This window comes from the organism of the source record quoted next, unplaced genomic scaffold (genome assembly GCF_019419815.1).
Source record: "Pyrus x bretschneideri cultivar Hongxiangsu unplaced genomic scaffold, Pyrus_bretschneideri_v1 Contig45, whole genome shotgun sequence".
Classification (NCBI taxonomy): Eukaryota; Viridiplantae; Streptophyta; class Magnoliopsida; order Rosales; family Rosaceae; genus Pyrus; species Pyrus x bretschneideri.
Window position 1 is genome coordinate 405,716 of NW_025999779.1, and position 60,948 is coordinate 466,663.

The following is a 60,948-nucleotide window of genomic DNA, read 5'->3' on the forward strand; positions in this document are numbered from 1 at the left end:
TGTTGAATGATTAAGATTGTGGAAATGCAAGGGAATGCACGGGTTAGGCTTGAAGAAAAGGTGTGTGAATGGGGTAATTGAATGATTAAAGTGCATGTGGGTTGGATATTAAAGGATGGAATGCATGTGAATTAAATTGGAAAGCTGGAATGATGAAGTGGGAGTGCACGGCATTGAGTGTTTGTTTGATGATGATGCATGTGATGGGTGGGAACAAAGGGTGAAACATGGCACAAGGGTGCTTGAGTGAATGATTGAATGTGCATGTGGATTTAAAGAATGAGTGGTGGTGTAATGATGAAGTGAATGCATGTGGAAATTGCAAGGAGGAAAGCTGAAATTGTGATGGAGAGTGCACGGCAAAGGGAGGTTGTTTGTGGCTGCATGTTTGGGTTTGTTTAAAGGGTGCATGTGGTGAATGTTAGGTTGAAATAATGATGGAAAAACAGCTAGGAAAAGAGGGAATGCATGTGTAAATGTGGCTGCAAAGAGAAGGAAAGCTGGAATGTGGAGGGAAGGCACGGCACAAGGTAGATTTTGATGTTGGAAATGCATGTGTTTTAGGTTGTGAAAGCATGTGGATTAGGTGGAAAGAGGTGGGTGTGCATGTGAGTTGAAATGCATGTGTTTAAATGGTTGAAATGTGAGTATGATAAGTGATAAGTGTATGGTTATGATAAGTGATAAGTGAATGATTATGTTAAGTGATAAATGAATGATATGTGGTGAGTGATAAGTGAATGGAAGTGATAAGTGAATGGTTTGATAAGTGAATGAAAGTGATAAGTGATAATAGGGCTAGTTTAAAGGGCTAGGGTTTAAGTACATAGAATGGGCCTAAAATAGGTTGGTTTGCATGGCATAATATGTTTGATTGGGCTAGAGGTTTTCCATGGCTCAAAAGATTTGTTTGATTGGGCTAGGCCCTTTGTTTGATGTCCCCAAAGAGCATACAAGGCTTCAATTTCGTCCATCCTCTTTGCTCCATGATTAAGCTATCCAATCCATGCACAAAAATGCTCCAAATAGCCTCAAAATGCACTTTCTTGCTCCCTAAGCCCTTAGAACCTGAAAACACACAAAAGAAGCATAAAGGACTAAAATAACGAGAGAAACATAACGTAAATGCACGAGAACAAGCCATTTAAGTCGCATGAATATGCTCCTATCACCTTGCTACCACAACTACAACCTCCCAGCCCCCCAACGCAGTAGCAACACCACCAGCAAGCGATTGTGACATGGAAGACTACTTGTTGTAGTTTTTTTTTTTTTTCTTTTATTTTTTTTAAATTGTTTCATATTTTAAAATATTTATTTCCATTGTATGTACATTTTCAATAATTTTTTATTCAATATTCTTCTTTACATTTCCAGCTTTTAATATCATATTGCGAATATAGCCATGGTTTTGAAATTCCCCATAGCCAAAAGGGGATTAGTTCCTCATACTCACAAAGCAAAGATTCTTGAAATTAAACATTGGAAAACACAAGAAAGATTACACCTAAAATGTTCCAGCAACTCCAAGTCGAATGGCATGCACGTCTAGGGCTCTCCTTTTTCTTCCTTGCTACAGCACAAGATGTGGGTGGTGGTTTTGGGGGTTATGAACGATGTGTTCTTGCTTGGGATGATGAATGATGGCTGATTAGGGTGGTAGAGTGTGGCAGGTTGTATATGGAAGTGTATGGAGTGAATGAATGAAGGAGAACGGAGGCTAGGGCTTGCGGCAAGGATTTTCTGAATGGTATAAGGGGTTCATACGAATCTGTGGCTAAAAATATGTTTATATAGTCCTAGAGTTAATTAGATTAGGGTTACACTTAGCAGATTTATTGGATTAGGGCCCTAGGGTTCGGTACAAGTGAATTAAATCCACGTAAGAGAGGGTTTGGCCCAATTAGTTTCATAAAAGGATTTGTGTAACCTAAATCCACAAGGAATGAGGCCCTACAAATCAGAATCCATAAGGGATAAGGCCTAGGGGGGTGCGGCACATATTGGGGGGAAGAGGGAATGGCTTGCAAGGCAAGGCAAGGCCTACTAGAAGGGAATAGGTGTCACCTTTGTAGGGTTTCTAGAAATAATGTGCTTTGTGGCTGATTTGGGACTTCTATAAGGGAATGCTTCTAGAAATAGGTTCTAGAAATATCTATTTAGGTCCCCTTGCAACTAGGATTAAGGCATGATAAGATTAGGATAAGATAAGATAAGATAAGGTTTTGGACAATGTTGGATAAGGTTTTGGATAATGTTTCCTCTTTTGAGCTAATTCCTTATCTACTTTGTCTTGAGTTTAGTTCCTTCATCTTCTCATCAGATTTCTAGCCTTTTGAACTCCAAATTCGTCCATCCATGTTGGCCCATATACAAGCTATGCACTTAGTGCCCAAAACTGCTCCAAAATGCACCAAAATGCACTTTCTTGGTACTTTAACCCTTTGGACCTACAAACACACGAAAATGAGTTGAAATACTACCTCAACTAAGAAATAATAACACAAATGCACAAGAATAAGCTATCTAAGTCGCCTAAATATGCTCCTATCAAATTCCCCCACACTTAGCTTTTGCTAGTCCTCGAGCAAAAGAAACAAACAAAAGAAACAAAACATATAATCTAAACCTTCCAACGTTTGCCTCAAGGATTTCCAATGAAACATAACATGTCAAAGATCACCACTCACATAGATTTGAGCAATCCTTACCCTCGAGCATACTTAATCATAGTCACCATTCACTAGCTCACATTTAATCAATTAAAACAACATTTAGAATGTAGTAACATGCCTTAGAGAATTCCCTCAATTCCTCACCGGATGTACTCTCAATTTTCACACAGATTTTCTGACTACACTCTCTACACTAGGTATATGTGAGAAGATTGATGTAAACATGTAGACGAACACTCACATATGTTATACAAGGAAGCATTTTATGGAATTATGACAATGACATGTATATGATCTCATGAATGGAATGCTACTACTTAGATGCGAGAACCAGGGATACCATATGCTCAAACCAATTTTAAACTCCACATATTGAAACACATAACAATCAAGATAGCAGTCTAAGGGTTTTAACGGGGCTAAGGTATTGGCTAACAAGGAAAAGTAGAGGAAACAAACATTCTTAAAGCAATAGTGAGCAAAGTAATGAATTAGGCACTTAGAATTCCCTTTAGAATGCAAAAATCAACTTCGAACACCCAAGGGGAAGTCACACAAAACTTAAGGCCATATTCAACTTTTTGGACCCTTTCTTCAACAACCAACACTTGTGAGTTCGTTCTCACTTATTTTCAACTCCTTTTCTTTCTTTTCTTCTTCTTTTTATTCTTTTTCACATTTTTTTTTTCTTTCTTTTTTCTTTTTCCCGTGCCTCCTTTAAGACTTTGGCACATACACACAAAAATCCCTTCCCCCACACTTGTTTTATGCAATAATGTCGCTAAAAAAGAATTCCTTCTAAGTCATGCTCCACTATACTTCAAGAACAAGGGTATGGAAAGTCCTATTCTTGGCTATGTAAGGGGGATGTGGTTAACAAAGAAAATAGGCTAAATAAGGCTCAAAGGGGCTAATCCTACAATACAAATGACAAGGGTGGATTCGGCTATTTGGCTATGGTGGTGACTACTACACAACTTCATCTTGTTACTTGTTATGCTAATCAATTTCATGCTTTGAATGAAACGGGTATGAGTTCTAGTACTTGGAACTATAGTGATGAAACGCATTCTAAGTAGCAACTAAGCAAAGAATAATGAGATCATGCAACGACTTTAGAAAACAAGAATGCACAGATTGATAACTCTCCAAATAAACGTTTAGGCTCAAGTCTCTTAGGGATGTAGCGTTTGTTTGAGTTCCTTTCTTCAAGCATGTTACAAAACTGATTTTATCCTTTGTGATCACATGTGAATTCGTAAACTATAACTCTAACCAACCATAAACCAAAGAGTAAATCAAACTTCCATCCATGTTCGTAACTCTCTTTAACAGTCATGCATTAAAAACCAAATCCTCATCATTGTGTTGGAAGGCACCCTAAGACACAAACAAACACACAAAAACAACTCTTTTTGGCTTTTTCAAAACACTTTTTTCAATTTTTTTTTCAAATCAGCTTAAAATGCACTAAAAACACTTAAAAATAGTGAGAAACAACATTAGAAGTGATAGGTGATAAAATCCCACGAATTTGCATAAAAACACTTGTTTACCCCCCCACCCCCCCCAACACTTAAATCAAACATTGTCCTTAATGTTTCGCACAAAGACTCACACAAAAGCAAACAAATAACAAACAACTAAGCATGATAAAATAAAGCAGCAAAGAGAAGGGTTTAGAAACGCAAATCTGGTTTTGGAGAAGAAGTTCCATCCTCTCCTTGTTGAATGCATGGGTTGCCTCCCAAGAAGCGCTTGCTTTAACGACTTCCAGCTGGACGAATATGGCATGTTAAGCTTCATTAGTACCCACGACATGGAGGGGTACATCATCCACAACATGCTCCTCGAAATTCTCATACTAGGGCTTTAACCGATGGCCATTCACTTTGAACTCTTGTCTTGTTTTCAAGCTTTGAACTTGGACTACACCATAAGGAAAGACATTAGTAATAACAAACGGGCCAACCCACTTAGAACGCAACTTACCAGGAAACAAGCGAAGGCGGAAATTAAAGAGTAGCACTTTCTGCCCAATGGAGAATGATTTGCCTCGAATCATCTTATCATGGAAAGCCTTTGTCTTCTCCTTGTAAATTCGAGCGTTTTCATAAGCCTCATTCCTAATCTCTTCAAGTTCATTCAATTGGAGCTTCCTATGAATTCTAGCGGCATCAAGGTCCATGTTGAATGTTTTGACGGCCCAATGCACCTTGTTGGTCCATGTTGAATGTTTTGACAGCCCAATGTGCCTTGTGCTCCAATTCTACGAGAAGATGGCATGGTTTGCCATAAATGACCCGAAATGGGGACATGCCCAAGGGTGTCTTATATGTCGTGCGATATGCCCACAATGCATCCTCCAAACGTATGCTCCAATCCTTCCTTGTTGGGCCAATGGTCTTCTCTAAAATTTGCTTGATCTCCCTATTTGAAACCTCGGCTTACCCATTGGTTTGAGGATGATAAGGAGTTGAAACCTTATGCGTGACGTTGTACTTCTTGAGCAAAGCCTCAATGGTTCGATTGCAAAAGTGAGACCCTCCATCACTTATGATTACTCGTGGCATTCCAAACCTTGCAAATAGGTTAGTTCTAATGAAATCTGCAACCACTCGAGAATCATTAGTTCGGGTGGCTTTTGCTTCCACCCATTTCGACACATAATCCACAGCAAGATATAAAGGAAACCATGTGAGGAAGGAAAAGGACCCATAAAATCAATGCCCCAAACATCAAAAATTTTAACAAGAAGTATAACATTTTGCGGCATTTGATCCCTTGCATTTATGTTACCCATTCTTTGGCAACGATCACAAGACATACAAAAGGTTCTAGCATCCTTAAATAAAGTTGGCCAATAAAATCCACATTCTAAAACCTTAAGGGCTGTGCGTTCTGTCCCAAAGTGTCCCCCACATGCATAAGTGTGATAGAATGTTAAAATATAATTGAATTCCATGTCATGCACACACTTACGTATAATCTGATCTGAGCAATATTTCCACAAGTATGGATCATCCCAAACATAAAACCTAGCATTTTTTTTCAATTTATCACATTGGTTTCTGTTTAGAGTGTTTGGAACTTGTTTAGCCACCAAATAATTCACCAAATCCGCATACCAAGGCTCACTTACCGTAATGGATAACAACTGCTCATCATGGAATGTTTCTGAAATAGGTAAGGGTTCCTCCTCATGTACCATGCGGCTTAGGTGGTCAGCCATCACGTTTTCACTCCCCTTTTTGTCTTTAATTTCGATTTCAAACTCTTGAAGAAGCAGCATCCATCGAATTAGCCTTGGTTTGGCTTTTTTCTTGGTGAACAAATACTTTAAAGCTGCATGATCAGTGAAAATAATAACCTTAGTACCAAGATATGATTGACATTTATCTAAAGCAAAGACAATGGCAAAAAGTTCTTTTTCAGTGGTCGAATAATTTAATTAAGCATCATTCAATGTCCGGATGCGTAGTAGATAACATGCAGCTTCTTGTCCTTTCTTTGGCCTAAAACAACCCCTAACGCATAGTCGGATGCATCACACATGAGCTCAAACGGAAGGCTCCAATCCGGTGGAACAATGATGGGTGCCGTGGTTAGCAAGTCCTTAAGGTGTTGGAAAGCTGCCGTGCACTCCTTGTTGAAATCAAAAGTTGCATCTTTTTTTAGGAGACGGCATAGAGGTTGGGAGACCTTTGAGTAATCCTTAATGAACCTTCGATAAAAACCTGCATGTCCAAGGAACGAACGAACCTCTCTAACTGAAGTAGGAGAGGGTAAATGGCACACAAGATCTATCTTTAATTTATCAACCTCAATACCTTTTTCAGAAATAATATGACCTAAAACTATGCCTTGTTTAACCATGAAATGACATTTTTCCCAATTTAGAACAAGGTTAGTTTCAATGCATCGTTTTAAAATCAAACTAAGATTATTCAAACAACCATCAAATGAATCACCAAAAATGCTGAAATCATCCATAAAAACCTCAATAATGTTCTCAACATGATCCGAAAATATGCTCATCATGCATCTTTGAAATGTGGTAGGTGCATTGCATAAACCAAATGGCATGGGACGATAAGCAAATGTACCAAAAGGGCATGTGAAAGTGGTTTTCTCTTGATCTTCCGGAGCTATCACAATTTGATTATAACCTGAATATCCATCAAGAAAACAATAAAAAGCATAACCCGCTAACCTTTCAAGCATTTGATCAATGAATGGCAAAGGAAAATGATCCTTCCTTGTAGTGGCATTGAGCTTCCTATAATCAATACAAACCCTCTAACCTATTTGGATTTGAGTAGGAACAAGCTCATTTTTGGCATTTGTCACCACAGTTACTCCGGATTTCTTTGGAACACATTGAACCGTAAACACCCAACGACTATCCGAAATTGGATAGATCATTCCACAATCCAAGAGCTAGATTATCTCCTTCTTCACAACTTCCATCATTGGAGGGTTGAGTCGGTGTTGAGCCTCTCGAGATGCTTTAGACCCCTCCTCCAAAAGTATATGATGCATGCATGTGGTAGGGCTTATTCCCTTGATGTCGGCCAAGGTCCAACCAATTGTTGTTTTGTACTCCTTTAACACCTTCACTAACTTACCTTCTTCTTGTGCCGTGAGTGAGGAGGAGATAATGACGGGCAAGGTCTCTTGGTCTCCTAAGAAAACATACTTCAAATGGCTTGGCAATGGTTTAAGTTCAAGGGAAAGTGGTTGTACAACTGAAGGAATGGGCTTATTAATCAAAATTGGAATTGAAATTAGGTCCAAAGACTTACCAAATTGTAGTGGCAATGACTCAAGGACAGCCACTATCTTACTCATGTGTACATTAAGGGGCATGACATGGTGTTCTCCATGCATGTCATGGGTTGCCAATGGGGCTGGTTCTTTGTTTTTGAATTCCATTCCTCTTGTAATGACCAATTCAAGTGCATCTTCGTTCAATTGTTCAAAATGGTCCTGCGCCAACGAATCAATTACATCAATAGAAAAACATGAATGATCCTCACTAGGGTACTTGATAGATTCAGAAAGATTGAAATTAATAACTTCCCCATCAAATTCCATTATAAACGTCCCATTAAACACATCAATCTTAGTGCGGGCAGTTTTCATGAATGGGCGTCCAAGAAAGATTGGCAACGAAAGGGAATGGTTTGATTCTTCCATTTCAAGCACGTAGAAATCCGCCGGAAAGATTAAATGATTGACCTGTACTAAAACATCTTCCAAAACACCTTTTGGATAGGCATTAGATCTATCGACCAATTGAATAATCACACCATCATTTTTTAACTCAGCTAGGTTCATAGATGCATAAATTGAGTAAGGCATGACATTAATAGATGCACCTAAGTCTAGCATGGCATGTTCAAAATGATTATTGCCAATAACACAAGGAATTGTAAAACTACCCGGATCTTTGCATTTAGGGGGCATTTTACGTTGTAAGATGGCTGAGACATTTTCACTTACCTTGACAACCTCTTTGTTCGAAATTCTCTTCCTAGTAGTGCAAAGTTCTTTTAAAACTTAGCATACCTTGGAACTTGCTTAATTGCATCCAAGAGTGGTATATTGACTTGTACTTTTCTAAATGTCTCCAAAATGTCATTTTCAGCCTCCTCCTTCTTCGTTTGCATGAATCTACGAGGAAATGGTACATTTGGAGGAATAACATTAGAAATAATCGAATTTGGAACCTCCTTACCTTTGGAAGCCAAATGGGGTTGTTTGGGTGGCTGCGGCATGGGTGGTGTTACCCTTGCCGTGGCTTGCTCTTGTTCCTCCTCCTCAAATTGCAACTTTTTGTCCTCAGTTGGGGCTGTTTTAAATGGTTGTGAGGCTATTCCAACTTGCTTTCCACTTCGCAACATGATTGCTTTGGTAGATTCGAATCCTCCTTTTGGGTTGACAACGGTTGAACTAGGCAACTTGCCTTGTTTTCTGAATTGGCCCATGAACTCCGCAATCTGCCCTACTTGCTTCTCTAATTCATCAACCTTTTTGTCCCTATTTTGCATTCCCTGCGCCATAGAAGTTAGTAATTGAAAATTTTGATCATTATCTATGGACGAACCTGATTTGGATTGGGTAGGTTGTGCTTGGGGTTGTGTGGGTGCATACGGCCTTTGGTAGAATCCCAGAGGTTACTGCCTAAGTGCGCTTTGTTCTTGGGGTTGTTGGGGCTCCCTCCACTTGAAATTTGGATGATCTTTCCAACTGTATGTATTAGAGAAAGGATCACTCCCTGGTTGGTTTTGGCTCCCATAACCCACGACATTGGCAGATTCCCACCCTCCATTCTCGATCAATTACGAGCACTTATCCGTGAAATGTCCATTCATAGAGCACATGCCACAAACAACCACACTTTGTACCTTTGGTATTTCAACCACCTGCGAAAGAAGAGAAGTAAGATTAGCCATTTGATTTTGAAGTTTAGAAATAGCACTTACCTCATTAACTTGTTGCTGCCGTGGTGTGTCCCTTTGACCAACGCCTTCATATTGTTGAGCATTTAAAGCTCGGTTGACAATGAGAGTCTTGGCGGCCATGGGTGTTTTGTCCACTAAAGCTCTTCCCGCTGAGGCGTCTAGCATTTGGCGTTCAATTGGTAGAAGCCCTTCGTAGAAATATTGAAGAAGAAGCTCCTCCTTCATTTGGTGCTGTGAACATGAAGCAACAAGAGTTTTAAAACGTTCATAATAAGTTGGAAATGATTCACCTTGGTTTTACTGAATGCCACTAATTCTTTTACGTAAAAGAATGACTCGAGAAGTTGGGAAAAACTTCTCCAAAAACGCCCGTTTCATACTCTCCCATGATGTGACAGTTCTGGGGGCTAGTTCATACAACCAATCTTTAGCCTTTTCCAAGAGAGAAAAGGGAAAAGCCTTCATCTTCAAAATGCTCCCATCAACATTCATCGGGGTCATGCTTGAGCAAACAACCTTAAACTCCTTCAAGTGCTTATTAGGATCTTCCATGGACAACCCATGGAACTTAGGAATATGGTGCAATAAGCTAGACTTGAGTTCGAACTCGTCGGTCTTGTTTGGGGCTACCCTTGGATATTGAATGCATAGCGGCATATCATTGTCCAATCCCGAAGCGGAAAGCTCCTTGATTGTTCGATTGTTGGCTGCCATAGCTTGTTCTTCCTCAAAAATCTGAGTCGTGGCCTCCTCTTCCACTTGTACTTCGTCTTCTTCAAGATTTGGTGCAGGTTGAGGTGGTTGAGGCTCTTGTTGATTCTTCATCCTTCTCAAAGTTCGCTCAAAATCGTCGTCAAAGTCTAAGATATGCGCATGAACCGGTTGAGAACTCCGAGTCATAAACTAGTGCCTAAAAACAAGAAAACAAAACAAGGTCAGAAACTGGAACCAAATACACACGAAAATTAACAAACAAAAAATAAATAAATAATAAGGGATCATCAAAGTTGCTAATCCCCAGCAACGGCGCTAAAATTTGATGCGAAAATTAACTTAACACACAAATTAACCCTCTTTTGACAATTGTAGTATATAAGTAAGTAGGGATCATTCTTAAACCAGGGATTAGGAGGGATTGCTACACGCTTTAAACTGACTCAAATAGATAAAACTAAACTTTAAAACACTTAACTCGACTTAAAAGACTCAAAACAAGTTCACAAGACTCAAAATAAGCTAAAAACACTCAAAACTGCCTAAAAAACACAAACTAGGCAGATTTGACTCTAAACACAAATTTGGACAAAATTTGGTTCTAACTTGACTCAAAACACTTCAAAACACAATCTAAAACAGATTTTAACTAGCTAGACACTCTAAAATAAAAGGGATTTGGTTTTGGACGAAAATACGTAAACAAAAACAAGACCTTAAACTATGCAGATTTCACGAATTTGATGAAATTAGATGGATGATGGGCTAGCTAGGAGGTCTTTCTCCACACATGACATACTTGCATACAAAACAACCTCCAGTTGCTTTTTCAATGAATCATTAACCTTAACAACCCAAGTTAATTAGGTACGCTTAAATTAACCTTCAGATTTTCCTTAAGTCGTTGAATTGAATGGAATTAGCGCATTGCAATCAAATTATTCCTCAAAAGTTCTCTCTACATGAAAGCGCATAATAGAGAAACAATCAAAGATCATTAAATTCTATGAAAATCATAAGTGTTGACGAGGCGTTCGTAACTATGAAAGCACATGATACTTATGCCAATAATTTACTTAACATGATTGTGACTAACAACCTTTACTACTTATGAATATAAGTTCCCAACCATTAGGTGAAGTTTCCTTATATCCTAGCATTAGATTTATGCATGCAAATTAAGTGTGCACTCTCAATCCATATACATAAACAAGTTTTAATTCAAATAGATAAGTAAATTGAATTCACAATTTATGAAATCACAACTGGAAGTAATCAAATCATATTGCAAATATAGCCATGTTTTCGAAATTCCCCCTAGCCAAAAAGGGATTAGTTCCTCATACTCACAAAGCAAAGATTCTTGAAATTAAATATTGGAAAACACAAGAAAGATTACACCTAAAACGTTCCAGCAACTCCAAGTCGAATGGTATGCACGTCTAGGGCTCTCCTCCTTCTTCCTTGCTGCGGCACAAGATGTGGGTGGTGGTTTTGGGGGTTATGAACGATGTATTCTTGCTTGGGATGATGAATGATGGCTGATTAAGGTGGTAGAGTGCAACAGGTTGTATATGGAAGTGTATGGAGTGAATGAATGACGGAGAATGGAGGCTAGGGCTTATGGCAAGGATTTTCTGAATGGCATAAGGGGTTCATATGAATTTATGGCTGAAAATATGTTTATATAGTCCTAGGGATAATTAGATTAGGGTTACACTTAGCAGATTTATTGGATTAGGGCCCTAGGGTTCGGCACAAGTGAATTAAATCCACTTAGGAGAGGGTTTGGCCCAATTAGTTTCATAAAAGGATTTGTGTAACCCAAATCCACAAGGGATAAAGCCTTACAAATCAGAATCCATAAGGGATAAGGCCTAGGGGGGTGTGGCACATATTGGAGGGAAAGAGGGAATGGCTTGCAAGGCAAGGCCTTCTAGAAGGGAATAGGTGCCACCTTTGTAGGGTTTCTAGAAATAATGTGCTTTGTGGCTGATTTGGGACTTCTAGAAGGGAATGCTTCTAGAAATAGGTTCTAGAAATATCTATTTAGGTCCCCTTGCAACTAGGATTAAGGCATGATAAGGTTAGGATAGGATAAGATAAGATAAGGTTTTGGATAATGTTAGATAAGGTTTTGGATAATGTTTCCTCTTTTGAGCTAATTCCTTATCCACTTTGTCTTGAGTTTAGTTCCTTCATCTTCTCATCAGATTTCTAGCCTTTTGAACTCCAAATTTGTCCATCCATGTTGGCCCATATACAAGCTATCCACTTAGTGCCCAAAACTGCTCCAAAATGCACCAAAATGCACTTTCTTGGTACTTTAACCCTTTGGACCTACAAACACACGAAAATGAGTTGAAATACTACCTCAACTAAGAAATAATAACACAAATGCACAAGAATAAGCTATCTAAGTCGTCTAAATATGCTCCTATTAGTCAACACATGCTCTTACTTACATGAGGTAAAAACCTTGACATAGTCAACACATGCTTTTACGTACATCAGGGAAAGACCTTGACATAGTCAAAGTCAATCTCACAATTTCCTTCAGAGGAAAAAAAAAGTCCCACAATTTTAGGCTTGTTTCATTCATTGGATGATGGAAACTACATTTCCTTGTTCTGAGTGTTCAAAGTATCAGACACGTTTCTAACACTATCATATTAATCTTGTTTGTTAATAAATATTTGGGAAACACAAATGGTAAAAAAATTATAGTGTTTGGGTTTTTCTAATGGCTAAATTATACTTTTTACTTTATTTAACTCGATTTTTTCTACCTAATCAATCAACAAGTGTAGTTGATGAGAGATGCTAAAAGAAGACGTCAACCACTGAGTTGTAGGTCCCAGGTGATATAGGAACCCATATATTGTTGTTTCAGTAATTTTCTTTCAAAAATATCAAGAGAAATTCTTGTTGATAAGGGTAGATATCAAAAACTGGTAAGGAGATTAATTTATTTATTTCATACTAGTCCTGATCTTGCATATGCTATGAGCATTGTAAGTCAGTTTATGCACTCACCCAATGAAGATCACATGGTTGCGGTAATGCGAATTTTGTCATATCTGAAATCTACACCCATTAAAGGAATACTTTATGGAAAACATGGGCATCTAAAGGTTGAAGGGTTTACATATGCAGATTGGGCTAACAATGTAATTAAAAGACGGTCTACATATGGGTATTTTACGTTTGTTGCAAGTAATTTGGTTACATGGCGTAGTAAGAATCAGAAAGTGGTGTAAAGGTAGTCTACAAAAGTTGAGTATGAAGGTATGGCACACGGCATATGTGAACTTTTACGATGTCTTCGATGTCTTGGTTTTGAACCAAAGAAGGCAATGGAGTTATATTGTGACAATAAATCTACGAGGGAAAAAGCTGATAGTCTGATACAACATGATCGAACAAAGCATGTGGAGGTTGATCAACATTTTGTCAAGGAATATCTTGAAAGGAAGATTGTGTCTATACCATTTGTGAGTTCGCAATAGTAGTTGGCTGATGTTTGTACTCATGAAGTATCTAGTAAGGTTTTCCAAGACCCAATCATCAAGTTAGGCATGTATGATATCCATGCACTAACTTGAGGGGAATGTTGATTTGAGTCTTAATTGTAAATATTCTTAAAGTTGTTGTAAACTTCTAGTTTAAGTGTGATTGTGTAAATCCTAGATTAGATTTGATTCTACTTATTCTTTCCTATATGGACTTGTATTCCTTGGTGGAAAAGGATTTCTTCTCTCTTATTACTATAAATAAAAGCACTGCGTAGGGGGAATAAAAACATCCTTTACACATTCCTCTACATAACCCTACAGACACATATTTCTCTCCAATTTCTCTATATGTCACCGGCCCCCTTCCCCTGTCAGATAAAATAAGCTACAACACGTTATCAGCACGCTCATACCACTGTGCTTAACAATCTGACGTGGAAGCTTTCTGCATTAAGCCAGTTCATCAATAGCATCACGCAATCAGGTTCTTCCAAAACAACGGTTTTTATCTCAATATTTTTGCAGCCCTGATAACATGAACATTCACCATAATGCATGACCCAACCTTACACTTTTCGAATTTTAGATTCTACATAAATTGTGTATGCATTATATTCACAATTATTGAATTATGTGAATTTATTTGCCATGAATTGCTTCAAATATATGTTCATTCATTAAAATTACTTCTCAATATGCATTGGAAAAAAAATGAAAAAAAGAAAAAATCAGAAACTCTTAGGTTTCTTCGAACCCAAGACCTGTGACACAACCCAAGCCCAAACGAGTTTCTCTGGGCCACGATGCACCTTAGGCGAACCCATACTCCATCTGAGATGATGCCATTTTTGGCATCAAACCCACGACCCAACGCCTCCCGTAGTCGACCATAGCCTCACCACCGTTTTCCTTGGGAAATCACGACATGCAGTCGTGCTTGGGACCAAACCATCGTTGGCGACGATGAGTTTTTCTCTGAAAACCGATGGAAATTGATGAATTTTTCGACGGATTCTTCAAATCCTCAAAGGTTTCTTAAACCCCTTAACATTAAAACTTGATTTTCTGTCTAAACCTAGGGTTCCCAATTAAACCCCCGTGCATCACCGTGCTGTGACCACTCGAGGAAAGTTGCCTAAAGCGACGGTGGAGCTTTTTCTGGTTCAAAACCAACACCTAGCGCCGCTGGGGTGTTTTGGGTTTCCAGACCGAAGCCCTAGTGGGCCTTGAACCCTTGGGCTTGCATCGCACAACACCCTTGTAGGCTTGCTATTTGCTTTTGCTACCACAGTCTAACTCCAAACAGCCTATTGGGCTGAATTGGACTCTCAGCCCGCAAACGACACCAGCTCGTGGCTTTGGTGTCCCCGTGTCCTGTGATGCACTGGATTGCATCCTCACAGGTTCATGTGTCTACGCCGTACATAATCCAAGCCTGCAGCTGGTGCATCAATGCACCTGCACCATGCCGCATTGGATTAACGCTCTTTCCTGGGCCTATTTTAAGCATGATATTTCCTTGGTAGCCCGCTTACTACCTTAAGCCTGAACAACCTTGGCCTGATTTGCCTATTCCAGCCCAAGTTTGGGCCTGGACTGCACGGTTCCAATTTGCTCAGCCCACCCATGGGCTTTGGCCCATGTTTTTGGGGCCCGAGCTTAATTGTCTTTTTTTTTTTTTTTTTTCAGACAATTTGGGTTTTATAATTTTCGCCCACACTTTAAATTTGGCCCAAAGTCCAAATAATTAATTCAATTATAATTATAGACCTAAAGTTCTATTTGCATATTTTCTTGTTGCATATTTATGTATATATATTTGTGTTTGTCTGCAGGAACATACGAACTTGAAGTTCATAACTATTTCAAAACCTGAAGTTTCTAGAAACATGCCTTGTTTGAAAAACTAAAGTTTTCCTTAAAAACATCACCCATGAAAACCCGAAGTTTTTTCATGCAAATTTAAACCAATACATGTCTATTAGAACCTGAATGTTCTACTCCTATGTGAATGGATTGATTTTTTCCTCCATTACACTAACTACATCTTGACCATCTATTTTGTGATAGGAACATGTCAATTTTGAACAAAATCGACTTTACTGCTTTAGAGGTCTTTGGAAGGAACTACCTTAAATGGGTCCAAGATGTGAAGCTCCACCTCACTACAAAGAATTTGTCCTGCCATTAAAGATCAGACGGACAACCCGATTGGCAAAGCTGAAAAAGCCATTGCCATGATCTTTATCCAAAGTCATATTCATGACGCACTGCAAACCAAGTATCTTGCTGAGGAAGATCCACAAGCACTATAGGTCACTTTGGCTGATCGCTTTGATCACCAAAAGAACATATTCTTGCTTGAAGCAAGACATGACTGGCAGCATTTGCGCTTCCAAGACTTTAAGTTTGTGAATGAATATAATTATGAAGTTTGTCGAATCCGATCACTTCTCAAGTTTTGTAACGAAATTTTGACAGAAGAGGATCTCCTGAAGAAGACCTATTCGACCTTCTTTGCTACTAATATTGTCCTTGATGTGATATAAACTAGCACACAAATTAAACTCTTTTTAGATAGTTGTAGTATATAAAAGTAGGGATCGTTCTAGGCCGGGGATTAGAAGGGATGCTAATCTACTCAAATTAGACTCAATTACACTTAACTAGACTCAAAAACAGAAAACTAGACTCTAATGACTCAAAACAAACTAGAATGACTCAAAACAGCACAAAACAAACAAATTGACTCAAAACAGGAACTAAAGGATGATTTGGATGAATTCTAGACTTATGTTGACTCAACATTAAAAAGAAACCAATTTAAACATATTCTAACTAAAAGACACGAAATATAAGGGGGAAGTGGTTTTTGATGAATTTAAAGTAAAAACAAATAGATTTAAAGACTCTAAATAACTTTGGACGAAATTGGGTATTTTAATGGGTGAATGGCTAGCTAGAGGGTTCATCTCCACAAATGACACATATGCATACAAATCGATTTCCAGTTATTATTCCTATAAACCATGAATGACAATGCCCAAATTATCTGTGAACTGCACAAATTAATTCTCAGATTTTCCTAATTTCATTGAATTGGACTCAGCGACACAATCAAGTTATTTTTATCAAGTTCCTTATATGAACTGCATGATAGAGATACATATCAAAGATCATTAAGTTCTATGAAAATCATAAGCATTGACATGACATTCGTAACTATGAACTGCATGATACTCCTGCCATAGATTTACTTAACACAGTCATGACTAGTGACTTCCACTACTTATACATATAAGTTCATAATGACTAGGTGAAATTCCCTTATATTTTAGCATCAAATTCATGCATGCAAACTAAGTATGCATCCTTAATCAACATACAAGAATAAGTTATCAATCAAACAGATAAGTAAATCGCATTCATGTTTTACGAAACAATAACTGGAGGAAATTAATTCATATCACATATATGTTCATGGCTTTGAATTCTCCTCTAGCCAAAATGAGTTTAGTTCCTCATGTTCGCACTTAAACAAAGATAACTCAATTTAAACATTGAAAACAAAAGATAGAATACACCTAAGAATGTTCCAGCAATCCAAGCTTGAATGGCAGAGCACGACTCCAAGGGTCTCTTCTCCTTTCTCCTTGCAAGGCTGTGGTATAAGAGAGATTTCTGTGTATGATGGATGTGTCATGTGAATTATGGTGAGAGATAGGTCGTGAATGAATGCTGCGGCACTATGTATTTATAGGGAGAATGAGGGCACGACAAGGGCTAAGAAGGAGGGGAATTAGGACTCCAAATCAACAAAGAATAAGGACACTCTCAATCAGATTCTAGGGAGGAAAAGGAATGGTCCTTGAGGCAGATTCTAGAACTTCTAGAACGGTTGGTGCCAATAAACAAGGGCAGATGAAAAGGTTTCTATAAACCTGATTAGTAGGTATCCTAATGTCATTTAGATGTCCTCCTTGCAGCTGGAGTTAAGGTGGGATAAGATAAGATTTTAGATAATGTTTGGATAAGATAAGGTAGTTTAGATATTGTTTCCTTCTTCTTAGCTGATTCCTTATCTTCCAAGTCTTGAATTAATTCTTCCATATATTAAGCACATTCCTAGCCCTTCTTGAACTTCACATTCGCCCATCCACCTTGCTCCATGCATGTGCTATCCATTCATAGCCCAAAACTGCTCTAAAATGCTCCAAATTGCACTTTATTGCCAACTTTGTCATTTGAACCTAAAAACACATGAAACTAGTCTAAAACACTCTAATAAGTAGAAATTAGCTACGTAAATGCAAGAAAATAAGCTAACTAAGTAGCCTAAATATGCTCCTATCAAATTCCCTGCATAGCTTTTGCTAGTCCCCGAGCAAAACAAAGAAAACAAAGTACAACCTAAACCTTCCAACAATTGCCTCAGGGATTTTCAATGCAACATGACATGTTAAAAATCACTACTCCCACATATTTTAGCTATCCCTATGCTCAAGCATATACTTAACCGCAGTCACCACTCACTAGCTTGCATTTAATCAATTAAAACAACATTTTGAATGTAGTAACATGCCTTAGAGAATTCACTCAATTCCTCACCTGATATACTCCCTACACTAGGTATATGTGAGAAGATTGATGTAAACATGTAGACTAGCACTTACATATGTATAATCAAAGAAGGCACTTTCTGGAATTATTAATACAACATGTGTATGATCTCATGAATGGAATGCCACTACTTAGATGCGAGAACCAGGGATACCATATACTCGTACCAATATCAAACTCCACATATTGAAACACATAACAATCAAGGTAGAAATCTAAGGATTGCAACGGAGCTAAGGTATTGGCTAACAAAGAAATGTAAGGATAAACAAAAGTTATTAAAGCGATAGTAAGCAAAATAATGAAATAAACACTTAGAATTCAACTTTTGATTGCAGAAATCAACTTTAAACACCCATGGGAGATTCACACAACACTTAGGGCCAGATTTAAACTTTTGGACCCTTTCTTCAACAACCAACCCTTGTGAGTTCATTCTCACTTATTTCTCAACTCTTTTCCTTCCTTTTCTTCACTTTTTCTTCTTTTTTCTTTCTTTTTTCACATTTTTTTTTTTTTCTTCTTGCCCTTCTCTTTCTTTGGCACACTAAATGTACATCCTCATAAAATTCCAATGAAATACCTTCCCCCACACTTGTTTCTCTGCAAATTGTAGATCAAAAGGAACTCCCTCTAAATCGTGCTCCACTATTCTTTAAGAACAAGGGATGGTGGCGTACAGAATTGTTGTCAACTAGTGAACAGTTTATTTGGTATAAGGTACAATTCTCATACATCGATTTATCTCGACCTTAATTTTTATCGTTCTCTCATCACATATCTGACGGTTTTCTTGTATTACATTATTTTTCGATGCTTATTGTCTTTAATTAGGCAAACTTCAAAACTCCACTCCTTCCGGACCCTGTTGTGGTGGATTTGAAGGGTATGGGCAAGGGCCATGCTTGGGTGAATGGCTACAACATTGGAAGGTTTTGGCCAAGTTACAAGACAAAATGTGATGATACTCAGAGTTGTGACTACCATGGAGTGTATGGGACCGACAAGTGTGCAACTAATTGCTGAGAATCCACACAAAGATGGTAATCAAATCAATATTGATTAGAAAACTAGATTTTAATCCTTAAATAAGAAGTTTAGAAAAATGTCTTATACAAGTTAAAAATTTGATTTTAGTCCCTAGACTCTAATTAGTGTCACCATATATGCATTCACTGTCTTTAAAAAAAAAAAAATAAATTATGGTGTCCATGAATTAAATTATATGAAAAATATTGTAATTTTAATACGCATTTGAATTCAAATGAATTAGCTCTTATTTGTTGACATTTTGCATCACCAATTTCCGGTAAGTATCTTACATAAGAAAATATTTTGGGTAAAGACATTTTGTTACACTAATGTTTTTGCACATTTTCTTATGTGCCACAAATTTATTATACTATTTAGGTACATACATTTTTCGGTACACTAGTTTAGTATAATATGTTTAGATACGAACATTTCGGTATACTAGTTTAGTATATTTAGGTACGAACATTTAGATACACTAGTTTAGTATAAATGTTTAGGTACGGACTTTTCGGTACACTTATGTTTTTGCATATTTTCTTATGTGCTAATTCATTATAATATATGTCACATCCCGGCCCGAGACGGATCACTTCCCGGGCCCGCTTCATCACTGTAGCACGATATTGTCCGCCTTGGGCTTACCATTCCCTCACGGTTTTGTTTTTGGGAACTCACGAGCAACTTCCCAGTGGGTCACCCATCATGGGATTGCTCTAGCCCCCTTCTCGCTTAACTTCGGAGTTCCGATGGAACCCGAAGCCAGTGAACTCCCAAAAGGCCTCGTGCTAGGTAGGGATGAGAATATACATATAAGGATCACTCCCTTGGGCGATGTGGGATGTCACAATCCACCCCCCTTAGGGGCCCGACATCCTCGTCGACACACAAGCAACCAGGGTTACGCTCTGATACCAAATTGTCACATCCTGGCCCGGGGCGAATCACTTCCCGAGCCCGCTCCACTACCGTAGCACGATATTGTCAGCTTTGGGCTTACCATTCCCTCACGGTTTTGTTTTTGGGAACTCACGAGCAACTTCCCAGTGGGCCACCCATGATAGGGGCCAGTGAGCTCCCAGTGAACTCCGAAGTTAAGCGAGAAGGGGGCTAAAGCAATCCCATGATGGATGACCCACTGGGAAGTTGCTCGTGAGTTCCCAAAAACAAAACCGTGAGGGAATGGTAAACCCAAAGTGAACAATATCGTGCTACGATGGTGGAGCGGGCCCGGGAAGTGATCCGCCCCGGGCCGGGATGTGACAATATATTTAGGTACAGACATTTCAGTACACTAGTTCAGCAAAATATATTATGGTACGGATGTTTAGATACACTAATTAGATGAGTTAAACAAAATTAATGAATTAAAATGTGTATAATAATACATTTAAAACTTAAGTGGAGACCTTAAATAAAATATACATTAAATATTAAAACAACTAAATTTGAATTAGGTAAACTACAAAGGACTAAAACCAATATGTAATCTAACATTATGTTTTTATTTAATTTTGCTCTTCTTGAAGGATTAAAACTCATAAATCCCTTATATTTATTTACTTATGTTAATTGCTAACTATTAAAATGCACGTGAACACTTGAACTTGAGACGTCTTTTAATATTTTATTTTCATCTTTGATTGAAAATATTAGGTATCATATTCCACGACAGTATCTCCGCGACGAGGAGAATACTTTGGTTTTGCTTGGGGAAATTGGTGGTAGTCCTTACAGTATTACAATCCAGACTGTTTCTGTTGGAAAAATCTGTGCGGATGCTTCTGAAGGTAATGTCTTGGAATTATCATGCCAAGTGTGGAGCCTTCTAGAGGCGACAGGTGGACTTTTATTCAAGAAAGACAAGATTGCCCTCAATAAATGGGCAGGCTTCTCAAATGCTTCCACGCATAGCTTATATCCTTGAAGGTCTCAGCAACTGAATATGACTACCCACAACTTACCTGCCCTTGATAAGGAATTAAAGATAAGGATTAATTACCCAAATCCTATCTTTAATACATTCCCAATTGAAGATTGACTCCAATGAAGTAAGTAATCTTAATTTAAATAAATTAAGGATTATTACATCATTATCTCAAGATATTATTTCCTATTTAATATCTTGGGAATATTTAGAGAATATCTCTCCATTAAACACTATGGACAGCCCTATCCCTATAAATACCCCATATTCTATCAAATTTTCAGAGCTTCGGCAACCCTAAAAAAACCCTAAACACTTTACTCTCTCAGATAAACTAACTTAGGCATCGGAGATCCGTTGACTTAACCCCCCCCCACCTCGTGGGCACATGAGGCTTAGGTCTCTAATCAAAGGTGTTGATTATTTTGCAGGTGTATTTTCGTTAAGACTGAAAACGGCGAAATTTTGCATCAACACCAAGGAGGTCGTATCATAAATGAGATTAATTTTGTTAGTTTTGGTATGCCGCATGGTTCGTGTGGAGCTTTCGGAAAATGTGTATGCGATTCAGCCACTGCTTTCTCTTATGTCCAGTAGCAATGTCTCTATAAAGATCGAGGTTCGATCAACGTCAATGAAACCGCTCTTGGAATTTTCAATTGTTACCAAGCAGCATTTGATTCTCAAGTGCAGTTCACAGGAAATCAATTGGCAGTCGAAATGGAATGTGCACATCCAAATTTCTAAACGGTAGCATGTAAAGCACTTGATCGTGGCTGCAAAAGAGAATAAATGGTGTGATTCAGAAATATTTAAACTATGCAATGCTTGTTAAAGTACTGCAAGCACTACCACATTATTTATACTACCATCTTATAGTTTAAACCACATTAATCTTTCTCAGTTTATAAAACTTGTAACAATAGAACTGTCTATCTTTCGATAAAATTATGGGTAAATTACAATTTATTCATTCAGATTTTTATGTAATTACGATCTCATGCAACATCTTTAAAATATTTCAATTCCATACATTTACTTAACATTCATCCCTCACAGCCCCTGTCGAGAAACACCATCTTTACCCTCGGTGACACGTGACTCTTTCTCCCTCCCTATCCTTCAACTTCTAAGACCTAGCTACAATCCCTAAATCAATTGAAATTGAAACACTAAAATCCCGAATTAGTCCCAATTTCCTGTTGAGATTCTCAGACAATATCTTTTTGCAGGATATCATCCGAAGTTCAAAAATGGTGTGACCCCCCACCAGAAGTGGGCCAATGAAATTGAAAATGGTAGACCACCACAAAAACGAAGACGTCGTGGTCGTCGCAAGGTGAAAGCTTCGCGCCCTACCGCTATCGTTGTACGTAGGATTTCTTCACTCTCAATAGCACCATAGGAAAACAACAAAGGGCCCCCTCTTTAAGCTTGTGGCAATCCCCCAAACGCATCTCCCTACTGCTTATTATCCACATTTCCTTTGTCTTCCCTTCTTCATCTTCCTGGTCCTCTCTCTGCAAATAAACCGTGTCGAAATCCCATCATTCTCTTGCTTCCTCCTCTATCGGCAATCGTTGGGCTTTCTCTTTTTTATTTTTCAATTTCTGGGTTTTTTTTTTTTTTTTTTTCCCCACCCAGCCATTGACAGAAGAATACAAGGAAGTTGTCAAGGTGATGTTGGCGGGAACCATCCCTTCCTGTTCTCTTGAATCGATGATTCGTCTATCAGGCGTAAGGCATTGTAGAACAGTACGTGGTCTGCCATTGGAGGGGTATGGTTTCGGTGGTGAAGGAAGGAAGAGAGGGCGGAAAAGATGGATGCAGTAGGGAACAAGGGTGAGGATGGATGGAGTGGGGAAGAAGAATTGATGCTAAAAAGCAATAAATTAAATCAAAATAAGTTTTTGGATTTACTGATTGTAAGTTTACAAATGTTATTAAATAGTAAATAAAAGAGCTACAAGTATAACCTTCACTAAATAATCAAAACTAACCCCAGAGATAACTCTTTGGAAAATTTCCATGGAGAGACAATTTTTGGTTATATTTCATGTAGGGACAACAAACTTTCTAAATATCAAGACTAGCCTTGAGAAAGCTTCGAAAAACTTATGCACAATGGTCCAAATCGTTTAAGGATGGTCCAACTTTTTCAACTAAGCACTTAACAACAATAAGTAAATCCTGCAGCATCATTTTTCTCTATGCAGAAATAGTAACTCCACTACTAAAAGTGACACATGCGGACAACTCCAAGTCTTCTTCCACTATAGCCATTTTTTCTTGGGACTCAGATCCTCTCCGAATCTAAGCCTAGGGATCCATAGATCCGGACCATTGAAATTTGATCCAACGACTATAATTATTATAATTTTTAGGGATGCCCCTTGTTTGTAGCCATTGGATCAAATTTCAATGGTCCAGATCTATTGATCCTTAGGCTCAGATCCGAAGAAGATATGTGTCCTTTTTCTTGAAGGCAACCTCAAGTGTATATAAAGAAAGTTGTAGTCAGATGTAAACACACATAAAAACGTCCAAGTCCTTAGCTCCCTTAGCTCTCGTGCTCTCTTTGCATTGCTCTCTTGTAAACACTCCTCTTTGTAAACATTTGTATATTGATAAAAGTTTAAGTGTCCAAGCAAGTTTCCAAGCTTAAGTAAGTTCTCTTTTTTAGTGTGTGTGTGTGTGTGTGTGTGTGTGTTTTTTTTTTCTTTAAGTAGACTTCTAGTCCAAAACAAGAAACACTATTATGGCTATATTATTATCTTGCTAAACGGATGATCATACTTTATTTGAACACTCTGTTATAGTTGAATATTGGTCATACAAATAACTGGACATTAATTAGGGTACCTCTGAGTTCTCAATAACTCTGAGTACATCCCTTATGGCCTTTACAAAATCAGCTAGTAGTAATTTTTGGACAATGTAGACTTTAGTTCATGATAGATTGTCTTAGTTTAGAAATCAATGAGCAACAAAAAGAAAATTTACTCTAGACCAAAATAGTTTAGTTTGTTATTTTTCACTTAGAAAGCATAATCATATTTTGCACAGTGAAGAAAATCTCAAGCAAATAGTATTGTAGACCTTATTATTTGCTAAGCATGAAAATATAAATTAAAAAAATAATAAGCTTAATAATTTATTAAATTAGTTATTAGATAATTTAGAAGAATTCATGGAGGACAAACTAAAAACTTTCCCATAACAATAAGATTACACCAATGTTCAACTTTAAATCCTTATCTTTTTGCATTGTTACTGGATGAGCTAACATGAGTACTAATAGCTGAAATGCAGGAGGGAGTATATTTGAAGCTTAACTTTTGATGAGAAGTGTTGGAATCTAGACGTCTTCACCTAATTTAGGGACCATATTAAAATAACGCCATTCTAGGAAGTCTATGGGTCACCATATTGGCAGATGAGCGGATAAGTGAGACTTGTGCACTTTCAAAGTGTTGGACATCTCTTAATAATAGTTTTCCTAAAAAGAATCTCTTAATAATACAATAAAGACTCTTGGTCGTGAAATCGATGGTACGTGTGCATTCTAGGAAGTTTAGGGGTCACCATATTAGCAAATCATCGGATATGTGAGACTTGTGTGCCTTCAAAGTGTTGGACATCTCTTAATAATAAAAATAATAATTAATAATAGTTTTCCTAACAAAAATTCTTAATAGTACAATAAAGACTCTTTTGTTGTGAAATCGATGGTACGTGTGCAGTAGAGAATATAAAATAAATAAGACACAATATTTACGAGGTTCGGCAAGTGTGCCTACATCCTCTAGGCAATAGTAGTATTCTCTATCATTATCAAACATAAATTACAAAGCAATGAAAACAATAGATTTTGTATTTTCTTCTATATAACAGTTGTGATCTAATAGGCCTTTATATAGGAATACATAATTTCCTGCTAAGGCCAAGAAATATGAAAATAGTACATGCCACAGGAAACTAGCAGCACACTCTCAACATTAGTTGGCTGACAAGAAGTGGTGGGACGGTGCCTGTTTCTTCATGTGGGCCATCCACTTTTATGACACTCCCTATTGGATGGCCACAAGTCTTTGGTTTACTGTCTTCCAAATTTTGCTAGCCCAATAAGACCATGGCTATTAGCGAGTTCATTGAAATAAAACAAGCTCATGTCTACAATTTCCCAGAGATAAAAGTAGATAAACTTTATTTCATTCCAATACCCATATGGTAGTATTGTATTTCGCAGGAAATTTAACATTTGATTCACTGTATTGTGCTAAATAGTGTAAGACACATACTTAACTAAGATATGGTACTTCTGAACCAAATTTAATTCATCATTTCCCTCACGAGGATGAATGATTTTCTTAGTATCTAACTATTGATTAACCATTTGAATGTTCAAATCATGATCTTCAATCCATATGGTTCTTTGATACTCATAAGCCTTTTGATGGATAAGAATTATATTGGCATATCGCTCGATTTGCAGCTCGAGACAATATGTCGTTCAAGGATTTTCTACACTTCATGACACATTCTTCTTTGGAATTTATACAGAACAATTTGCTTCTATGTATACTTGAGGGATTTATTTATGAAGATATGTTTTGAGCATTTCATAAGCCTTCACATAATACATAATTCTCCATGGAAATGAACAAGTTGCACAATGAGATATCATGTTTACAAGAGTTTACTACAATTTCAGGTTTTGACTAGGAACCCTGTGTGATATCATGTGAGTATATTTTACTATATTACAAATGCTCATATGTAACCTTCTAGGTTCAACATCGTTGGCGATTTGTACTATAGGTTCTTTTTTCCTACGTTTTTACTAAATACTAATGGAGTTGTCTCTCTCCATTTTGACCAATAATTTTTCTTTTCATCAACAAACAAAAGAAGGCGGCTGAATATCAACACAACTTATGGATAACTCTAGTAGCTACTGTAAAACCAGAATTAACATTGATTACCATCAATTTGTTATCCCATAATTTTCATGTGCATGCGCATGCATAGTTTATAGGCATTTCATTGCTTTGGATATCCTTACCTCTTCAGGGACTTTACATTGTCTCTTCTATGACAGTTATATCTTATCAGATGAATTATTTGGAGAATTTGCATCACAATCTCCTCTAAAGTGTTATAGAGTGTGAATTTTTAATCTCCACTTTTGGGGAGTTGACTCATTGGAACATATTCACCTATCATGCTTCATGCATAAGACATATTAAAACATGTCCATGAATTGTCCTTTTGGGGCTTAAATCTATATGGTGACTGTTATGCTTCGAGCATGCAACAGTTTAGTAGTGTCAAGTCCATGGATTGTCTTATTGAGACTTCAATACTTGCATCATCTTTGTAGCCTGCTAATGCATTTAGTAGTTTATTAGTAATCATCAAGATTTGTATTACCTTCTACACATCATTTGAATGATTGTAAACTGTGGAGACAGAACAATAGTTAAAGTCGTTCTTGTCTTCTGGCAGTCATAAACTCAAGTAAAGTTTGTTGCACCTGTGAGTAAGATTCCTATCATTGAGCTTTGGTCTTCCATTCACTTAGTCAGCTACTCAGTTTCTCACTTTGAACTTCTATGGGTTCCTAATTGATCCTTCAACTTCAGTTTCATGCACAACAAAAGTGGTGTGCAGCCTTTGCCTTTGAATGGTCTTTTAAAGCATCATTTTTCAGTGTCTTATCCGTGTTTAGCAGCTTCAGTGTAATAAGCCAACATTTGATCAACTATGCTGAGGTGTTGGTGATTTAACATCTTATGCCAACAACAGTTGAAGATGACTACTCGAGAGTAATGCAAGGTAAGTAATTAGGCAAGGTTTCAGGCAACAACATTAGATACCTTATCTTTCCCTTGTTCTCTTCACCTTCACATTTGTTTGTTGAGTGGCTGGTACAGTCATCCACTAAAGTAATTGAGACACAATACTTATGAAGTTCGGTAAGTGTGCCTACATCCTCATGGCAGTAGCAATATTCTCTCCCATTATCAAACTGAAATTACGAAGCAATGAAAACAATAGATTGTGTGTTTTCTTCTTTTGTAACATTTGTGAGGTAATAGACCATTTATATAGGAAAACATATAGTTCCCTGCTAAGGCCAAGAAATGTGAAAGTAGCACACGAGACTAGCATCACACCTTCAACATTTGTGGGTTGACAAAAAGTAGTGGGACGGTGCCTATTTCTCCACGTTGGTCATCCATTTTTTATTATTTTTTTTAACAAACAATATTATCTACACTAAGGGGGTGTGGAAGTGAGTTAAGTCTCATAATGGGCTACCAATAATATGGTTCAAACTTACCTTTGACGACAATCAAACCTAAGACCTCTTACTTACAAGTTAAGAGGGATACCACTAGACCGTAGTACTGATTGGCTCATCCATTTTTATAACATCTTTTAGGATATCTCTTAATAATAAATTGGCCAAATTGCATGAATGGTCCCCATGAATTAGGATTTAAACATTCGTGGTGAAAAATGTTAGAAAATTTAACCCAAAAGTTAGATTTCTATCAAACCTCAATTAAATGTAGGAATAAAAATGTCCAACAACTCTTTTTTTTTTCTATCACCCTTTCTTCTTTTCTCCTTTCTCTTTTTATGTGTACCTCCATGGATCCCCTACAAAATAACATGGCATTGGGCTCATCTGTTGCATCTCCCAAGGTTGAGGACTCAAGGAAACAACTTTTGGGTCCATTAAATTCGGGTTTTGAATTGAAAGCAATCGGTTCGAGGTTGTTGGAGAACAATTTAGAAACAAAAATAATAGAAATACAAAACTTGAAATACTTATACTTTATTACTAAAAAATACTTGCAATATAGAATGAAATTACACAATAAATACAGAAATTAAAATGATACTAACTTGAATGAATCAAAGGTAGAGGCTAGCGCAAAAGCTATGTCTTTCGAATAGTATTTTCGTCCCACTCTTGTGTTTGTGGTTCTACAACGTTTGCTAGACCAGGATACAACTACCTAATTCTACAACCCACACTGGATTATAGAATTCTAGCAAATTGTTTTGTGTGTTTTACTTTCTGGGAATTTTGTATGGAAGAAAAAGAGGAAGAAAAGTTGAAGATACTTGGAAACTGTGATTGCGGATATATAAGTTGTTTCACACCCTTTCAAATACCTATTCAGCGTATTTGAAAATACACAACTCTTTCTAAGAGTTGTGTCTATTAATCAAAACGTTTTTTAATTAATAAATTAATTAAAAACTTAATCCAAAATTAAAATTAATGAATCTGATTAATTTTAACTTCCAAGGCCTCAATGAATCTGATTAATTTTAACTTCCAAGGCCCCAAGGCCCAAGACCCTTATCTTGATTAATTAATATTAATTGTATTAGGCTATATTATATAAACCTAATCCCACAACCATAAGGCCCAAACCTTCAATTCATTTCCAAATGGTTCAAATCCAAACTACTAGTGACTAGACATATATAAAGGCCATTGACAATTCAATGTTTCCCGATGTGGGACAATAGGAGTCTCAAAACTCCTACAAAGGTTAAATTCCACTTTGGTAGGGCAACCTATGAGAGTTATTGCAGATACACCTGAATATGAACAAAAATAGAATGGATTAATTATGAACAAAAATAGAATGGAGAAACAAATAAAAGAAAACTTTAGGACCTTTGGTGGTGCGAGATTTGTTGTACTATCGTTTTGTTTTACTGAATTAGAGTAATTATATTTTTAGCTAAAAGAAATGTTTAGTTGAGCTCCACAATGGAGGTATTGTGTTTGTTACGATAAAAACGCTAATGGTTGAAAGTGACAGGGTGAGAAATGGGAATAAAGATGCACTCACGTCTTTGAGGGAGATACTTGGACAACCAAAACTAGTGTTCCATTTATTTTTTAGTCAATAATGGAGTTTTTTTTTTGGGGGGGCTGGGGGGGGCAGGCTTCAATCAAGACCTCGGTAAAGGAGGTATGCATGGCGCACGACTTGATAAAAAGTGAAGAGTTTTTGTCACAAATAGTCTTTGAAATTGACTCATTTCGTCAAGATGGTCCTTGAATTTGAAAATTAATCAATGTAGTCCTTAAAAATGGATGTCACAAATCAATATGATCCTTCCATTAAATATCTGTCAAAATTTTTGTTGTCTGATAATGTGACACATATCTTAGTCCCATAAATCTAATTAAATATTTTTATTTGATTAAAAATATTTAAATAATAAAGGTTTTTTTTGTTCTTCTTTAATTTTGTGTTTTCAGAGAGTGTGGAGGCGCTACAGGGCCGTGAAGATGGCGGCGTTGGAGGTTCGAGGAGAGTGGGAGAAGGTGGTGGAACAGTATGCTGAGTTAGCCATCACTGAAACATGGATTTCCAGCAATGTAGTGAGGCCTTTCCTTTTCTTTATTACTTGTTTTTCTACTTGGCATAGGAACATTCAAACTACAGAAATGTGCTCTATGAAGACCTGCTTTCAGATTCTACTGGAAAGCGTGAATTCTACTGGTATGCTTCTTTTTTACAGTTGACTAGTTTTCTCTGCGTGTTTTAGCTGTTGGGTTGATTTCATTTTTCGTGTGTAGATTCAAAGAAGAACTTTTGTTCATTGGCAATCGGCACCCTTGAAGAGAGAAGAATCTGGAGTTATCAGTCAAGGAAGCTGATTTCTCTCTGCATGTTTGTTCTTTCTAAGTGTGACACGTCCCGTGCACTGGGTCAAGTTATTGTTGCTCTCACCTCCTTAGCAATGCGTTTTGTTGTTGTCTTAACTGATTTCAAAGGATGGAAGAGCGTTGCTGAGCATGACGGCCAGAGTGCAGATGCAGCAGTGAAGAATTTAGTTCGATATATGGGGACTGGTGAAAGTGGTCTTTACCTATCTATTAGAAGATACATTAGCACATTGGATGCTCCTGGATTTTCACGGATAAGCAGTAATATACAAAGAGATGATAGTTTTCTGATTACGGCAAGTACAATAACTTTAGCTCTCGGGCCATTTCATCTAGCAAAGTTTGATTCAGATGGTCCTGGCTCATTGGATGCCCATTATGTTGCCGAGAAGTACTGCGTGTTTCTATTTACAATTCCTTGTCTTACTCAACGCCTTCCAGCTGTGCTTATATCTGCTATGAGGCACAAGTCCGTTCTCTCACCTTGTTTCCAGACGTTACTGGTAAGGCTCATTAAATTTGAACCTAATAAGTGCAAATTCATTTTAGTAAGGTATTTCCTTTAATATACACTCTCATTAGAATATGTCTATCATTAGAATATGTCTTTGTAGATTTATCAGTGGTTATGATAACCCTTCTTTTGGATATGAAGAGCCAACTTGCTTGTAGGAATCTATGTATAACCAGTGGGCAACAGTTGCATAATTCCAAGCTTAACCTGGCATTTCAAGTTGAAATCGTAGCTATCTCTTTTCCATGCAAAAGGGATCCATGCCAACCAATACGTCGACGTGATGCCAATTTAGTATGAGTGGGCCAGTTTAGGGAAAAGAAAAAAATTAATCTTATTAAGATTTTGGGAATAGCATATCACTTCTTCCGAAAACAATACATGCTTTATCAAACAATTATATTGGATGGGGAATTAATTTTATTAATGGTTCAATACTTTGTGACACTTACTAATAGGTAAATGTGAACATATTGTGGAAGGTACCTTGCAGTTGCTAGTAACAATGACTCGGAACATTTCTCCATAGGAGACAACCTTTTTCATATATTTTATTTTGACATTCTCAACTTGGGTAATCAGTGAGCAGATTCATTATTAAGTATGTATGATATTGGTTCTGTATTTTGTTCATGCTTCATAAATTGCATGCATCCCTCTATATGTCCTTCTATCTATGTTATGTGAATTTTCAAAAATTTTGTCATCGTATTTGGGGTTATAATCGCACATAAGTGATTAAAACCTAAGTTCCTTTTTTTGAGAATGTTGACTGTGTCAAGGATAAGCAGGCTCTCCAAAGTGATGTTGAAACCCATGAGAAGCCCAATACAGTTTTATGTGAGGGTGAGATGGGTTCCTTTAAGATGTACTTGGATATGTTTAGGCCTATTTCCCAGCAGTGGCATCTTACAGATCTCTTGGCAACAATGAATAAAGTTGGTGATATTCAAGGGTCTGAGACTTTGACACCAAAAAAATTGAACGTTTAGGGAAGTTGGAACTGCTAGATATTGTGCATTTATATTCTTACACGCTCAGAATATTTTCATTCTTGAACCCCACAGTTGGGTCGTTTCCTGTCCTTAACATGCTCTCTTTTACTCCTGGGTTTCTTGTGAATCTGTGGAGAGCCATGGAAACTTACCTTTTTCCCGGGGATGGTCACACTGCTCCTGAGTATTATGATTGTATCAGTGGTGGTGTAAAAAAAGATGAGGCTTTTGAGAGAAAACTAAAACACACCAACAATGATGGAGTTAATAAGTGGGTCACTGTTCTTCATAAAATTACTGGCAAGTCGCAAGCAGGCGTTGATAATACAAATTTGAGTGATAATCAACCTAAGCCTAGATTTGTTCATGAGGATTCTTCTGATGTTTGGGATATAGAACCTGTGAGGCATGGCCCTCAATGTATTTCAAAGGACATGTCATGTATGCTTTATCTTTTCTGTTCAAGTTATTCGCACCTGCTTTTGATTCTTGATGATATGGAGTTTTACGAGAAACAGGTAAATAGTTTAAGGTTTTTCTAAGTTTCTATGTTTGCACTGATTTCTTGGATTAGTCAATTCTAATCATTTGAGCATTTCAATAGGTGCCATTCACACTGGAGCAACAACTGAAAATTGCATTTGTTCTCAATACATTAGTTTATAATGGATTTTCTCAAACTATTTGACAGCAGGATAGACCCCTTATGGAATCTGCAATCAGATGCTTGCATTTAATGTACGAAAGGGATTGCAGGCACCAGTTCTGCCCCTCTGTTTTGTGGCTTGCACCTGCTAGAAAGAACCGCCCTCCAATTGCTGTAGCTGCCAGAACTCGTGAAGTTTTCTCAACAAATGTAGGATCAGATGATGCTCCAGTCGTTCCAAGTATAGGCTCTGTTCTAACTACAACTCCACATGTATTTCCATTTGAAGAAAGGTATGGAAATAATTGACAAACCAAAAACTTAATTGATTGCATAGTTCAAAGTTGTTTCTGCTGTATTGTAGGGCTGTTTGTTTACTTTCTTAACTTTGGAGAAGCCTTGTTTTTCTTGGTTGTTGAAACCCCTTTTTGGGTTTTTGGGGCCATTGAATGACCTATTATTGGCTTCCACTTTCATACGCAGGGGTGAAGCTAGAAAGTTAGTTCCCCTGGGGGGGGTGGGGCGGGGGGCACAAATAAGCAGTGGCGGATATAGGTCCTCATGTAATCCCCCTTTTTTTTTTTTTGAATTTTTCTAACTGAGCCATTTTGTTGAGCACTTGACAAACCCATACACGTTGTGTGCTTAGCGTACATCCCCAACCTTTGTGCCGTATTAATTGTATATTTAGGTCAATATTGTTATAGTGAACAAAGAGATAAATCATATGTGTATAGGGCCGGCAGGTCAAGTTTATAAGACACAGGAGGAGGGAGGGTTAGTGGGCCTATTATTATTTTAAGAAAAATGACTAATTTTAAACTTTTTTCAAAATGGTGTCGTTTCCCTGAAAACTTATAGACTTTTTCTCTGTTTCTTCATCATGAGACACGAGCTGCCATAACCATCTTTGCAACTAATTAAACTTTTGTGTTATATTCGCCTCCTGGTGGTTTTGGATGAGGAACGAATGATAGAGTTGGTGGTGTTGAGTTGATTATTATTCGCCATAGTCTGATTCAACTTTGTATCGTGTGACAAAAGGCGGCTATGATATAAGCAGGACCCTGATTCTTGCTCAGATCGACCACCATTTTTTTAGGCCATAATTGGGTTTTTTTGTTTTTGTGGGGGGGGGGGGGGGGGGGGGGGGGGTGTTTGTGGGGGGGCCCTGGTCGTATGCCCTGGGGTTGAACAGGTTTGTTGACTTCAATGTTTGGTTTCCTTCTATATGTTTGCAAGTGAGAGTGCGGAAGTTCTTCAATGCAATATGCATATGTGGCTTCTCTGGCTTGTGAGGTTGAGTGAGCACTGGCAGATGGGTGGGTTGGTAGGGCTTGTTCAACTCCGATTCTTCATTGTCCATATGATTCTTCACTGCCTTTGACGATATCGAATTATGTTCCTCACTACCAACTTTTTTAGTTTAAACTTTGACATTATTATTTTAACTTAGGTTTTGAAAATCTCAAAAGATGTCTGCTCTGAATTATTCTATATTTATTATCCCGGCAGAGTTGAGATGTTTAGAGAGCTTATCAAGATGGACAAAGCCTCCAGAAAAATGGCTGGTGACGTTGCTGGACCTGGTTCGCAATCAGTTGAGATAGTAGTTCACCGTGGTCATATTGTTGAAGATGGATTTCGGCAATTAAATTCCCTGGGTTCAAGGTTAAAGTCATCAATCCATGTTTCATTTGTCAGTGAATGTGGCCTTCCGGAGGCTAGCCTGGACTACGGTGGATTATCTAAAGAGTTTTTGACAGATATATCAAAAGCAGCCTTTGCTCCTGAGTAAGTTTCAGAGTTTATATAGATAATAATCTATCACAAATTTGGCTTTCTTACGTGGTAGTGGCGTTTTTTTTAAGTCAATTTTCTGAGTCTACCATTCCGATTATCAGTTATGTGCTATTTTCCCAAACCTCAACATCAGACCGACTTCTAATGCCTAATGCGTCTGCAAGGTTCCTAGAGAATGGTATCCAGATGATTGAATTCCTTGGAAGAGTTGTTGGCAAACTCCTTTTCACATGTTTTTGTACAAAAGCTGTTAGGTCGGTATAGCTTTCTTGATGAACTATCAACACTGGATCCAGAGCTTTACAAGAATCTCATGTATGTGAAGGTAAACATTGTATTTGTTTGTTTGTCTTTGTCTCCTTTCTCATTTACTTTCTCAACCATTGGTCAATATTTTGACGATCATGTAACTAAATTGAATTGATGTACTAAGTTTTAAGATAACATTGTAAGACTCTTCAGGATTTACCATAGACGTTTGAAGAGTAAAACTGGGATGACAAAGTAAGGAACTAATGTGCCTTGCTCCTTAAAGGGCTATATTAAATTACCCAACAAAAGAAAGCCTATATGATGCAAGACCACTTACTGTATGTTGGATAGTGGCCAAATTAGGCTAGGAAACAAAACAAAATTGATGAGGGAACATCATGATGAGGATTATGTTTCCTTGTTTTGTGGCTTGCTTTGTTCCTTGTTTTGTGGCTTGTTTTGTTCCTTGTTTTGTGGCTTGTCTTGTTCCTTGTTTTGTGGCTTTTTCAAAGCCATAATTATTTGGCTTTCGGGTGGAAGAAAGGAGGAGAAGAAAAGGGGCTGATTTTTATTTAAAGGCTTGCCGAGTGAAAAGAGAGTAGAAGGAGGAGAACAAAAGAAAAAATTAGAGAGTGAGAGTAAGGAACTCTTGGGGTAGAGTGAGGCTCTTGGGAAAATTCTGTGAGTGGGTGTACAAGGGATATGGGATTGGGTTATGTCGATTTAACTCATGTGTAACTTGTACTGTTTTTCTCATAGTGAAGAGCAATATCTCTCCGAGGACGTAGGCAGGTTTTTGCCGAACCTCGTAAATTTCTCGGTGTCTTTATTTCTTGTATTTTAAACTATTCAACTGTGGGTTTGTATGTTGGTGAGATAATCAGCCAAGGCACAACAATTGGTATCAGAGCTTTGTTGGAAGCTTTGGTTCATTGAAGGTCCAGATTTATTATTCACCATGATGACTACAAACATGTCGTTTTCAGTTGAGAAGTTTAATGGGAAGGGCAGTTTTACTCTCTGGCAGATGAGAGTAAAGGATGTCTTGACTCAACAAGGCTTGGTTAGAGCTTTGAAGGGAAAAGATGGGAAGCCTAAAGAAATGACAGATGACCAATGGGAAGAGCTGGAGTCGCGTTGTGTTAGCACGATTCGACACTGCATAGCTGATAACATTATCAACAATGTTATGGATGAAGATTTTGCGCCTGCACTGTGGGAGAAGTTGGAAAAACTCTATATTGCTAAGAGTTTGACCAACAAGTTACATCTGAAGAGGAAGCTGTACAAGCTGAAGATGGATGAAGGCGGGAATCTCATGGACCACATGAATGTGTTCAATGGATACTTGGATCAATTGAGGAAAGTTGATGTTAAGGTTGAGGAAGAAGATAAAGCCCTCTTACTTCTTACCTCACTTCCAGATTCGTATGAGAATCTTGTGACAACCTTATTGCATGGAAAAGATACAGTAAGTTTGGAGCAGGTGCAGGCTTCTTTGGTGTCTTATGATACACAAAAGAGGAAGACCATTGTTGATGGTGGGCACGAGACTGCTTTAGCTATTCAAGGTTGGAATCAAGGACGAATCCACATAGGGACCAGGGAGGTCCCAGGACCCGTCGGCAATCCTAAATCGTTGCTATAAATTTTCCGAGGACCCCTCGTACTCAATCATGAGGTCTGTGTAGGTTGCAATGGCTGTCTTCTTCTTGGAGAAGATGACCGCGCACGGGGAAGAAAGAAATAGGGACCCTTCCTGCCTCTCTCCTCCTTGCTTTTGCCATGGTCTCATTCATCGGTGCCACCCACTTCTCCTCCAACCTTTCTGTGTCGTCTGGTGAGGGCAGTACATAAGCCCAAACTTTCCCAAATTATTTCAACCATCTTAGTAATTTTTCTTATGGGTGAAGTTTCCTTCATAAGGTTAGTAAGATGGATATGATCTGTCATGGGTTGGCGAAATTTGGTGGTGGAGCTACCATGGCTTCGGGAGAATGGGGAGGGAGGCGGTTAGTCGAGGTATGGCAGCTTTGTTCTTAGTGAGAGAGAAGGTGGATGTTTGGAAACTAGTAAAAGAGAAAAATGGTGTGTTTGGTTAGAAAGATAGTGGGAGTTTGGGAAGAGTTTTATTTGACCGGTGTTTTAATTTGCTATCCACACACCCCTTTTTACTTCATACACACCTTCTTAATTTGCGGCCGTCGGATCGACTGAATTAAAAAAAGATCAAATGACAGAAATAAATAAAGGGTGTGTGAGACGCAAAAAGGGGTGTGTGAATAGCACACCCCTTTAAATTTAGTGGTTCATATTAGATAATCAATAACTTAGGTACTCCCTAGTAACTTATGAAACCTCGTAATGGACGCTTGAATTATGATTTTATAATTTGTAATATTGTTTTGCATATGATTTTTAAATGAAATGTATTATATTTAAATTTTCAATGTTATTTTTGTCTATAAATTTTTTGACCTTTATAATTGGGACCCTTCGAGTTTAAAATCCTGGATCCGCCACTGGTTGGAATCATGGAAGAAAATTGGGAGGAGGATTTGAGAGAGACAGCAGGTTCAAATCAAGCTCCAAAGGCAAGGGACCACAATGCTATGACTGCAAAGAATTCGGGCATAAAAAGATAAATTGTCCTTTGAGAAAAAGAAAGGATGATCTTGGTCCAGGTAGCAGCAATTTTGTGGCGGAAGACTTCGAGTATGCCCTCTAGGTACTCGAAGCAACACATCTCCTGGTGATGTATAGTCTCAAGTGTTGCAGGGGTTTTGCAGCAGGTGGAACTATGGGATTCACAGGTGATGAGATGGTCCTGAAGAATGAGAAGTGTGAGGAATATTTGTCTGGCTCGACGGGTGTTGCTGGAAATGGGTGCACTGACAAGTTTCCAAGTTGCAGACAATGAAGAGGAGGAAAACCTGCTGGAGGAGACGAGGATGTGTCGAGATCCTGTCTGAAGCTAAATGTTTTTTTTTTGCTTGCAGCAGCTACACATGCATTGGCAGTGACTGAATCGGAATAGGACCAACGAGGTTGATTCAGAGTGTGCATGCTGGTACGTAAGGCCAATGGACTTTGGTACAGTTTGAGTCGAGGTGGAGATCATTATGAGTACCAGAAAGTTTGGGGAATTTGATTTAGTTACCGTTGTCTTTAGTTTGTACTTTGGGTGCTTATGGTGATTGTTGATTCGAGTCTCTGTGATGTTTTCGGAATTTGGCCAAGGTGGAGATTGTTGGATAGTGGCCAAATTAGGCTAGGAAACAAAACAAAATTGATGAGGGAACATCATGATGAGGATTATGTTTCCTTGTTTTGTGGCTTGTTTTGTGGCTTGTTTTGTTCCTTGTTTTGTGGCTTGTCTTGTTCCTTGTTTTGTGGCTTTTTCAAAGCCATAATTATTTGGCTTTCGGGTGGAAGAAAGGAGGAGAAGAAAAGGGGCTGATTTTTATTTAAAGGCTTGCCGAGTGAAAAGAGAGTAGAAGGAGGAGAACAAAAGAAAAAATTAGAGAGTGAGAGTAAGGAACTCTTGGGGTAGAGTGAGGCTCTTGGGAAAATTCTGTGAGTGGGTGTACAAGGGATATGGGATTGGGTTATGTCGATTTAACTCATGTGTAACTTGTACTGTTTTTCTCATAGTGAAGAGCAATATCTCTCCGAGGACGTAGGCAGGTTTTTGCCGAACCTCGTAAATTTCTCGGTGTCTTTATTTCTTGTATTTTAAACTATTCAACTGTGGGTTTGTATGTTGGTGAGATAATCAGCCAAGGCACAACAATGTAAACTTCATAGGGTCCATATGGTGGCATTGCTACCTAAACTCTTTGAAATAACGTGAGTTTGGTTGCTTTGTCTGAAATGTTTGAGATAAATATATTGGTTCATGTCCAGCTTTAGGTATCTGGAAGTTTCCATTCCAAATTAAGTTTGTCTTACGTGTATTGAAATGCTCTGTCGCGTATTTCATTTCTTGAAAGCTTTTGATCCTTACTTGTGTGGTTATCGCAGCACTATGATGGTGATGTGGAGGAACTCTGTCTTGATTTTACAGTAACTAAAGAATCATTTGGGAAACGGCATGTCATTGAGCTTAAGCCTGGTGGAAAGGATACTACTGTGACAAACAAGAACAAAATGCAAGACATTCATGCAATTGCTGATTATAAGCTTAACCGACAGGTTTATATTTTGTTCAGGTTCAACTAAGGAAAAGATTTTTTTTTTTTTTTTTTTTGAACAATTTACTATTACTGGTGAGAAAAATTACCTTGTTTCAATGTTGAACTGCAGATATTTCCTTTTTCAAATGCATTCTATAGAGGGTTAGCTGATCTCATATCACCATCCTGGCTAAAACTATTTAATGCAGGTGAATTTAATCAGGTAACCCCCTCAGTGCATGGGTTTGCTTGTAATTCTAGTGAATGTGAATGTATGACTGCTGGGTGCATTTCTCTATGATTGTACTCATATAAAATATGCTTCTCTTGTAACCTAATGTGCCAATTAGTCTTATGCTCAATATATTGATCATCTTAAAACGTGTAAGTTTAAGTAGTCCCTTTTTTTTATCCCACAAGTAGAAAAGTAAAAACATAAAAATGGACTATCATTTTTGTACTTTGTTCTGTCTTTGGTTTATATATCTGGCTGATAAGGTGACAATTTGGAAAAAAAATATCAATATGAATGGCTTTAAAAAGAGTAGCAGAATTGTTCCTCACTTGCAGCGAATTTGAAGGGGAAAACCAGAGTTTTATTTGTTGGTCAATGCGGGAAGGGGGGTCGAACTTGTGACCTCTTCCAACGTTGGGAAGAGAAGCCATTAACCAAGAGCTATTTGGCAAGAAGAAAAATGTTGAAATCTGACAATAGGGACCACGGGAATTAAAATATAATAGTCACTTTAACTAACGGATCCCTCTGTAGAGTTATTCTATCCCCAGATTTTCTGGGTGGGAAATAATTATAAGTTTTCTATCCTGATTTTACCATTAAATATATATTCATAATGGTAGTGTAACTGGTCATTACGGTCCAGTATTAAGTCCTCAAATTCACATTTCCTTTAAGATTGCTGAACTTTCATGCGCATGAGTTCAGTTGGTGTCAAATACTGATCTGTAATTACTTTATGCAGTTGCTTTCGGGTGGAAACCATGACATTGATTTTTGATGATTCAAGGAAGAACACAAGGTACACTGGTGGTTACTCCGACGGGAGCCAAACGATTAAAATCTTTTGGGAGGTATTGACTCATCTTTTGAGGTTGAACGAGCCTATATAAATTCGTGGAATTAGGTTTCCTTGTTTTAAGAACGTACACTAGTGGTTTCTCCAAAATGGTTCTTGTAAAATACATATTCCCTCCTTTTTTTTTTTTTTTTTTTTTTTTTTTTTTTGGAATGAAGCAATATGGAGTTCTGTATTTGTGGCCTATCATCTGTTACACATTCAAGACCCCATATGCTCATATAAACTTATTATGCTGTCTCTCTCTTCCCAACATCTCAGTGCTGATTCATGTCTGACTATCAGAAGAGAAGCAAGTTAACTTTCATCATTATCTGATTTTTGAATGAACAGTCGTATTATTTGTTTTTTCATAATAAACGGTGGTATTTGTATTGTATCTTGTCTAATAAGCGCCCATTTGTTATGTGGGATGCCTACAATCCTTTTATGTTTTATTGAGTTTCTTCATACCATTATCACAGGTTATGAAGGGTTTTGAACCTAAAGAACGTTGTATGCTTCTGAAATTCGTCACCAGTTGTTCTTGAGCTCCATTACTTGGATTCAAGCACCTGCAACCTACTTTTACAATCCATAAGGTATCTTAATTGATCTTACTGATCTTACATCTACGTATATGTATGAGTATATACAATCAATTTATCAAACTTACTCAAGAATTTGGTCTTATATAGGTTGCGTGTGATATCCCTATCTGGGATACAATGAGAGGACACGATGTTGAGCGGCTTCCATCAGCTTCAACTTGCTATAATACTCTGAAGGTACAATAAAGGGAGAAATACCCCCTATCCCTTCTAATTTATCAATAACATTACAAAGGATGGGGTTCAGAAATGCTACCAGACTACACCGTATATCTGTAGGCCAATTATGCTCATTTTTTTCCGGCTACAAATAACACTTATTTTTTTCATCCTATGTGATGCCTGCAGCTTCCAACTTACAAACGTCCAAGCACTTTGAGAGACAAACTTCTCTATGCAATCAGTTCCAATGCAGGATTTGAACTTTCCTAAGGTCTCAGCTAATACCTTTTTCTTCTTGCCTTACTGAACCTTAATCCTATCTTGTACTAACAGTATTTCTCACCGGTTACATACAGAACTAAGGTGAATTTTGATTGTCATGGTACGGATTTTTAAAGGCATAAACTATTACATATAGGTCATACCCATCTTGGCAGAGAATAACCCATAACCTCATATTCTTGTCCAGATTAGTCATTCCAGAGAATCCAGACAGAAGATAGAAGATATTAGAAACGGAAGAGAAATACTTTAAATTATCTGATAAGATGGTAACTACACCCAATGACTGCCTTGTAAGTTTTCATTTTTCCTTTTCATATATAAAAAGATTTGGCAAATCATTGAGTAAGCATCAGTTATGTAGCTTCAGGTTCATGCACGGGATTTACTTTCACTGACTTAGAACAGATTACCAAACTGCATCACGATCTTATTAACACTAGGGATCTAAACCCATGAACTTTCATAGTGAGAACATGGAGTGGCATTCTTACATGAATAGCAAAGCAACTTCACATTCTGAGGAAACTAAATTCTTGAACTAAAGCCACTAAGTACCAATATATTATCATATAACATTGTATAAGATAAAAAGAGTGCAGTAGTATTAGATTATGCCGCTTTGGAAATAGATTCAAGATGTGAGGTCAAAACCCTGTTGAAGTAGATCTCCAGCTAAGACCTCGTTAGCAGCTTCAGAGGGATGGAATCCATCCCAAAACACGTAACCAGTCGCATTGGTACATGTTCCTACAGACCTAGAGTTGCAAAGCACAGAGGTCTCTAATGTACCTGTTCCACAACAAGCTCTTCTCGATTCAAAGAACCCTGTCACATTACATCACAGAAATATTAGAAAATCACTACGCTTAGCTCAAACAGATTTTTATTATATTCATGCAGTGGTCTTGCTTTGTGAATGCTGATTGCTGAATGATGGTTTAATGTGTAAGTTAAAGAGGAAATATATTTTACAAGACGCCAAAGTGGAAGCTGAGAATTTTTCCCTTAATATTTACTATCTAGAACTACTTTTGTTCTTAAGCAACGATTTGGATGGGAGGGGAGAGAACTTTGTCTTCAGTAAAATGCAGTGTATTAAAAGCGTGAGGTGTGGGCGAGGCGTCCGAGGGATAGCCTGACCTAGGTGTGAGGCTTGAGATGAAGCCTTATAGGACTTAAATTTTTTAATAAATACACTGAGCGTACACATATTATATTAAAAAAAAAGGATTATTAATCAATAATCACTCTGAGCACACATATATATATACATATATTATATTATATATATTATATATAAAATAGAGGATGAAAAGCACAATGAGCACACATATAACAATGCACGCAAATAGTACACACATCCATTATATAAAAAAATAAAAATCAGAAAAAAAAAAAAAAAAAGGCAAAGAGACGATAGTGCAAGGAAGAGGTATGAGGCAGTTAAAACCCTATCCAAATTTTGGGTTTGGGAGTTAAAAAACCCCTAAGGCGCACCGAGGCAACTCCGGCGACGCCTTCCGTCCACTCCCTAAAAACAAAGGTGGCAACCCTCACGCCCAGCCTCAGAGGAAGCCTAGGCACGCCCTGAGGCGAGCCTTTTAAAACATTGGTGAAATGTCAAAAATTAAACATTAACATCTTTTATTTTCTCTAGATAATGAAATTTTGTAACTAGTATAGTTTTTATTTTGTTGATTGGTTAAGTATTCAACAGAGAATTGCTTTACCATTATCACCAGGATTCATAATCATATCCAGAAGAGGCTGGAAGATATCGAAGACCACAAGCTTGAGGCCTGGAAGCCTATTCTTCAAATCTTGAGATGTGCTGTTTAGCTTATTGTTGAAAGAAATGGCATCTTGGTTTAACCTTGGGACGCATTCATTGGTTCCAGAGCCAAACATTGTGATCGCTGCTGGCAAACACCCAGTTGGTGGTAAGTTTGTGACTCCAATCCTTCGTGCTCCAAGTGCATACAAATTCTGTCAATGTGCTGCTTATGTCATGCGTGTATTTAAAGAAACAGATAGACTGATGCACAATTTGCTGTATCAAACATACCCACTAATATCATCATGCAAATCTAAGTCTATATGATCACTACGCATTTAAATCGGTTCTGTGTCACATACATTTAGGTTTGGTCAGCAAACATCATTCAGTAATGTGATTATTTCTTCTTTTTTGGGGATCATGGACAAAACCAATAACTAGATATAGCAAAGATCTGACCAGGTTTGATACTAACTGTTACGTAAAAATAGTTGAGAGGAATGCAATATGATGTTTTGTTTGGAAAAAGCACTTCTATGAGAAGTTGCAGAAGTCTAGAAAAAGTTCTTTTCCATTTATTTTCGGATAAAGAGAAAGTAAATAGTATATAATCTGAGTTGTGGAGTGACCTGAATGAAAGTGGAGTATGATCTAATGAGAATGTTTGAGAACTGGTCAGGTGAGTAGATTCTAAGAAGGGGATTGATATAGTAGTTTTGAATGAAATCACTGATCCCTGCGCTTAGAAGGTGGATGGCACCGGAGAATATGGCACTGGCATTGTCGCTGCCCACCATTCTCACCACTTCATTCTGATACTGCCTATAGTAATTCAGTTGCTGGGTCAGCGAAAGTGCATTCTGCAAAACCAACAGTGATCAGCATGAGAGAGAGAGAGAGGGGGGGGGGGGGGAGGGAGGAAGGGAGAGAGTTTTTACTGTTTACATATAAGAAAGGTGTGTAATCCCAATAGCCAGAAGCAGCTGATGCAAAGTTGACTCCGGTCAGGAGGTTCTGCCCTTTGGCTTCTGGGCTAAGGTAAGCCGGCGGGTATGAGGTGAATCCTAGATATTCAGCTGTGAAAGGCAGTGATAAACTAATTATCTCCAAGTAAAAGGGAGGATAAAAAACAGTAGGTAAAAAGTTATTTACCAGTGAAGTCTGTGGCAAGCTTTCCATTGCAGAATCTTCCAGTTGGTCTATGAGTCACAAAGTCTCTTCCATAAGGAGGGAAGTTTGCCTTGATGGGTGTAGTGAGGTTGTTGTTGTTGCCCACATCAGCAACGGAGTCCCCAAAGATGATAAAAGCAGGAACCAGAGGTTCCGCCCGAGCCGCTGCGAAAACCAGCACAAGAATGCTCAAGAAAGCCAGGAGTTCACTTGAAATCCCCATTTGCTTTTGTTTGTTCCAACAGTGAAAAACTCACTGGCCAAACACAGAAGGGATATGGAAGAAAAGGTTGGGTTGAGTGAATGAAAAATGAAGAGGGCAGGTGGGGGGCAATTTAAGGAGAACAAATAGTACCTACATATCTCGTTTTATGAAAGTTGCCCTCGGGTTTAAAAAGCGGTACAAAGCTGCCATTTTCTGGTAAGTAAACATGTTTAGTGCTTATGATATTTGTCCTATTTGTTAGCCTATTGCAGTGAAAGTGCCATCATTTTGTCCATTTTCTGGGTTTGTTTTGAGGATGGACAAATGATTTAGTTAAAGCATAAAAAACTTTAAGAAAGCTTATGGAAAAATATTGGCCTCTTGTATACTCCTCACGTTATACATATTCAGGTGCCGTGATCCGGTTGTATCGATGAATCTCTCTACTTTTTGAGGATCTTTTAGTGTCCAGAACAAAGGTTGGCACATCATGTGTTGTAATACAAGCGGAGGGACAATGAAAAATATATTCTCTCTACTTGTACTATGGCACGTGGTGTAATGACTTGTGTTTCAAGTTTCTTGTCCATTTTTTCCCATATCGAAGGGCATAGTCTTATAGAGACAGCTTCCTCATCAACGCCCATGTTCAAACTTACAGTAGCTTTTCTCGACATCCTTAATCTTCATAGATGTTGCAAGAGATGTGTACAAATTTACAAATCTTATATGCTGAATTGATCACTTTCCAGTATTTGATCGATATGCTGTCAATATTTAATTTTTTTAATTTAAACAATAATAACCATTTTAATCAATATGCCAGGAACACATTTTTTTTAATCACAAGAACAGATGTTTGATCAATATCCATAAATCATTTTAATCCTCAAAGTTCAACCGGGAACAAATTCTCCGGTTAGAAGATGTGATTGTAAGATAGAGGTTCATGGCCAAAGGGGAAGAAGAAGATTTAGGAAAACTTGAAAAGAGTCCTTAAAAAAAGACTTGAACTACTTTCACCTAACGGAAGACAAGGTACAAGATCAAGCGTAGTAGCGTTCATATATCCCATCCCACTTAGTGTTTGTATTTTTTTTAGGGAGCTTTAATGAAAAGGGCTTGGACCAAAATGTTATTTAACCAAAAACCATTCCAAAATGTTATTTAACCAAAAGGGCTCAAAGTTTAATAAAAAACCATCCAAAACCATAGTTCACGGGTCAAACTTACAAGCCCAACCCACTACAAATCTACAGTTCCGTAAATACCCTTAAATAATTTGATATTGTCTTGATTCTTCACCAACCTCAACCCAGCACAAAACTGCCATAATAACTCCCTGTCATCCTATCAAATCGAATTCCTCCACTTCAAAAACAACCAAATCAAAGTTCAAATCAAAGTTGAAAAATGAAGCATTCATCGAAACAAGGTTAAAGAAGTTTAATGGCAGAAACCAACGATAAAGTGTGGGAAAAAAAAAAAAAAAACACCAAAACATAAAACTATTTCTGGATAACCCAATACATAACATTGTTTTTGGAAAAAAAAAAATAAAAATTAGATATAGTGTTTGTTTTGTCTGTGCACAAACAAACACTATATCTGGAAAGAAAAGAACCAAAATTTAGAAACAATGACTTAAATTCCAGAAACAATGACTTAAATTTTAGAAATAGTGACTTAGATTCCAAAAACAGTGACTTAGTTCCCAAAATAGTCTATGTTTAAACCTTTGATTTTTTTTTTTATTTCATGCATCAGTTGATTATATTTAAAAAACAGAGTGCTTATTTTGCTTTAAATCCAAATACAATGAATTTCACTATTTCTTTTCTAACTTACATTTAAGAAACAATGTGTCTATTTCATTTACATCTAGAAACAGTGACTTAGATTCCAGAAATAGTGTTACTTAAAATCCAAAAACAGTTTATTTTTACAATCCAAAAACAATGATCCGTTTTTATTATTAAATAGCATGCAGATCTCAAATTTATTTTCTGGAGAAACAAACGATGAACTCCACTGACAATGAAAAGTTGAAAAACAGTACCTCAAATACCTATGAATAATAACGACGATCATAGTTCAACGAAATAATACAAAATATAAATTAAATAGCATGAGGATCTATATTTTTGTTTCAAAGAAAAAGAAGGTCCGCAAAACAACGATGAACTCCAAAAATGACGAAAATCTGGAACTCAACCTAAAAAAGTTAAGGGTAAAATCGACAAATCATAATTTATTATAGTTGGTTCATCTTTAGTTGGACTACTTTAATATGGGTCTTGTATTAATCATTAAACAAAACTTATAACATGGTTTTTTTACTAAAACTAAAACTTTTCAAGCCTTTTTCATTAGTTTGCTTTAATGAAAAGGGCTTGGGCCAACGAATATTTAACCCAAAACCATCCCAAAATGTTATTTAACCAAAATGGCTCAAAGTTTAATAAAAAATCATCCAAAACTATTGTTCACAGGTCAAACTTACAAGCCCAACCCACTATAAATCTACACTTCCGTAAATACTCTAAATGATTTGATATTGTCTTAATTCTTCACCAACATTAACCCAGCACGAAATCACTATAATAACTTCATGTCTTCCTATCAAATCCAATTCCTCCATTTCAAAAACAACCAAATCAATGTTCAAATCAAAGTTGAAAAAGGAAGCATTCATCGAAACAAGGTCAAAGAAGTTTAATGGCAAAAACCAGCAAAAAAGTGTGTGGGAAGGAAAAAAAAAAAAAAAAAAAAACCAAAACATAAAACTGTTTCTGGATAACCCAAAACATAACACCGTTTCTGGAAAAAATAAATAAATAAATCAGATACAGTGTTTGTTTTGTCTGTGCACAAACAAACATTGTATCTGGAAAGAAAAGAACCAAAATCTAGAAACAGTGACTGAAATTTCAGAAACAGTGACTTAGTTCCAAAAACAGTTTATGTTTTAACCTTTAATTGTTTCTTTTATTTCATGCATTAGTTGATTATATTTAAGAAACATAGTGCTTATTTTGCTTTGAATCCAAATACAATGAATTTCACTATTTGTTTTCTAACTTACATTTAAGAAACAATGTGTCTATTTCATTTGGATCTAGAAACAGTGACTTAGATTCCAGAAACAGTAACTTAGATTCTATAAACAGTGTTACTTAAAATCCAGAAACAGTGACCCGTCGTTATTATTAAATAACATGTAGCTCTCAAATTTATTTTCTGCAGAAACAAACGATGAACTCCACTGACGATGAAAAGTTGAAAAATAGTACCTCAAATACCAATGAATAATAACAACGATCACATTTCAACGAAATAATACAAAATATAAATTAAATAGCATCAGGATCTATATTTTTGTTTCAAAGAAAAAGAAGAAGGTCGGCAAAACAACGATGAACTCCATTAATGATGAAAATCTAGAACTCAACCTAAAAAAGTTAGGGGTAAAATCGAAAAATCATAATTTATTATAGTTGGGTCATCTTTAGTTGGACTAATTTAATATGGGTCTTACACTAATCATTAAACAAAACTTATAACATGGTTTTTTTTTACTAAAACTAAAACTTTTCAAGCCCTTTTCATTAGTTTGCTTTAATTAAAAGGGCTTGGGCCAACAATTATTTAATCAAAAACCATCCCAAAATGTTATTTAACCAAAAGGGCTCAAAGTTTAATACAAAATCATCCAAAACTATTTTCCACTGATCAAACTTACAAGCCTAACTCACTACAAATCTACACTTCTATAAATACCCCTAAATGATTTGATATTGTCTTGATTCTTCACCAACCTCAACCCAGCATGAAACTATCATAATAACTCCATGTCTTCCTATCAAATCGAATTCCTCCATTTTAAAAACAACCAAATCAATGTTCAAATCAAAGTTAAAGAAGTTTAATGGCAGAAACCAGTGAAAAATGTCTTTAAAAAAAAAAAAAAAAAAAAAGAGCCAAAATATAAAACTGTTTATGGATAACCCAATACATAACACTGTTCGTGAAAAAAAAAAATCAGATACAGTATTTGTTTTGTTTGTGCATAAAAAAACACTGTATCTAGAAAGAAAAGAACCAAAATCTAGAAACAGTGACTCAAATTCCAAAAACAGTAACTTAAATTTAAGAAACAGTGACTTAGTTCCAGAAACAGTCTATGTTTTAACCTTTGATGGTTTATTTTATTTTATGAATCAGTTGATTATATTTAAGAAACAGGGTTCTTATTTTGCTTTGAAACCAAATACAATGAATTTCACTATTTCTTTTCTAACTTACATTTAAGAAACAATGTGTTTATTTCATTTGGATTCAGAAACAGTGTCTTAAATTCCAGAAACAATGTTACTTAAAATCCAGAAATAGTTTATTTTTGTAGTCCAGAAACAATGACTCGTCATTATTATTAAGTAGCATGCAGATCTCAATTTTTTTTTCTGGAGAAACAAACGATGAACTCCACTGATTTTGAAAAATTGAAAAACAATGCCTCAAATACACTATAAATAATAATGACGATCAAATTTCAACGAAATAATACAAAATATGAATTAAATAGCATGAGTATCTATATTTTAAACAACCAAATCAAAGTTCAAATCAAAGTTGAAAAATGAAGCATTCATCAAAACAAAGCAACCGAAACAAGGTCAAAGAAGTTTAATGGCAAAAACCAGCGAAAAAGTGTGTGGAAAAAAAAAAAAAAACAACCAAAACATAAAACTGTTTCTGGATAACCCAAAATATAACACTGTTTCTGGAAAAAAAAAAAAAAAATCAGATGCAGTGTTTGTTTTGTCTGTGCACAAACAAACACTGTATCTGGAAAGAAAATAACCAAAATCTAGAAACAGTGACTTAATTTCAGAAACAGTGACTTAGTTCCAGAAATAGTCTATGTTTTAACCTTTGATTGTCTTTTATTTCATGCATCAGTTGATTATATTTAAGAAACAAGGTGTTTATTTTGCTTTGAATCCAAATGCAATGAATTTCACTATTTCTTTTCTAACTTACATTTAAGAAACAATGTGTCTATTTCATTTGGATCCAGAAACAATGACTTAAATTCCAGAAACAGTAACTTAGATTCCATAAACAATATTACTTAATATCCAGAAACAGTTTATTTTTACAATCTAGAAATAATGACCCGTTTTTATTATTAAATAGCATGTATATCTCAAATTTATTTTTTGGAGAAACAAACGATGAACTCCACTGATGATGAAAAATTGAAAAATAATACCTCAAATACACTATGAATAATAATGACGATCACATTTCAACGAAATAATACAAAATATAAATTAAATAGCATGAGGATCTATAATTTTGTTTCGAAGAAAAAGAAGAAGGTCTACAAAACAATGATGAACTCCATTAACAACGAAAATTTGGAACTCAACCTAAAAAAGTTAGGGTAAAATCGACAAATCATAATTTATTATAGTTGGGCCATTTTAAGTTGGACTACTTTAATATGAGTCTTGTACTAATCATTAAACAAAACTTATAACATGGTTTTTTTATTAAAACTAAAATTTTTCAAGCCCTTTTCATTAGTTTTTTTTTTCTTAATCACGAGGAGAGATATAGGTAGAAAGAGTTATACACCACGTTTCATGGAAATTGCCGTCGTGTTTAAAAGGGGGTAAAGCTTTTGTGAGCCTCTTCTTGCAGGGATGCCATCATTTTGTCAATAATGTACGTTTGTTCTGAAGGGCAAATGATTTAGTTAAAGCATTAAACACTTTTGAGTGTCATGAATGAACGAATTGCTAGTGATTTGAATGAGTTTGTGGTTAAACATGTCCCAACTCAATACCTTGAAAGCCATTTATTGCTTCAACCCTTCAAGTACATTTGTCAATGGCAAGCCTGTGGACTCGTTGGGATCACTGGTCATCATATAAGCGTGGAAATATTCCACTTCGACCATATATGTGAGAAAAGAGAGTTTAAATATCCTAAACCCCACTCCAACTAATACCGAGGCTTTTGTGATAAAACCTCACACCTGATAGATTGTGGTAATTAACAAGTTGGGCACAATATCAGTGTTGTTGGAATTGAGAATTTAGCCCGTCTCTCTAATAATTCTATAATAAGTATGGATACCTATGGTGTGGTTTGGGTGCTCATGGTGGTGTATTTTCAGGGAAGGATCCAACCAAGGTTGATCGCGGTGGTGCTTATATTGTAAGGCAGGTAGCAAAAAGTGTAGTATATATTGAGGTTTCTTACGCAGTTGGCGTCCCAGAACCAATATCAATGCATGTTAACACCTTAAAAACTAGTAAAATCCTAGAAAAGGACATGCTATATATTATTAAGGAGCAATTTGACTTCAGGCCAAGAACAATTACCATCAACCTTGATTTGAAAAATGAGGCAACCTCAGGTACCATAAGACTGCTACTTTTGGTCACTTTGGTTGCCACGATCCAAACTTTACTTGCGAGACGACGAAGCTCCTCAAGCCCAGGGCTTAAAAAAGAACCATAATTTTGAAAAATGTACACGTGACATCAAGGTTTTTCTCATCTTGTAGCGTAAGGGGTTCTATTCATGCCAAGAAAATTTCAATTGAACGCTTTCGTTATTGAGATTTATAATTAAGGCATATTTTACAAAGATTTCATATGAATGTAGATATCAGTACAATTTACAGGTTACTGATTTCAGTTAAAAGAGAAATTGGCCCACCCTGAGACATGTTATATGTTAATTCAAAGTCGAATATTATGTGTTCATGCACTAGAGCAAGACTTCCTTGCAATGTGATGCTCCTCTGCATAATTCGAAACAGAATGTCTTCCAAAACACTTAACTTGTCCATGCCTTTCTTTCTCATCCAATCTTCCTCTTCCCTTCTCATTCCCTTCCACCCATCTCTTAAGCCTTCTGAATAACTTTTTTCTTTTCGGATGCTCCTGATTGCTGCTCATATTTCCAAAGCACTGCTCACAATTTCCAATTTCTGCTCGTACTTCAAAATTTATTTCCAGTTTATTATCCTTTTCTTGAGCCTGCTATTCTAGTTGCGCTTGATTTCTCATCAACTCGTGCCTTAAGCAAGCATTACTCCACCTCAAGTAAATCAGTTCCTTAATTTCAGCTGCACGATCCTTTTTCAGATTCTCCAACTCCTTTTCGAGGCCTGTATAGTCTTTGATTTTGACCCCTTCTCCTTCAGTCTGCATTTTTTTGATACCTCAAAATGGTTAGACTATCAGGAAGCAATGTATATAACTGTTCTTTTATCTTTTGACAGGTATTAAATTATTGATCATTTAATTGCAATTAGCTAAGTTGTTTGATTATTATAAACCAAAGGAATTTGAACTTTTGCAAAATGTGATCTCTATGCTTTGAAGAAGAGTGTTTTCACCTTGGGGATTGAAGCTGCCGATTTTTCTGCCAACGCAAGCTTTGCCAAGAGCCCTTTTTTCTCATCCTGCACTAGCTCCAAAACCGCTCTCAATTCCCCAGTTTCATACTCCAATTTCTTGATAACCTTTGTCTTTGTTTCTTGTGCATCATGGATTCTCAAAGCTTCTGCTTCCCTAGCTTCAAGTTTCAAGTCTTGTTCGCGTATTACACAATATTGCCTTCTTGCTTTCCTCAAAAGCTTCTTTACCTTCCTCTGAAGCAATCCATTCTCTGATTTCCAATACTCCATTTGCTCCAAAACTCTCAAACATTCTCCAACCAATTTCTAAAGCCTTTGGCTCTCAGCCTCCATGGATGAAGCTTCTCTCTCCAAGAACTCAACATGAGCCACTTCCAATAACAACATATTCGAAAGCTCTATAAGAACATATTCTTGCTCTTTCAAGTTGCAGTAGCGTATAAACTGCATCTTCAACTTAGATTCTATTTTTTGAAGCTCATTAAGTCGGAGTCTTAGGCACGAAATCTCTTCTTCTAATACTTGTTGATTATCTCGAATCTCCAAACATTCCGTTAAAAGCATACATGTAGAGCTGAAACTATGAAAAACATCCTCATCTCTACACTTCAGAGAATTGGCCTTGAGGTAACTCACCTGATCATCAGTTTCTATTGACGACCCTTTCGGATTGATGCTTTGGTTAGCCATAATCTTGGCATAGATGAAACCAGCCATTGACAAAGCTAAAGGAATCATAGCTGCTTTAAGCATTGACTTTATGATGATATCTGCCTTTGATGTTGAGCCCTCCATCTTACAAAACCAACTTGATGGTTGTGCTAGGCTGTTAGATGAACGAATTTAGATCATGATATGAAATCACAACAAAACTTGATTAGTGTCTTGAATGTTAAGGCTTTACTTCTTATGGACGTAATCAAACAATGTGAGTTTTGTTATATAAAGCTGTTAGAATGATTCTTTAGCTTTGTGTTTTGTGCTTAGCATTCAGTAAAGAAAGGTAGATAGGGCTTTCTATTGCCTTTCTATTACACTATTAGGCATTTATCTCACTTTCATACAACTTTCTTGGTGGAGTTTGGATTTGGAATCTAATTCCTTCTCTAGTATTATTTATGCAAATGCACACGTGGGTGTTTAGTAACATATGTTTCTTTTTTCCTTTTCGGATACGAGCGACATAGGGTGTGACGTAATTCCTAACTCGGAACTTATGTACAAGGCTGAATTCTCTCTAACAAGTTACACTCCTCTTGCAATACAATAACATGTTTAATAACATTTTGTAAAACAGTTTTTTATTTTTCACAACCAGCATTCCAACTACAATATTGTCGCCGCTAACACTCTACTACCACCATGATCACCCCACCACCTCTATCATCACCTTAGTCCTTAACCACCTCCCAACAACTATGCCACCGACACCTTTTAACCATCATTATTAACCCATCCACATCCACGTCACCATCTCCACCACCTTTCTCCCTTCCACCACCACCGCCACCTCCCAACAACTCTATTTCCACGACCACATCACCATCATTGTTAACCCCCCTCTGACCATGGCCGCCACCACTTTCACCATCTTCGCCATCATTATCCCCACCACCTTTTAATAACTCCATTACTGGCCACTACCACACTCATTGGTACCACCACTCCTGCCACCACCATACTCTGCTATCATCAGCAACTTCGCCGCCTCCTAGCACCATTGCCAATGCCCCAATTTCCTAATCTTGGGACCAAAATAGGATTTTACGGACATGTACAAACCGTGCACACAACATGCACAACAATATGACAAAAATCTCATCGACCAGATCACTCTACCAATTGACATGTAAGAAAGATTAGTTAACAATGACGGTCTTGCTACCCCCCCCCCTCCGCAATATCCACCATAAGTACGATGACATTACTGTCATAGGCGAGATGTGGGAAAACGTCATGGAAATCTGCTTATCTCTAAAAGGCGTTCGATAAAGCCTACTGGCTAGAGAACCCATAGACTTGCCGACATGAAGGCATGTGTCAAAGACCTTAAATAAGTTGTTTCTCGTTTTGAAAAGTTGGCTACTCGAAGGACGGAAATAATTGATCTAACCTCTGAGGAGCCACCGCAACTTCTTATCCCTAAGGAACATTGTAGGAAGTCCAAGAGGCTTCTGGGTCTCCACCATGTTTGGTGCTCAAGGGGAGAAGTGTCTTCTAAGGTGAACTGCATATATGAAAAACAAGAATATTTTGGGAACACCTAAAAAGAAAGAAAGGCTATTTGCAAGAAACCAAGAATGGTGGCCACCATCAACAAGCCACTGGTGATCGATTCCAATATCTTGATGTTCTCTGACAGTAATTTGGAAGATATCCAATCGCCTCATGACGACATCCTCGTTGTTAAGGTTCAAATCTCTAATGCCCTGGTAAGCCGCGTCGCGTCTTGGTCGATAATGGCTCAGGAGTTAGCATTCTCTTTAAGGATGCCGCTGAAAAGATAGGGATTCTTGATGGGATTAAAAGCACACCACAAAGTAGCACACAAATGTCCTATTGATTTTCCTTGTTAACACTAAAATTTGTCAATTGTAGCATATGAAAATAAGGGTCTTTCCTGCAGAAGATTGTTTTATCTAACTACTTAAAATGTCACAAAAACTAGGGCTGCTGTCCCTACTGGCCAGCCACCGAAAAATAATTATTAGACCGACTTACACTTATCTAAAGTCTACAAAATTTTATATGCAGATACTAGACACACAGAGCTACACTTGTACAAATTTTTGGGATTTTTGGAGTTGATTTGCTATTTAAATTAAATCGAACAAAAAGAGGACAAAAACAGATTTTAAGTAGTTCGCAAATTAAGAAAAACGAGTTAGGGGAATTGCTATCCACCACCAAATAATCATGCAAAAATGTTATGTTTCATTCAAATTCCTTCTATTTCTGGATGAAGATGCTCAAGTTGGCTCAATGTTAGAACTCAACCTATTACTCTTTCTTATGTAGTATGTTAAGAGAATGGCGTTTTCAACTTAACTTAGTCCCTAGCATGCAATCTAGAATGACATGTTCATAGATCTAACAAGTAGAAATCATTAAGAGCAAAAAAAGTTTGAGTCATCACAAGGCATCGTAAGTACTGGCGTTGTCTTACTTATCCTAGAAATTGGTTCACATGTTAATCGCAATTAACAAGTACTACTCTAGAACATATGTAGGTCCTCATTCGACAAGGGCAGGCACACACATATTCATAGCATTAGAATCCTAGATATGCTTACTAAGTATGCATCCGTAGAAAACACATAAAAAATTCATCAATGAGACAAGTAGTGAACCAATTTTCATCCATTCATAAAAGTAATTCAAACGAAATGTCATAACAAACTTGCAATCATATTTGGGGCTTCAAAACAGCCCCTAACTACTAAAAATCTAGTTACACAATCCTTAAGTTAAAACAGAAGATAGACATGAGTTTGAGAAAATAGAATCGAAAGAAATCGACTAAGGCTCTCTCCTCTTTCCTTCCTTCCCAATGCTACTTTTAAACCAATTCTTGCTGCATCATTTTCTTCTCCTTAACTCACCCACTAATAGCTATTTAGTGATGACAATGAGTGAGAGGAAATGTAAAACAATTGTAACTCCTTGGGTAGTCTTTATGCCAATTACTCCCTCTTAATCTTCATCTTTAATTCCATTTCCTCTGATATTTGAATAGGTGTCAGCTGGTTTGTTTTTGAATGCATCAGTTTTGGCTGCTAAATTTATTGGCTTTATTGCTTTCAATGCTTTCTTGTCAGTTACAAACTGCTCAGCCTCTTTGGAACCTTTCAGTATTAAAACGGCCATAACTTTTTCTAGAAAAATGATATTAACAATCCGCGAAATGCTCCAGAAAATAGACATCCGTAGCTTTCCAAGAATATAAGGCTCATTCTCTAATTCATTCTGAGCTGTCCGCAACTTGCTTCCAAAGTCAGCTGACGTGCACAGGCAGTTTTGACGAATTTGTTACTTAAAATTTCACTTGTGCTATTTTTCTTTTCTTTACTTGACAAATCGTACAAAACACAAAAACAAAGTAAATAGCTCAAAAATATAAGGAACTAACTAAGAAAAGACAAGTGAATTTGATGTAAAATATATATAGATATGAGCTTATCAATTCTCGACAGCATCAACAAGGGAATACAACCTTTCACACCTTCAACGGGGCACCGGTGCAATCTCTAGAGACAGTTAAGCTAATGGTCCAAGCAGAACCCTATAACCACCCGGTGACCTTCCACTTAATAGTTTGCCCAACTCCCTACAGCGCCTCCTTGGTCGGAATTGGTTACACTGAAGGTTGTTCCATCCATTTACCACTAGTTACTCTGTTACACGGCTCCCGGCATATTAAAACTAATAAAATGAGATCAATTAGCGGCACATTGTTACACTGTTGAAAGCATGAACATGATCAGAAAAAAAAAATGAAGCTTGAGCACCCACATGTACGAATCAACATAGCAATCACAGTCAAATGGTCAGTAGACGAGTTTCAAAGAATTCGACCTAGATCTTAACCTCCAAGATGACATTACACTGAAGTCAAAGGCTGAAGACAACATCGTATATATCAGCCTCGATCCCTACAGACCAGAACAGAAAGCCATGATTGGCTTGAAGCTAATCGACCGAGAGAAAGAATTGTTGACTAACTTCTCATAGGCTAACAAAGAAGTATTCACATGGCTAGTAAAGGACATACCAGGAATCGATCATTCTGTGATCTGCCACCGTCTGGACCCAACTGCCAGACCAGTTATCCAGTGTAAACAACCACAGAATAGAGTGAAGTAAGATTATAGAGAAAAAGATCAATAAACTCAAAGACTCCCAGTTTATCATTGAAGTCCACCACAAAGACTAGCTAGCAAATGTAATGTTGTTGCAAAAAATGAATGGAAAATAAAGGTATGTGTAGATTTCACAGACTTGAATAAAGCCTGCCTAAAGGATCCGTATCCACTCTCACAGATCGAGCTCTTAGTAGATTTAGCCGCAGAACACGAGCTCCTAAGCTTCATGAACGCTTACTCTGGGTAAAACCAGATAAAGATGTATGAACCAGACATGGAAGCAACATGTACATACTACTATAAAGTTATCCTTCGGACTTAAGAATGCAAAGGCAACATACCAATGACTCATCAATCGGATCTTTAACGAAGAGATCGAAAACACAATCAAAGTCTACGTAGACGACATGGTTGTCAAAAGAAAAGAGAATAATGACTACATAACACACCTCCAATAGTCGTTTGACCTGCTCTGAAAGTACAACATGAAGCTGAATCCAGAAAAGTGTACCTTCGGAGTAGCATCACGCAAATTCTTAGGTTATATGGTTACTAAGTATGGAATTGAGGCTAACCCAGACCAAATCAAGGCTATCATAGAGATAAGATCGCTCTAAACCATGAAGGAAATACAAAGCCTAAAGCGAGCGATAGCCTTCAGTAGATTCTTTTCACGATTGACAAGTGCAAACGATTCTTTACAGCAATAAAGAAAAGTAAGGGTCTACTCTACACAGATGAATATGAATAAGCCTTCACGAAGGTTAAAGGATACTTATCCAAACCCCGCTACTATCCAAACCAGTCGATGGAGAAGACTTGTACTTGTACTTGGTTGCATTTAACTATGCAATAAACGCAGCTCTGATCCAAGAAGACTCAGGGAGCAGAAAACCAGTATACTATATATCAAATGCTCTTCGAACCAAAGATAAGATATTAGAAAGTGGAAAAACTTATCTTAGCACTAGTAATGGCAACCAGAAAACTCCAGCCATATTTTCAGTCATTCAGAGTGGTCTACATGACGGAGTATCTACTAAGATCCATCTTGCACAACCCCGAAGCCTCGTCCAGAGTCACTAAATAAACTATCGAACTAGGGCAACACAAAATAATTTACCGACCCAAGACTTCAATAAAGCTCAAGCACTAGTGGATTTTGTAGTTGAATTCACTCCAGCAGCTCAAAATACTGCGGGCACAACAAGTCCCCACAACCTTCTAGAAAATCCCCGCTCTTGGAAGCTTTACGTAGATGGATCATCCAACACACATGGGGTTGGCGCATGAATGGTATTACAAACACCAGAGGGATTCATACTTGAGCAGACTTTGAAGCTCAGGTTAAGGCAAGCAACAATGAAATAGAGTACGAGGAAAACAACAATGAAACAGAGTACGATGCCCTCTTAATAGGGCTCAGAGTCGCAGAAGAACTCTAGGTAAAGAAACTGCTAATTCATTGTAACTCGATGTTCATAGTTAATCAAATCATAGAAGACTACACCACCCATCATCCTACCATGGGACTCTACCTAAATAGGGTCAAAACACTAGTAGAAAAATTCAAAAGGTACGAAATTACAAAAATCCCCAAAAGAGAGGAACAACCACACTGACGCATTTACCAGGTTAGCCTCGAATGTAGATTACTCCATCCAGTGGACGATCCACTTTGAATACCTATAAAATTGGATGGACGAAACATTGACTACATACGAGAGGGAAAACTACCAGAGGACCATAACATGGCCAAAAAGTTAATCTAGAAGGCGTCAAGATATACGATCATTTGCAGAAAACTCTACGGATGCTCATATTCCGGACCTTATACCTTGTGTACCACGTCAGAGGTTGGCTTACAAATTCTAAATGATAGTCACTCTGGAGTTTACGGCAATCATGCTAGAGGAAGGTCGTTAGCCCAGAAAGTGATAACAACATGCTACTATTAGCCTACTATACGAAAATACGTAATTAACTATGCCCAGAGTTGTTATAAATGTCCAAGGTATGCTATAAACCATCAACAGGCAAAAAAACCTCAATCCTCTGATAGGTTCATGGCCTTTTATGAAATGGGGCATTGATTTAGTAGGGCCCCTTAAGAAAGTCCTAGGGAACAGGCAGTACCTGATTGTGGCGACAGATTACTTCTTAAAATGGATAGAAGCATAACCCTTAACAAGAATCACTGTCTTGGTTGCTAAGTCCTTCATTTGGAAAAACATCATCTGATTTGTAATTCCCCACACGATATTGACAAACAATGGGCTACAGCTCACCAGATTCGAAGTCACAAGCTGGTACAAAGAGCTTGGGATCCATCACTTTACTTCCACTCCAAGATACCCACTACGTAACGGACAAGCAAAAGCCTCGAACAAAACCATTTTGCAATGTTTAAAACAAAAAAGACTAAAAGAAAAGAAAAGAAAAGCAAGTGGCCAAAAGAATTGGTCGGAGTCATATGGGCGTGTCACACGACAATCCAGAAAGCCACTAGGAAACGCCATTCTCCATGGCCTATGGAATGGAGGCCATCATTCCATTTCAAGTTATAACTATGCCGAATTTGCATACTGAAGAACGGACCGCCCTAGAAAATGCAAGGATGTTGAAGACTGATCTCGACTTTGCAGAGGAGTATCGAGAATGCGCTTAAGTTCGATTAGTAGCCTATCAACAATAGATTCAATCATATTACAACAAAGGTGTCAAGCCCAAAAGTCTGCAAACCAGGGACGTGGTCTTAAGAGAAGTTTTTTAGAATACCGAAATCCCAAGAATGGGCAAACTGGAAAATACCATACAAGATTGCTAAACTAGGAGGCAACAAAACCTATCACTTAAAGCACATAGATGGAACACCGATCTATGAAGGCAGTCTACTCCAGACCCAATCATAAAGCCACCGTTTGCGCGAAGATAAGTCCATGGAAAACTTATCTACTCACACCCCACCATAGATTTATCGTCAAAAGTAATCCCTGGTATAATTTTTACATCATATCATATTTTTCTTAGAACTACACCAATGATTTGATTCTCCATCCCGAAGATATGTAGTCAATCATTTCCAGATTCAATCATACCCCTTTTTTCAATCAATCCTATTTTGATTATGAATAAAAAAAGTCTTCTTTCAACGTTTGTTTTTTTTTTTTCCTCTTTTACGATGCATGGAACATCTCGTAAGCTTTGAAAACTTTGCATGAATGCAAGTCTAAAAAGTTCAAAGTAATACTGTCAAAGAAGCCTCCCTTCACCCAATCCATCTTGAACGGTTAGTCAGCTTGAGAGACTTGAACCGTAATAAGCACGGTAACGATTGGTTGGCTATAGGCACAGGCACATAGCGTCCTAACCTGAAGTCCAATGCACCATCCGGCCTCCGAAAAGTTTATACAAATAGTAAGATTGTGGGATATAAGATTCGAACTCGAGCTCTTTGCCATGTGACAAAATAGTCGAAAAGGCAATCCAGAAATCATTCGAAGGTGGCTTTGAACTCCGACCCCGAGTACAACTACTTCTATCCTGAACCAGCATACTAAGCCAAGTATGTTTTGCAACATCATATGTTAGCAGGTTCGAATAGGGCATCTAGACTAGGTAATCCCTAAGAGGAATTTTATTCCAACGGAGCTCTGATACGCGAAAAAACTTTGGCTAAGCCAACCAAAGTGGTCCAATCGGAAACGCTTAGGTCTGATGCATAGCTCTGACAAAAAGATTGGGGTAGGGTTATGGGTTTGGAAGGTAGGTTTTAGGAGGTATTGGGGGAGGGGGGGATGGGTCGAAGGGGAAGATAGGAAGGGGATAGGGATTTTTTTTTGGGGGGGTGGAGTGGATTTGTGTGTGGGTTTGGATTTTTCTTGGTTTTTGTTTAATATTTAATTATTTTTTAATAAAAAAAAGGGTCCCTGCCTCAAGCCACGTCAGCATTTAACGGAGGAATTGATAGACAACTGATGAAATGTATGAAATTGTAACAAATTCGTAGATGAGGTATGACATTGAAACTTTTTAAAGGCGAGGTATGAAACTATTAATGACCCAATAGTTAAGGTAGTTCTGTGTAATTTACCCAAATAAATTTGTTTAATATTATGATATTAATATAATAATAGTTAATTTTTTATTTTTTTTTAATTTAATGTACATCTTGCATGAAGACCCTTTCCGTCAACCAATGATATCAACTAATTTTTTTTCTCTACAATTAAAGCTTGTCGTCGGGCAAAGTTGACAAAAATTATTCTTATAAAAATTTAGTTTTTGCACAACGACAAGTTTTCGTCGAGTGAAACATTGTCCGCAGGGCCTCGACGGTCAAGAAAGACTTGCTCGATGAAGTTTAGTCGCCATGTTCATTAGGCAAGACCTCGTTACTCGACGAAAGTGTTTTACGACTGCTTTTGCTTGACGACTTTTAATGACAGAATTCCGTCACCTTATCTTTTCATGACTAACATTAGGTCTAACAAACGGGTCGTATATGATGTGTTTGTTTCGTTTTCGTGTAACACTTCTTATCTTAACGGGTCATGTCATGTTTCACCCGTTATCTTAACATGTCCTTAATAGATCAGGTCACTTTACCCCTTGGATAAAGTGACCCGACCCATTATGACCTATTAAGAAAAATATTTTTTTTTCCTTAAATTTGCACATACCACACATTGCCATATACATATTACTTCAAAACATTAAAACACATTTATCATTTAAGTACTACATCCACACTCGAAAATAAGAGCCTAATAACCGAACATCCATACACTACTATTCTATTACAAAATATTAAATGTGCAAGGACATGCAAAATGAAAGAGTTTTTGTTTCAAGGCTGTGAAGCCTTTCTCAAAAGTTTAAAGTTGTGAAGCCTTTCTCAAAAGTTTTAACATTGCCAATTGAACTCAAAGCTTGCATGTTATTCCTTTTACAAAATCCTCAATTATCATCGATTATCATGACATAAGATTTTGTGGTATCCACTTGTGTAAATATTTAAAATTGACGATCAAATTAGTTCATTGTATTCATATAGGATCAAGGAGCGTAGCTGTAAAAAATCATCAAAATCGGAGTTAAACTAACCGTTAAATTGAGATTTTTCTTTATAACCGTCGAAAAGTTTTGTCCCATTACTTGATCTTTGAATGTTTGTTTTTTGCAATTTTTGACATATGCGATCTCGAAGTATATACAAACAAGTTTGACGGTTGGATCGTTGAAACTAGTTTCGTAAAATGCATATTCCATCAAAACAATAGATTCACTAACACTTAAGAGTTTATTCGTACTTTCA

General features: G+C 37.2%; 2 protein-coding genes and 1 pseudogene across 2 annotated transcripts; 1 reads left to right on the forward strand and 2 right to left on the reverse strand.

The window, feature by feature from the left end:
* Positions 1-13,212: 13,212 nt before the first annotated feature.
* LOC103933050 lies at positions 13,213-40,265 on the forward strand (annotated as a pseudogene).
* Positions 40,266-40,807: 542 nt separating this feature from the next.
* On the reverse strand, positions 40,808-43,367 carry LOC103933040 (GDSL esterase/lipase At5g03820-like). The gene is made up of 5 exons (XM_009342693.3): positions 43,106-43,367; positions 42,899-43,029; positions 42,583-42,813; positions 41,907-42,162; positions 40,808-41,001 (listed from the first exon to the last, which is right to left on the reverse strand). The coding sequence occupies exons 1-5, from the start codon at positions 43,344-43,346 to the stop codon at positions 40,808-40,810; spliced, it is 1,053 nt and encodes a 350-aa protein (XP_009340968.2). The 5' UTR covers positions 43,347-43,367.
* A 6,740-nt stretch (positions 43,368-50,107) lies between these two features.
* Positions 50,108-52,400, reverse strand: LOC103933039 (protein CHUP1, chloroplastic). Its single transcript, XM_009342692.2, is given in 3 exon segments — positions 50,108-50,554; positions 50,749-51,595; positions 52,201-52,400. Coding segments are annotated over 3 exon segments (1,494 nt in total).
* Between the last annotated feature and the right edge of the window lie 8,548 nt (positions 52,401-60,948).

Bases quoted from the DNA above. Each gene is read 5' to 3' on its own strand.
- LOC103933040 (XM_009342693.3), bottom strand. From the start codon at position 43,346: ATGGGGATTTCAAGTGAACTCCTGGCTTTCTTGAGCATTCTTGTGCTG. The intron at 42,814-42,898 runs GTAAACAGTAAA...TTGGTTTTGCAG, and splicing joins ATTACACACCTTTCTTATAT to AATGCACTTTCGCTGACCCA. The intron at 42,163-42,582 runs GTCACTCCACAA...GCACATTGACAG, and splicing joins CATACTCCACTTTCATTCAG to AATTTGTATGCACTTGGAGC.